Below are 72,089 nucleotides of genomic sequence, written 5' to 3' on the forward strand. Positions count from 1 at the left end.
AGGTGAGATAATGTTTAAAATGCACATACTATACAAACAGCTAAAGATGTATATTGAAAATAACCTAATTTCATTGCCCCAGCGACACTACAAAGGTACAAACAAAATACATTAAATAAATAAGATAAAATTTGAATCAATCAAGGAACAATTATCCCCAGCGATGGCTGCAAAAGTGGGAAAAACTGTTAGCAATAAACATTATCAAAGAACCAATTCGATTTGAATCATTATTTTCCGTCTTTTATTATTAATCACTTTGCCTAGTGCCATACCTGAAATGCACTTATGTGTGTTGAAGGGCCACTAAAATTATTATTTTATATACGTATATATACGTTATGAATAAATGAAACTGCTTAGTAAAATAAAAATTGCCCCAAAGTTAATAACAAGCGTTACTTATATCATATCAAAGTAGAAATTTGTTTAAGGTTTAGCAGTATATCAGAAAAACATAGAAATTTTTTAGTGAACGAACAACATCCCTATATACAACCCACCTTTCAAATACGAATCATTCTGTTAAATGAATGCTCATCTAGATTTTGATCGGACGTCAATCAACACAACAGGTGTACAACCCATACAGACAATCACTGGAAACATGGAGACAGTAAGAAATTTGTGTCGATGGAATCTGTGATGGCAATTATTTAGCCGATGCCGCTGAAAAATATGAATGAAACAGCTGCACAGCGGATGTAAGATTATGGTAATGATCTTATATGTGATACTCCTGGGAAAACAAAAACTCACGAAGAGAAAAGGACCTGTAAGGTGGCTGGAAAATACAATCTGGCTGTCAGACATGCGTACCATAGAAGTGTAGTCACCCATATCATTTCTGATACCATATAACAACGACAATTTGTTTTACAAATTTAACTTTTAATGTTGATCTGGAGGTATTTTCCTTAAATAAGCACGAACAATAATGAAAGAGCTGAACATTAAAACTATCTATGACAATGCACTTGAATGCTAACTGGACAGGTCAAGACAACATACTATGTCCGAATCATGCAAAAATACCAATGAAACATGAATCCAAACTGCCATGCCCTTATGTGCGGAACTCAAATTAGCTATAAACAAAATTTTCTTGTACGAATTTTGCTATTTTTAACTAAAACCTACTTGTTCAAAGGACAAAAGGATACAGTACACTTACTGCGCATATAGTTATATCCCAATCACAGACATGCACTGACCAAACAGACGGATACTCTACAAGGGGGTCCTCTTTGGTGGGACCCTGGTTGTTAGAGGTTTAGCAAAGACATTTTTCTTTACTTTGTAACTCTCGACGTTGGGGACGGCCGATGAGAAGCTTACTTTACCTTGAAGTATATAAGTGCAGGCCTGTCAAAGGAAGCCATCGGAGACGACACTAGCCGACATTTTTATTGTCAAGGCTACCTCTAACAGTTAAGGGGTTTTACTTTTATTTATTTACTTTATTTTACCCCTTAAAGCAATATAAAGCATGTACTTGTGCCCCCACAACAAAAGTACATAGCTGCACAGATTATGAAGACGTGGCTGCAGGCAAGTTTTCTGCCAAACCAGAGATATAAACTAGCTATATTTATTTAGGGGCCCAGACTGTCCAAAATAGAAGAAGAAGAAGAAGAATATTTTATTGACTTAAACTGTACACAGTTTCTCGTCATACATATATACATATTTACAATAAACATAGCTTAACAATAAGGTCATAGTTACTGTAAAATAAATCAATAATTAACAGATCTATAGATCTATAATTATACCAGTAGTTTGTTCACAAGTTATATACTGAGCTGTGAGGGTGGTTTTCTTCAAATTATAGCAATAATATTAACACATTTTGTCAATCATGGTACTCTTACTTTTATAACGACTATATCTAACTATCTATCTAGCAAAATGTTACCAAAGTAGATGCTCGATTTCCAGTCTACAGTAGACAGGCTGCTCGAAAAAAACAATATATACTGGTTTTCTCATGGCGCGGCTCATATAAAACATTTTTTTTTTTTTTTTTTTTTTTTCAGAATAAATAAATGTTAAACATTAGGTGTTAGGGCATTTTATACATTTTTGCAATTTAGGGGCCCAGCCAAAAATCTAGGGCCAAGGGCTACTGGGCCCTGCTTATTTATATCCCTGCTAACGCACGCTTACACGCTTATAATCAGCCTATATATTTATCATTACATACTGCCGTACTGGGCAGCAGTATATATAATTCTTTCTTTTTTCCTTTTTAGGCTAATAGCACATATGGAAAATTAATTCCGCAACCGAGCATTCATGCTGACATTTCAGTCATTACACCAAAAGGTACAATAGCTAAATGTTTTAGCCCACAGCGCCGCTGTGAAAACTTATGAAGAACGAAAAACAACTTACAGCGCCCCATTAATAATTTGCCCGTATTTTTATTTTATCAACTGAGCTAGCCGGGTGCTTGTACTTGTAAAAATAAAATAAAAATAAAATAAAACGGGCTAAAGAATGGAAAATAATCAATACATATTTGAATGTTTACACTTGCTTTCACAATATAAAAATATTATTTGTGGTTCAAATTAAACATGCAAGCAGCATTTTCAACAGCCCTGGCAGATCAGACATTATGTGCACGCTCAATCTAATGGTACTTATGGTACATATCTCTGCCCATATACATATAACGCAAATAGGACATTATTTTTTTTTTTTAGCACTTGGCCTACAGTTCCCTCTTAAAGCTAACCATTGACCTACTGACTACAATATGATCGCATTTTCAATCATTCTTACAATATTGCTTAGATTCTTTCTATCACTGAATTGAATTTAATGAACTTAATTAAAGAATACGACGCACCCGGTTCACCATTCATTTGTGTCTAAGAGCTGCCATCAATGAAGATGCACATTGACCGTAACCATTCCAAAAAGCCACGCTAGCTGCTTGGTCCACACCCTTATTCTGAAGATCTTTATAGGCCTACCAATCATATTCCTTCCGGTTGTGGATAACTTCTCACGACGGAATTAAGGTAACTTGACATGAACAACCAAGATGGCGTCACGAAATTAGGGTTGGTCACATTATTTACCTCTATAGACAATATGCTGCTACAGAGGTCTAAAGATGCACTTTAATCATTTAACACACACATTAACAATTGTAAAAATGCATTTAATTTTTAAAATTATAAAATCAAATGTTCTGAAACTCACCATGAAAAGTAGTCAATTTTTGTGCGCATTTTGCGGAAAAGTTATGTATCCAAACTGAAAATAATTTATATCATCATATGTTTGAATATGTCCCTCAGATGCTCCACCTATGAACAAAAGAATTTATCCTCTGAGTTTTATGCTATTTGCTCTGGAATTTCATCAGTAAATTATAAATTTCAATATTTTGTTGCAAATAAATTCAGTAACAAGGGGCTATGCAATTTCAAAAATATGTTTATTGTAAAACTCACCCAGTCCTACGAATGGAAAATAAACCAAAACATAGCTGATTTGGGGTATATTACGTTATTTTTTATGACTCTTCATGTTCAAATGAAGAAATCCTTATCTAAACTGTCTCTATATTTTTAGGAAGCAACAGAAAATCAAGAATATGTACTTTATCAATTACATTAAACATATATTAATTTAGTATGGCCTAAGATCCATGCTTTCCATGAGATTTCCATGCAAGTCAGTAAAGTTTTGACATTGAGGGTTATTCAAACAGTAGCAAACGCATTTGAACTAGGACACAGATTGAAAAGATTGTAAATGTTTTATAAAATTTAAATAGAAACAATGTAGAATTACTAAGAAATGAACACATCACTCAAAACTCTTAATATGTGAGGATATAAAGTCTCAGAAATATGGACAAAGTAAACTTACATGTACTTTGATTTTTTTTAACGACCCTCATACTGCCAGCTGGTTTCAACATTTTAGGGTGTAAAATATAGAAATTTATAATTTACTATTGAAATTCAAGAGCAGATAGCATAAAACTCAGTGGATAAGTTATTTTGTTCATAGGTGGAGCACCTGAAGGACACATCCAAACATATGAGGATATAAATTATTTTCAGTTTGGATACATAACTTTTCCGCAAAATACGCACAAAAATTGACTAGATTTCATGGTGAGTTTCAGAACATTTGATTATATATTTTTTTATAAATTAAATGCATTTTTACAAGTGTTTATGTGTGTGTTAAATGATTAAGATGCATCTTTAAACCTCTGTAGCAGCATATAGTCTATAAGAGTAAATAATGGGACCAACCCTAATTTCGTGACGCCATCTTGGTTTTCCCTGTCAAGTTACCTTAACTTGCATTCTCTGAATCTTGTAGTAAACAAACAACTTCTACATATATTAAATGAATATCACGCAATCATAGCTAATATGCAAGATCAATTCAGTGAAAGTCTATGTTGTTCCATTGCTGACGAGGACTGAAATGGCCATGCAAACGTGGCAAATCCAAAAGTTCACGCTTTTTTCATTACAAATTGCGTTCAAAATACAAAGGGAAACAACTAGCGCACGACTAAATACTAAAATACCTCCTTACTAGAACAGGGGTCCATGAAAAATAAACAGGTTTATTATGCACAAAGGGCAACATAATACCCAATAATAACATATTTTTCATATTATGAGATGCTGTAAGCAAATTGTAGCAAACTAAAAATATTAAAAATAATGTTGAGAAAAAATCTAAGGGAGTGCTTTCTCTTCTCTTTGTATCAATATTTACAAATAATTTATATTTCTTGGCTGTTTATCACAGAGTTGCTAGATCAAGATTGTAAAATGCTAACTAATAAATACAACAATGAATCCAATACGCTGCTTGACTTTAAAAAATGCAAACTTGTTTTAGGCCACTTAGGCAGCAACAGATTACTATAAGAATCTTTCACTGGTTGAAGGTGCGGATGGTACTATCTTGCTTGAGGGTAACTGTTTAGGTCGTAACGAGGCTCTGCCGAGTTACCGCAAAACAGATACCCGAGAGCCAAATATTTCCATCCGCATCTTCAACTAGTGATATATTCTGTTTCTTGCGTGCCGTATTATTAAATTAATAAAAGTAATGAAGTAACGTGAGCGTTTTTCTTTTGAGCACCATTTTATTATAGTAGCATATGAATTTACGCATTCAATCATAAATTGCAGCACGTGAGTCATCTTACACCACGGGGTGTAAGTCGAGTTTTTCTAGCACTGAAAAAAAATACGGGAAAACCCTGTCTGGTATGCAAGAAGTATCCTAAAACAGGAGGGTGTTCATCCAACAAGAAAAATCATCTTCCAAGAACGCTGCAGGTTTATCTATTGATATTTGTCAAAATTTACTCTTTGTCCCCACCATGCTACAAATTTACAGGACAGTATGTAAAAAGCATCTCTGTCTGATAAAGCCTTTTCCTACGTGCTGGTAACAGAAAGCAGGGTATGTAAAACACAAAAAGAACATCAAAGAACATAAACACATGTACTCGGTGTCTTTGCAGCAAACATAGAATCAAATAAAACACCAGTAAAGGCCCATTGGGACCGGTCAGAAGACAGTCCAGTACCGTTTGGCTTTACGAACTGCCTGTCATAGACTAGAGTCCAACACCAGTTCCGCTAAGTACTGCCATGGAGAAAAGCCTCAAACTGCAAAATGATCGTTACGTAATCATGCTGAATGTCTGAAAACAGTCGAGAGTGAAACATGTAAAGGGGTATCAAATACAACTGGAAAATTGCAGCGGATGATATGCATCCCAATAAAATCTAGTTAAGATACCTCCAGTATTAAGATCAAATCTTAGAAATCAAAATTTAGCAAATTATTAATGCAGTTTATACATATGGTAAAGTAGTTTGATTACGTTCATGGAAATGCACAACACACGCTCTGGTAAACCGAATTTACCGAGAAATATGTAACCCATAACATACCCATCTTTCTTAGGAATTGAAAGAGTGGGAAAGGTGAAGTGCTATTAGCTCTGTATTATATGGACGCTCCATCATATTCTCTAATCCTGTCTAGCCCCCTATACAGTTATATTGGACAACTTTGTGCAGCACCTTGTTAAGGTACTAACCATTTAATGTACAAATTCCATATTATGGAATTCCAATCCACAAAGATATCTATGGTATTTAATATTGTTCACTAGTCTTCAACTGTATGACAACTATCAACGATTTACAAAACAGGGAGTGAATCTCAGACAGTATAGAAATACATTGCAATGCATGTCAGAAAATTCAACAGTATAATTCTAACAAACAATACCTACAAAGAAAGAGGTCGTGTCATCCAGTCCAAAATACTAGGTTCTCTGCAGAAATAATATAAATGTATTGCTATTTATTTGGTATGGTACTGTTTGTTTTTAACAGTATTTCACTTATTTAACGACGGAAAGTTAATCTGATAGTGCTACTTGATTCTGTGCCAGTGCTTAACCGTTCATCTTAGGTAGCTGCAAATATCTCCGCAGGAATCAGAGTTGGGAGACGAATGATTTCTGACACATTATCTTTTAATAAATCATCTCAGAGAACATTTTTGGTTACCATTATCTTCTTTTCACCTACTGCTTTTCTGGTGGGGTACAGTAGTTCAATTTTCTTGTACATCAGACAATTATGTGTTAGATTCATTCACTGAATATATATATGATATGTAAAGTTCGATAAAAATCAAATACATTGACAGTTACTCATTGTACTATTTACTAGACTTAAATACGATTACGCACCTTCAATACGCTATTATAATGAAGAGTGCTACAAGGAAAGTATTTTAAAGAAGATGCAGATGGGAATATCCGGTTCTCGGTAATGCCTCGTTACCGCCAGGACAGTAACCCTCGAACCCAATATTCTCATGTAAATCTGTAACCAATGAACCAGTGTGTGTAGGCATTAAGAATGCTGAGAATTAATGTAATTCGGCTTAATGTGAAAGCCACGATTTTTTGCCATCTTCAGAGTAAACTTAACTGGTTGCTTATACACTCTGACAAACAAGTAACATTAAAGAAACAACTTTTTATTGACTGACCGTAACAGTTACGGTTTAACATTGAATTCTGTGGTTTCTTTAGTTCGAGGAAGGCTAGCATACATTAATCGCACTCACAAAAGCAATATTTCGAGATATTTATCCGTAAGAGGTCGCTCGGAAGACATTCTCGTCTTTTTGGGGAATGAAAGAGAAGAAAAGGATGAAAATTTTAACAAAAATTATAAAAGTATCATGTTATTATTTCTTTTAGTTAGTCTTTGTTTGTAGAAGTAATATTATAAAAACTGTTTTTTAAACAACATGAGGTATCTCTTACAAAATTGTTTGACATAGAAAAATTGGCAGGGTAATGTCAATCTGAAGGTCAGTCAATAACAATATGTTCCTTTCATGTTACTTGTTTGTCAGAGTGTAAGCAACCAGTGGATTGCAACAAATTGAAAAAATATAAAGTAAGAAAGTACATTAGGTGCTAGTTCTTACAGATAATTAAAGATTAACGAAATTTCTCGTGCGAAACTCCGAACTCCAAGAAGGCCTTCAAAATTTTATAAAATATCGTCTTAAATACTAAATGCCTTCCAGTAGTGTTCGATTAATTTTTAAATAGATTTTTATGTTCTTAACTATGAATCAAAAATGTTGGAATACATAACAAAAAGACTTTTATGGACTCCTTCCTATTTACCGAAACATTATGTAGATACATGTACATTGAGTGTTAGATAATGGAATACAATTCAGTATATTGGGGCAACGTACAATGTTCCTTTTCCGTTTCTGTTGTTAAAATTATTTATAAATAAACTCTTTTATAGTGTCGATATATTTAGTTATTTAAGATCTGGCAAGCACAACAGTAATTGGGAATTACAGTTCTTACTAGCAAACTGAAAATGATGCCGTAATGTCGCATTTTGTCATTAAACTTAGATGATTCTTTCATATTTCCGGCCGAAACAGAGGCGATACAAATATATTAACAATTCCAACGTTCGCAGTAAATGAATATGCCCCTCATGTCAGTATATAATGTAACTGTTCCAGGTAATTTTAGTACAAAAGTGTCTGTGTAAATCAAGTTATTGCAACATGTTATATAACATATATTTGTCCAAATTTTCGCGGCCAGCTTTAATTTTGGAGTTTCGCAAGAGATATGTTTTAACAACAACACTTTTTTATAAATGATGGCTATTCTCCTGCAAACATATTACCTGTATCATATACCTTCGAATTTTCGGTCTGAAATACAGCTATATGTCACTATATTATATACAAAACCCTGTACGGCAAGTAATCAGGAGTAGGATAATTTGTTTTAGTTCCGACTTTCCATGCGTCAAAATGTTCACCGTTTCAAACGGATTTTTATCCTTATTTGCCTGACCTTATAGTCCATTTTGGCTGATTTAACAGTACAAATAGGTATATGTATATAATAAAAGGGACATAAAAGCAGTAGCTTGACTTGCAATGATGCATTTGGATCCCATGGATTTGGCCAGACCGGACTACAAGTGATGTAAGCACTCGAACCAAACAAAACACTATAGATCAAGGTACTGTTATAATACGGGACTCAAAAATGTCTCAGTAGTTAGACAGTTATTTCTTTTAAATTGAGTTTAATTAGTTTGTTTTAAAACTTATCTAAGAGGATATTACATATTCCATTCATAATATATTTCAAAAGAAAAACTTAACTTTTTAATAGATTTTTTATAGAATAAATCATGTCTTATTTCCTCTATTAAACAATATTAGTGCAATGATATCACGGGCGACCATGTCGGCGGGATTAAACAGGCGGTCTGACATCGTTTATAAAAAGGACATAAGCAATATGGTATCGTTCAGTCTTAGGAAATTGGCAAAATTTCAGACAGAACATTCAATAGCAGCGTAAACTCTTTTTAACGGAAAAGATCACAATTGAATTGACACGAGCATGCGATTTTTCCTAGGATTTTAAGGTATTTTAAAACAAAATCACGTCTCCAACCATATTCTTATTGGAAGACTGTGTATGTAAATATTAGGACTGATTGTTATTACTTGTGCGTTTTTACAGGACGAAGCCACTTTTGGACTTCTGGCAAATCATCCTGGTTCAAGATTTTTTCCATAAGTCCTAGTGCGGTTTTTACCCATATAAACGCACGAAACCTTAACTAAACATCAAAGACGGAACTCAGATTACTTAAAAATAAAAATATACGATAAATCAAAGCGAGCAAATCCAAGAAAAAGTATCCGCTAAATGCAAGCGGAGTACATTACCTTTTCTTCCTATCGTCGGTTTTGATATAATGATTTTATCTTCGTTAGATTTTGGGCCAAGGAAATGATTAATGAAGATGAAAAACGAGATGTGGCACATGAAAGGAACATGACACTGGAAAGGTATTTAAATATAAAGCGCTGGGAATAGTTTATAGTATGAGGAGACTGTCATTTGTATATATACAGAAATTATTAAAGCTTTACGAGGAGCCTCAAGAAGAGTATGGTGTTCAAGTAAACCGCGAGTGGTTATATTGAAAAGGAAGACTCATTTGTGTGCAAGTCAATTCATAAAGTTTATGACAGAATTATTTTGGAGTAGGAATAAAAGAAAATCTTATAATTAGTCTACGATTCCGTATACAATGAACAGATATAACAGACAAAATGACCCGTCAACGTTAAATTGTAATACGCCTTTCGATTAAAGTTCAGTTCCTGATTTTAATATGAAATACCCTTAAATCAAAGGGAAAATCGCATAATCGGGACGCGTCAGTTTAAATCTTTGACCTACTGATCTAAAAATCATTAGGTGTCATCTGTTGGTCATGACCAACCTCCGTATCAATTTGCATGATCCTAGTCTTAAGCGTTCTTGAGTTATCATTCGGAAACCGATTAGTCTTCGGACAGGCAGACAAACCGACCGAACGACTGACATACCGACCGACATCTGGAAAACAATATACTAGTACCCCTCCTTCTTTGAAGGGGGCATAATTACTAGGATGAAAGATATTTCAAGAGGCTCATCTATTACAGTAATCTATTATATTAATTGCAGTAGGAAATCGATGATAAGGTCGTTTTCATTATGCCATCGCTTTGTTGTATGGGAGGTATATATTTGTCTATGTCTGTCTATCCGTCTATCGGTCTGTTTCAAAGAACTGCCCAAAAATGGCCTGATAACTGAATGTATTTAAATGGAGTAAATTCCAAGTATTCTTTCATCAAGAAATATTGTTTAATCAAATTGCATTCAATATTGTACAATTTATTCATTATCGAAGAAATTTTATGTCGTAATGGAATATACTTTTAACAATACGGGTATGGGAAACCTTCAGGTTTTTACCGAATCTTTAAATAAATCTGAAATTTTCAATACAGACACAACTGTCGGCCACACCCAAAAATGATGCGTACCATCGAAGTGTAGTCACCCATATCATTTCTGATACCATATAACAACGACAATTTGTTTTAGAAATTTAACTTTTAATGTTGATCTGGGGGTATTTTCCTTAAATTAGCACGAACAATAATGAAAGAGCTGAACATTAAAACTATCTATGACAATGCACTTGAATGCTAACTGGACAGGTCAAGACGACATACTATGTCCGAATCATGCAAAAATACCAATTAAACATGAATCCAAACTGCCATGCCCTTATGTGCGGAACTCAAATTAGCTATAAACAAAATTTTCTTGTACGAATTTTGCTATTTTTAACTAAAACCTACTTGTTCAAAGGAAAAAGGATACAGTACACTGCGCATATAGTTATATCCCAATCACAGACCTGCACTGACCAAACAGACGGATACTCTTCAAGGGGGTCCTCTTTGGTGGGACCCTGGTTGTTAGAGGTTTAGCAAAGACATTTTTTTTTACTTTGCAACTCTCGACGTTGGAGACGGCCGATGAGAAGCTTACTTTACCTTGAAGTATATAAGTGCAGGCCTGTCAAAGGAAGCCATCGGAGACGACACTAGCCGACATTTTTATTGTCAAGGCTACCTCTAACAGTTAAGGGGTTTTACTTTTATTTATTTACTTTATTTTACCCCTTAAACCAATATAAAGCATGTACTTGTGCCCCCACAACAAAAGTACATAGCTGCACAGATTATGAAGACGTGGCTGCAGGCAAGTTTTCTGCCAAACCAGAGATATAAACTAGCTATATTTATTTTGGCGCCCAGACTGTCCAAAATAAATGTTAAACATAAGGTATAAGGGCATTTTATACATTTTTGCAATTTAGGGGCCTAGCCAAAAATCTAGGGCCAAAAATGACCATAAATTCTGTGAAATAAGCTGGACCGTTTGATCAATTATTTCTGTCGCCCTAGACTGTCCTCAATACTTGAAACATTCCTATGTTAACAAAATAAGGCAAAAAGTGCCCATATTCTCAAAACATGTGATTTCAGCAATATTCAGTGAAGCGTTTTTAACGAAATGATAAATCCGTTTCTAAACAGCTAAATTCACTATATAGAAAATAAATATTGGTCAAAGGGAACTAACAGTTTTCCCATAGACTTACATTGTAATGTTTTGGGTTATAGCCCTTCCCTAACATTTAATTTTTTGATGCCACCTAGCCAGGGTGAAAGAACTATTCAAGACCTAAAAGAAAACAGCCAGAAATATACATGTTGACCATCATTTTTGTGCACTTTTTTCACCCGCAAGTCAGTAACCCCCAGTCCGGCAGTTATTTTTTGTTTACATTTCATGAAAATACTATATCACTAAAACAAGCAAAATTTTCAAACAAAATACAAGTTCAAATATTTTTTCCTCCATTAATCATGGCTTAGAACTTCAATTTTAGAAATAAAACAGTTTTCAAACATATTCAACAGATATTTCACCAATGAGAGACCACTTTACATCTTAAATATTTGTCTCGGAATTGTTTCAACCAATCAAATGACCTGTTAGTTATTTCCCTTTGACCTTCTGGCAGCAAACACTGTACTTTTTTTTTCAATTATCCCGAAATTGAAAATGGCTTAAGTAAACCTTGTCCTTTGTGTTACACATATTTCCAAAAGTACTTCACCTTCCGTCATTGAACTTTATTGGAATATTATTTAGTAGCGGAAGTTATGTACCTGATATAATGATTTTAGCTGAGCTGAGCATAAAATGCTCTAGATGAACTCTTTGGACCATCCTTTGTCCGTTGCCCATCGTCTTCCGCAGCTAACAACTTTTTTTGTTATCCCTTGTAGGTCCCAGACACTATAATAATGTACATAACAAAATGTTTGTCTAAATATATTCTCAGTTGAGTTTGAAACTGGGTCATCTATGCTAAAAAATTAAGTCACTAGGTGAAGGCATGGAAAAAATACGTATTAACATTCTCATTGCGGGGGCACACGTGATCTAAAATGATTCTTAGCGCGTAAAAATGGTGGCAATCAAGTAAAATTTATCTAAAATGCCAGATAAGTGGCATTTTATACGTGACCGACATTCATCAGATATAACGCAGACTAAGCAGCACAAAAGTCTCTTTTTAACGGTTTATCGATCCTACAATAGCTTTGATTGTTACCTTATACATTCAAGTAGAGGTATCGAGTGACTCTTGAACTTATTCAAAACACATTTCAAGAAAAACCAACTTGATACAGTGAGAACCAAATGATTTTATAAAGCAGTCAAGAGGGGTTGCAAAATGTTATGTCAAGCTATTAGTTATTAAACTTCTATCTGTTTTCAGGGTCATTACTAAATGAATCTCTTTTTTCCGAATATCTCCAACACTTCCAAGTTTCAAGCCTTTTTAGTATACTTGTTGTAGACCAATAACTTCAAGCGAGAACAAAATGCAATAAATCGCAATACAAGAGGGGCTACGAAGGTTTGAGTCTATCCTTTAGTTTTTGAGGTACTCACAATTTTAAGAGGCGATTATCGGAAGAGTCTGTTTCTCTGAAAATATTTACATTCGCCTTATTCTTTTCCATTGAAAATTATGACATTCATTTTGTATGAACAGCAAAAGGAAAGGCGCCAAAGTTACGACAACGCTGCTTAGTAATAACAGGCCGCTGTTTTGACGACGCCCGCGTGTAATCTGGAAGAACGTTCCTTAGATGACGTCGCAGTTATTCCATCTGATGAACAGAATGGCTGGTTTTAATGTTTAATGCAACAAAATGTAAATTTATATAACCTTGCTTACAGATCGAAAGGAAATATAATGTAAATATAAGAAATGGATTATTTGTTTTCGGAGTTCGTGCGAAATGAACAACAGAATGGGTTTGGCAAATTAAACAAAAACCACTAGCGCGATTCATGAATTGGCCGATCCTATTCTGTCGTTTATTTCGCATGAACACCGAAAAAAAAAATCATTTCTTGTATGACTATGTCAAAATCCAACACTTATAAATTTCAATGCTGTTTTATGTTGTTTCATTCTAGTAATAATTTCAAATGAGAACCGAATGCATTGTATACAGTATACATATGGCGTTGCAGACAGGCTTCGATTATTGAAGGATCTTTTCAAGACCAGAATCTAAGAGTCTAAATTTTTCAAAAAAAGTTCAAAATCCCAATATTCAATTCTGCTTTATGTTGTATCATTCTAGTCACATAGCTTCAAGCGAGAAACGAACATATTGTTACAGCATCCTTGAATGGCTGCACAGGTTGTCATACTATTAAAAATTGAAGCACTCACATGATTCAAATAGCAATACTAAGAATAATTAGTTAATCCCTCCCTTACCCCTTTACTCTTGGATATTTCAACATTGATTTTTAGCATTATAATTCTAGTCCCATACCTTAAGAGAGAACGGAATGCATTGAATAAATTATACAAGAGGCGTTACAGAAGCTTTAGTCAAGCTTTAATTAATTGAAATACGCACAAATTTAGGGGCCATAATCGAAAAAACGACTTTATTAAGAATTTCAGAATTAGATATTTCAATGCTGTGCTTTAGTATTTTCGTTCTAGTCTCAAAAAGCCAAACTAAAGTCGAATAAATTGCATAAAGCAGTCTAGAGAGTTCTGTAAAGCCATAATTTGTTGAAGTTCTCCCTAATATTTAGGATCACAACTGTTCTCTCAAAACGACCAAATCAAACTTAAATGCTGTTATTTAGTGTTTTCATTATTGGCCAATAGCTTCAATAAGAGAACTGAAGCATTTTTATCAGCATGCAAGTGGTATTGCCATAGTCTTAAGCGAAGCCTCCTTTTATTGAAAAGGTGCCATAATCGGAAAAGTCGAAATTTATGTAAAACGAAAAAACGACTATGTTTAAAATTCAACCAACAGAAAGTTCATTTTCTAGTTTATAGTATTTGAATTTTTGTCCCGTACCTTTAACTGAGAACTGAATGCAAAGTATTTAACATAGAAGAAGTGTTGTTGAAGTTTGAGTCAAACTTTATGCTAGTTTTAAAGGGCTATAATCGGAATGAAATCTACATTTCTCCGAAAAACGACTAGGTCCAAAATTCCACACGTATAAAGTTCAATGCTGGGTTTCAGTATTTCAATTTTTGGTCCATACCTTCAAATGAGACCATAATGCAAAGTGTTCAACACAGGTGTTGTACAGGTTTGAGTCAAGCTTAGATCATTGAAGTTCTCTTAGTTTTAAGGGATTATAATCGGAAGAATCTAAATTTCTAAAAAAACGTCCAATCTCCAACACTTAGAAATTTTAATGCTGTTAAATGTTGTTTCAGTCTAGTCGCATAATTTCAAATGAGAAACGAATGCATTGTATACAGCATATGAAAAGGGGCTGCACACGCTTCAACTAAGCTTAATAAAAAGTTTAAGGGGTCATAACCGGAAAACTCTCTGAAACACGACCAATATGCCCAAAATCTCAATGTTTTTTTCAATATTTTCGTTTGAAGTCCAATAATTTCAAGGGGAATATACATTTTATTCAGCAAATCAGATGAATTGCAGACACTTTAATAAAGCCTGAAGGCTATAACCGCCAAATATTTCGGTTTCAAATACGAATACCTTGTTAGAACAAATAAGACGGTAATAGCGTGTGATATCATCAATGATTAATGACAGATACCTTGAGAGGATGTAAGTTTCAGGAGATACTGATACCGTGACAAGAAAAGGGTACAAGTTATGTATATAGATTAAAGATATGGATTCTACGCAATCAGTTCGTTTTTATTTGTATATGCAAGTATCTAATTTCTTCGGTCAACATCTCCAATCCTACATTTGAGGTACGCAATATGTTAACACTTGCAAAATTGCTTAGCATATCTATGGACTCTAAATACAACGCAATACAAATTACAGAAAGACGATTTAATAACACTTCAACTGAGCGACATTGTGTAACATCCCAATGTCATAATTGTACAAGGTAGAAATAAATACATGTTTTGTCTTAATATATTCTATCTACATAAACAGTGAAAGCACACGTTTCAATTTCATACTCTGACAGTAACATTAACAAGACGGATACATTGAAGCTATACCACTGCGAAATACACGTGACATTTCTAAGTGAACGCTCTCTTTTTGCGGAGTGATTAATATCTGATCATAAGTCATTCTATACGAAAATAGCAATTCACTTTTACATGAATATAAAATCAGGTTCAAAGAGAGTTTTTAAAACTAGACAATGAAGAGGTGAAAGAAAATGATAACATAACATGGAGATGTAGGGTAAGAAATTCATACCTGCATGATTTATTTTACATAATTATTGATTTTTCTTTAATTTCGTATCAACTGACATGTACAGTAGCGGTTCCTTCAGTTTATAGACCTTTAGTCTCTAAATTCGAAGAAAACTTGTAACTTACGGAAGTATATTTCATTAAAAATCTGGTATAACAATGATATATGAGCCGTGCCATGGGAAAACCAACATAGTGGCTTTGCGACCAGCATGGATCCAGACCAGCCTGCGCATCCGCGCAGTCTGGTCAGGCTCCATGCTGTTCGCTTTTAAAGCCTATTGGAACTGGAGAAACTGTTAGCGAACAGCATGGATCCTGACCAGACTGCGCGAATGCGCAGGCTGGTCTGGATCCATGCTGGTCGCATACCCACTATGTTGGTTTTCCCATGGCACGGCTCATATGTATATGTAATTATCTCAATCTTAAATCCTCACGTATTTCTATCTAAGAAGAATTACATTATCTCTAGTATCCTACTCGGTAATAGCATATATACGGTAAAACTAAACAAAAAGTATCTCTATTGTACATTGTAAACGAATGTGTAAGTTTGTAATATGTAAATGACATACTGTACAAATGAACTGCAAATGGAAATATATATATATTCGTTAATTTAATATAGACATTATTTGATTACCGCATTATTTGCCAGATTCCACTGTGTCTACAGAAATTGGCCAGCTTTAATACTTGTGTGACTGGTGTAAGGTACCATTTTCCTATACGTTGGTTCAAATTATAATAATTGAGCCGCACCATGAGAAAACCAACATAGTGCATTTGCGACCAGCATGAATCCAGACAAGCCTGCGCATCCGCGCAGTCTGGTCAGGATCCATGCTGTTCGCTAACGATTTCTCTGAAAGCGAACAGCATGGATCCTGACCAGACTGTGCGGATGCGCAGGCTGGTCTGGATCCATGCTGGTCGCAAATGCAATATGTTGGGTTTCACATGGTGCGACTCATATAATGTTTAATGTGCAGTAATAAATGAGTTCATGTAAATAATTCAAACTGTATATAATATTTAAGATCCTATACAAATGTAGCACTGATGTACATATATATATGTAAGCAATAATATCAATATATATACATGTTCTATATGCTATTATAAATATTGCACTTGATACATTCAATAAAAAGTAATTAATCACAAATTATCGAAACGAAACAGAAATGAACACGTACATACAAGACTAAACGAAAACATACAACCACTTATCTATATTGAAATTTTAATTTCATACATCAACAAAGATCATTAGAAATAAACAGATTATGAATCTGAAAGGTACTGGTTTCATTAAACAACATGCATATTAGCAAACCAGCGAACGTCATAATTTTTCTCGCACTGAAGTAAGACCTAAACACTAGTACTGTATCATCCTTATGTACAAAAACAAAGTAGTTAAAAGGGTCCAGGTAGTAAAGATCCCAAATTTTGTTTAAGTATAGAGTTACGCTCCAAACTGAAATTTAAAATATCATGGAATTCGTTGATCTTTATTTATTCTGCTCGATGTTTATATCTTTTGTTAAGAAATCAAGTCTCAGACGTTTATATTGAAAGAATTTCGTCTCAAATGCAAATGCAAGTTTAAAATATCAGCTTGAGACAATTCGGTTTAAAAACAATATTGACTTACCAATATGCATTAACATTCTCATCACTATGCTGATTCTTACTCATTCAAAAATCCTTATAGACCATACACGTGCATAAATACTAGCCTAAATACTTGCCAACATCTGGCAAGTTCATCTTCCAGACATACTTGGATCTAACTTTATTATATAACTACATAATATTTGCAGTTATGCCAAATTTATGAAAGGATAAATTCGACAAGAGTTTGCAACAGCATTTTCTAGGCTAATATCATATTCCTTTGATTTGATTGATAAATCAACTCTGACGAAAGCGATAACTCGCCAACTCAGGCAGTATTAGGACCCGTTCTTGACAAAAAATGTTGCCCTCTTCATTCTGTTTTTTTTTTATGGTTCGTAAACCACTTTTTAACTTGTCTGATATTATTTGATTACAAATACAAATGAAAATCATTTATTGCACTACATATAAATAAATGATAAATACCCTAAAGCAACTTGTGATCATCACAAAATGTTGATTTAATGGAAGACGAAAGTTACATTTGCGTTGGCCAAACAATTCACGATAAGTAATTTTATTTTAATATTTGAATTTAGGAAGGGCTGTCGCTGACCTGACATATTATCCTAGCCGACTGATGTAGTATAAGAGCATCTTTTTTTTTAATCAAAAGACATTAAAAATCGACACTGACTGAGTTGGCAGCGATCACGGCACAGAAGAGAGAAGTTTAACATTAAAATTAGTCTGACGTGAAGTTTACATTCAGTAATCAAAAAAAGAAAAATAACCTCTATTGTCTTTTGTACCTCACAACACAATGTTTTAACAAGTGACAACATAGTGGTTTTTGACAAATATTATACAGCTAATTAATAAAATGGTCATTTATTTGTCGAGTTCATATTTTGGTTTTATCATTTGGCCTTGGACTGTTGAATACGAGTCCCCAGTCAAATAACAAAGCCAATACAAAATCACCCAGTTAATAATCACTTAATAACATCATAATGTGACGAAGCTTCATGGCAGTACTGGTAGTACGAGTATGGTAGGAATATCGTGTATGTACAAATCATGGTGTGAAAAAATGCTTGAAAATATGTCAATATATAACTTCAGACATGACCCAAATGAAGATATTTTACAAAATTAAAAACACAACGGATATATAATCTTACATACTTACAGATTGGGTTATTTGGGACAGCAAAGCAGTGATACGATCTAATATAGTCAGTCAAGTGACAGTGTTTGTTTTCTAGATCTAAAAGTCACAATCCTTCAATGACAGTTAACACATAAGCATATCCCACGTTTTACAACAAAACAACCAAACGACTATTAGCAGGTACACACATTACTTATAACGTAACTCTCATAATCGGATCTGCTTTTACAAAAAGACAATTCCAAGGTCCTACAGAAATAGTCTAGAAAACAAGTATCAATTAAAAATCAACGAAATATATCTATCTGTTCCTCAAAGAAAACTCATTTCCAAAACTCTAACCCGAAATCGAACTCGTAAAACAAATATAATGAGAACAATCACAGCTCCATCTGAATCTGTGAAAACAAAGTTTATTTCTTTAAGTTCACCATGGTAAGTTCTCGTGACAAAATTTAAAAATCGCTACTTGGTGCTTCTTTTGGCTGCGGTACCGGACTGTTCACAGGTCTATCAGGCTTTGGTGGAACTTTTGGTGACTTTGCTCGGCTTATCACTTTGATCTTTGGACCACCCCCTTCACCTTCACTGCTTTGGGCTGAAAATGCAAAGAAAACGGTCTGTGTTTTTGTAACATTAAGTTAAGGTTACAAAATACGACAGATAAAGCGTGATTTATCTTTTGATTTTAATGATGCAAAAGTAGTCCACGATATCTAATGTATCTATATAAGTTTCGATCGTATTTTCATGCATTAATAATGGTATACGACTTGTTTATTTTGTCTAATAAGAGCGTTTCAGTGAAATCCATACTTCATTCAAAGCATATGATTTTACTCACGTTGTCGTATATATTTTCAAGTTATCACAACTTTTCCCGTTACAAACATGAAACAGTATATTGTTTGTTAAATTATATAATTCTTAATGCGGCGATAGGGTACCGGAACCCACCCGACACTACGTTATTCGTCTCCTTCCCCACGGTTTGCTCTCTTGTCACTTGGTGGGGCATTGGGAGTTCCACTAACCAGTGGTTGTTTGCCACGCGGTGCTCCATTGTGTATTATTTATGTTTTGACCTTGTGGTCTAGTTGTTTTACTCTGACATAATTTTGTAAACGTCTTTCATTTACACATCCTTATATGTACTGACGAAGTGTTTTGGAAGACAGCCTTCTTGAAACATGGCTAAATCTATTTAACTTTTTTATTTTAAACAATATCAAACTGCTTGAAATCGGAGTTTGGTAAGAAAATGCGTCTCAGTGTAATGTTCATTGTTTATATAAGAATACTGCGATTTAGAAATATATGGTAATAACTTTTATAATAAACAAAAAGTCGAATATATAGATCTGACTTTCCAAGACCACACTTGTAGGTAAATTTAACAAAAATGACACATTTGTTTACATGATACACATGTCTCTCATACACACAAATACTTTCAGAAATCGCATTTTTAAAGAGCTGATATGCGGGGCAGCAATGAATAGAAACCACTAAAATTAATACGCTTGACTGATTTCAAAACGAATGACGTCCATACAGACGCACCAAGGAGATCTCCGGTCGGCATTTTGTATCGCACACTATAACCTCATTTGCTTTTCTGGAATTGTCGTTTATTTGTGAAAAAAAGGAAATGTTGATATACATAAACCGTCTTAACATTACCTTGTTTGTCATCGTCCATATACATCTGAAGTGCCTTGAATGACTTGGAAGGAATGCTTCCACCTTTGTACCTTTTATCAATCATGTCTTCTTCATTTAAGCTATCAGGCATTCCGTCATCTTCATCATCAGTGGTGGTACGTCCTGACGCTACAGAAAGGCGGGGTGAACAGTGAGCAAGGGTTAACTGACAATTCAATACAACAGCTAAATGGGCAGCAGCGCAAACGAACGAGGTGCATACGATGACAAAAAATAAATACACCAGGGCAAGAAACACTCTATGAATGTTTACTTATCGTAATTTCATTGTAAGATTTTTATACTTTATTTAGATAAAATTACATGAATATTGTTCATAATCAAAAATATGCAAGAATACAACATATCATTTATAATGCAGCAATGGGTATGTGGTAATATCGTAAGTTTTTTACCTAGATAATTTATATTTAGTCAACATTCAATGATGATAGCTTCTATAATGACATTTGGAATTTAGACAGTCTACCTGTATCTTAAAGTTGATATTTGGAGTATAAACAGTAACAGGTAGTAGTTTTTAATTAGATATAGATTCATAATAGTTCTTTTTTTCAAACCGATATAGGACAAAGTTTGTAGTAAACTTTAAACTGTCACTTTGACACAAAAATATAACTACTTTTAATATTGTTCACTATAATTGTAGTGAATTTTGGAAGGATGCACCTAAAGGAGCATTGTCATTGTTTGTATTTATATTTACCGTGTTGGGCTTAGAATATCAAAGACAACTTTTGCAGGTGGAAGAACACCCAGGTGCCCCTCCAGATATAGTTTCAGGCATGGGCGGGTACAAATGGTAGAACCACCGACAATCTGTAAGCCAGATGAATGGCTTCCTCACATAAAGAACTCTACACCCCAAGTGAGGTTTTGATCCCACTCGGTGACAGGCAAGAGATTCAAAGTCAGCGGCCTCAACCACTACAGAGGCTTCTGCCATTGTTTGTAAGTACATCTGTTGAATGGAATTTCGTTTTAGTAAATTCTAAATTACTAGAGAAAACAAATAACGATTTCATATAGTTTCATATAATTACTTTTTAAAGTAGTTTTTATTAAGTGAAATATAATCTCGTCATTTTTTTCACACGCTTTCCTTAATTTTGTATAGATATTTTGAAATTTTATTGTTATATTTTGAATACGGAACTGCTCTAAGCCACTTGTTTTTGCCTTCACTAGTTGCTAAATCAGGTAAGTCTTAAAATGTTCCCTTATATGATAACAATTAATGAACAAAGCAAGGCTTTAACTAAAAGGAATGGACTCCACAGAGTTGCAAACTTGGTGTAAGTTAATTAGGTAGCAACAAATTACTTACGGGAACCCGATGTCTTTCTCAAGTCATCTTCCTTTGCAAGCGTCTGAAGGAGTCGGAAAGATGGTGATGGAATATGATTACCTCTGTATCGTATAGACGCTTCATCATAATTTCCAATCCTATCCGGTTCCTCTGTAATAAGTTATGTTAAACAAAATATAACGTGTGACACTCTACCTTTTAAAGTACTCACCACTTCATTTCGATATTACGTAGTTCTAAACCTAATAGAATACCGAAAATGGCTGGGTCCGTTCAATATTTTCAGTCTTGTGTTCAGGATAAATTCACAAACGTAAACGAATCACCACACAGGGAGTAAACATCCAAATTCTCACACATTACAGAAAAGCACTGCATTACAAAATCTGACAGCAAGTCTAACGGTATCGTTCTAACAAACAGTACCTACCAAAAACGGCTTTGTCATCCAGTCGAAAATACTGTACACTCGATTAGAAATATAGCGTTTTTGTTCTTCATTAATGGTAGTTATTATTTACTTTAATTTCTCCTTACCATTGTCACCTTCTCCCCGACTGTTTTCTTGGTTTGGTGCGTAATTTCGATTGTCTGGACCAGCAATTTTATTTAGCCTTTGAAATGCTTTAGATGGTATATCGGCTTTAGTGTGAAGACCAGAAAACCTCATTTCGTCATCTTCGGAATTATGACGTAACAATGGATCGCGTGGTTTCTTTGGTTTGTAGCCTTTAATGAGGGAAACGACAGCACTACGTTAACAGTAATTCTACATGCATACAAACAACAAAGCAAACTATGCAACTGGTAAGTGTAAAACGAACACTGAAATATTGTAAACTTATCATTCCATTTAATTTAATTGATAATTTTGTTTCATTACATTTCATTTTACAGAGACTTTTTAAAATATTGTTATTGACTTTGCTTAATATTTACTTAAAAACAAATTTTATTAAAGCGTATATTTTGTATTATTCTAAATATTTAGCAAATCTATCATATGGGATAAAACAAGCAAAGGGAAGAAATCCAAGAAAACCATTTTACAGTCAATATAAGTGTAGTAAAGTACATTTTCTTTGGATTGCCTCCATTACAGTTACACTTGAGACAATTCAAAGAAAAATGTTAGACCCGTCACCACCAACAAGCGTGTTAGCAAAATACACTGTGCATAGAAACGTAGTGAAGATGAAATACAGAATGCGGCACATGGAGGGTACATAACGTAGGGAAAGTATTTGTGTGTAGAAACATTCCGAATCATTTATAATACCGAGAGACTAACGTTTGTTAATATAAGAAATGATTAAAGCATTACTAACCACCATAGAAGTATAAAAGTATCCGTGTAAAGTTTGAGAAAACAGAAGTGGTTATAATGAAAAGGAAGAAATATCAGAACTTGAGTGAACTGTTAAAAAATGATGACAATCTATTCTGATCTAAGAAGCGCCGTCCCAAATGTTCATAGCAATGGCACGAGGAGGATATACAATTAAGAAATTGGTTAAAAGTGTGCAAAGTACTGATCAAGAAATGCATGGTTATCACGAGATTGGAGGAGTGGCTACATCTCTCCGGGTTAGATGTGTGCTTTGACCTACTTTCTTGACCTTCAGTTTGTTCATCTTCGGCTGTGTCGGTTAACCATTGCAACACGCGGAATGATAATCCTTGACCTCTTGGTGCTCCCGGAGGTGGCGAAAATACTCTCTCTTGTGATTCACGTCGTTCGTCAAGCGAGACACTTTCTATTTCACGTGAAAGAGGTTCACGCGATGTATCTGCCTCACCATCGGTGAGATCAGACGCGTTACTATCCTTACCTTTAGCGTCCGCTGCTTGACACATTTTATAAACCTCGGATTCCTTGATGTCAGATGGTCGTCTCTCTGGTGTGCTGTTTTAATGAAAATGAAAATATAAAGTTTGACTGACTGGTACGAGGAATGGAAACTGAATTATTAATTAAATACCACTCACATATCTAAATTTTACTTCGTATAATTATACAGCAATAAAGAGAATCCTTGTTGAATAACAGTGCTTTTTACTGTATTTGGAAGTTATTAATATATGCATTTGTAATGTCAGTGTTTATTTACTTGTAAATATCAAACTTTACTTGAATGTTGGTTGGCATGCATTTTGTTTCATATCTAATAACTGCTATTATAGTAATTGCCCGATCTACACTAACTTAATGATGCGCATGCATGTGTGTTGAAAAATGATTACATCAACCCATTCTGTATTAGTAGTGATATGTTACAAATCATTACTCTGGTAATGATACTACAATGAATGGTGATATTTAATACACTTATTTATTGGCTTGCAGATCGAGGGCAAATACTTTGACCTATTCAATAAGTGTTTATTACATGACATAAGAAATACATTTTCACAATTATTTTTCAGGTTTTTTACTTTTATAGCCTGGTAGACCTGTGTAAACTATAGATCTGTCATGTAGCACAAACTATGGACCGTCGATTTATATAATGACTCATGTAATAAAATGAGCCGTACAATGAGAAAACCAACATAGTGGGTTTGCGACCAGCATGGATCCAGACCAGCCTGCGCATCCGCGCAGTCTGGTCAGGCTCCATGCTGTTCGCTTTTAAAGCCTGTTGGAATTGGAGAAACTGTTAGTGAACAGCATTGATCCTGACCAGACTGCGCGGATGCGCAGGCTGGTCTGGATCCATGCTGGTCGCAAACCCACTATGTTGGTTTTCTCATGGCACGGCTCAAATGATTATTTAAAACCAGTGTGAAATAACTAAGTCATGCATTGTGGTCTTTATTCAGTCATTCTGCAGGAAGCATAGAAATCTGGGTGTGTTTTTTCTTTATCTCATTCCATTCCATTCCTTTACTGCATTCAGTTTGTTTATATCATATGATATACCCTATCTATACCATACCATTCAGCTTCATAATACCAGTGGATTATATATATTCCATCTACAATTTTGCTCACATGGCATCATATATTTTATCTAACAATTCTACTTTTGCATACAGGTTGTTTATAAGATCCATTGTGCTATATCTCGGCAAACTCCTAAAATAAGCAATATCAGTTTACCGGACAGTCTTCTGTGGAACCATGATAAAATGTGGCGGTGTTTTTTGCTGATAGTTATTACTGAAACGTTTATGTAAAAATATTTAAACAGTACAAGATCGTTTTTGGTAATAGCGCTGATTCTATCCAAAGTGTAGCTCTTTGTCAGAAAGTGTTTTCTACAATTTACATGTTGAAACAATAATGAAAATTGAGTAATTTGCGATAAACCGTTGGCAACAAATTTTGAAATTCCTTGACAAGAGTATTTCTACTTGCCTCTCATCGAATGGAATTTTAAAACAAATGGTTTTAATATAATGTCTTCTTCTAAAAAGTGTCCATTTAATGTATTGTCAACTGAAGCATTCTAAAACTATAAGAAACTGGTAATCGACAATTTTATAGATTCACCTAATGATGCGTTACCTGTTATTTACACCAGTGACATCAACATTTCCTCCGCTCTGGATATTGAATTGTTCTTTGGCATTATCGGATGAATACATTCTCAGTGGAGAGTTGTATTGTGCATGTTTGTATACTCCGCTGTCGGGATTTGGCATTGCACCAGGCTTTTGTTTGGATGCTTGAGGTTGTTGTGGTTCTGCCGGAGAATCGTCATCTAGTGCAGGTCCCACGTAACCACGCGGCATCACCGAACGAGGTTGCCGACGTCTGAAATAGTTTGAAAAGCTATGAAATAAATCTAAAATAGCAAACCACGCTGACAAACTGTTTTACAAACATCAAACGCTACTAATGTTTGAGTAGTCAGTACTGGAAAAACTTCTTTACAACATTTGCAAAGGTATTGTAATTTTAAACATATTGGAATTCGGAAACTAAAGTGTTCTAAACTGTACTTACTGCCTAGCTCTTTCCTTGAATTCCTTCAGATCTGTTCCAGTTGGAACGTACGCGAAAGGTTTCTGTGTTCCTTTGTTCTTCAACATTGTGTTCAAAACTTTATCAGGCATCTGTCCCCCACTTCCTGGTTGCTCCTACAATTCAGTAAGCATGCCAGTGTTATTATTGACATTTATGCCTCTTTTTAGGTATTGCAATATTTTTAATTTTATTTCCAGACAAAGTGTCCGTTTATAATGTTTTTGAGAGAACGAACTCTGTTTTTATTTATCTTTATCTTATTAAATACATCGGTTACTTTTTGTCCGATTTCAAATCATAATCATATTTACAAGGTTGCCGGGTATAAATAGATAAATCAATAAATTAATAAATAAATCAATAGAGTATGCTACAGTATCACTGTATCGTGGTACTATATCGCGAAATTTATTTTCAGTATCACGGTATCTAGTGAACTTATTTTTTGTCTATATCATATTCTCATGTTTACGATAAAATGTTTCTTTATCAAGATATCTAGTTACTATACCACGAATATCCTGTATTTATATCCCAGTTTCCTGAAACTGATTCACAGTATCATGTTTCTATGTCTGAACATCACGTCTTTTTTTGTAAATAAATGTTGATGTTTACTCGCAATAATATATGAACCTTAAAATATATGTTTTTCTAAAATCAATCATTGCAAGCTATACACTCCTCTGTTGTACAAAATAACTTCATATCGATCATGAAGTTTAAATTTGCATCATGTTGAATTCTATATAACAAGTTAATCGATAGCCATGAACGAAAAATAAAGTTGCATAACTACATTATGCATCACATGCGCAAAGCATTTACGACCGTTTGAGGACGCAATAAATAATTTACCATACACTCATACAAAATTGTCTAATCGTAATGTCTTTCATCTTCAACATTAATGTTCAACATTAAAATGCACATAAATGTCACAAACATAAAAATACTGGATATCGATAGCTATGTATCTTTTTTAATGATTTGAAGGACTATTGTATGACAAAGTTATACTGACATAAGTAATGTATCAATAAATTGTTTAAGCGCATTTTTCTTACTGACATACGTTCTCTGGTCTGTTCAGCTAGTATGAACATTTAAAAGACATTTACTATCAAAGTGTAAGTCAGACATGTTGAAAATAGTTTTTTGGTTTGTTAGAGAAATGCCCATAACATTTATACGATGGTAAAATTCAACAACAACACGTGAATATTTATCTTTTATCAACATTTCGGCGCTTACGCCTTCATCAGGATAAATACATAATTTTTTTTTCATAACATTTATAAAACTTTTAGTGGAAGTCATTCGAAATACTTATTTACAATATTGTATTTTAAAACTATTATTTTTCAAACGAAATCATCAAGATTTGTGACTAAATATAAACACGGCAATGAATCGAACATAACTCTATATAAAATAACCGCTTTAAGGAATAAATTTACTTGATTCAGATGAATTATTTTCAATTTTAGTTACCTGATCGTTTTTCAGCCACAATACTATGCCAAGACATCTGAAAAGTTCCCCAGTTGTTTTTAGCAAGAATATATGACCGCATCCCTTGTTAAGTAAGTTAATGAAATCCATCAAAACATATGAATTGGCAAAGAAAGAATACGTAATGCATGAATCCAGTTTTACTGTCATACCTTTCATTGGAAATGTTGGTTGAATTTTGTTAAATATTGTGAGTGCACACGTTATCTACCTCAAGGAATTGGCGTGTAATAAGTAGCTATTATTTTTTTCGAATATTTTAATTATTCCAGTAGATAAAACTAGAGCTATCACCAAATGTGATTCGTACCCCTATCAAAAGTCTGGTTTGAGAAGAGTTATAATGGTCACTGTATAGTCTGAAAATTTATTGACACTGTAATACGTCAGTTGTACATAGGGACATTATTCACTCTACTGAACGACACAGTAACGTATAACGTGTTGTAATAATCTGACTGGCACAGCAATGCCTCGTACTAAGATAATTGGCACAGTAACATTATATATACCAACACGAGTAACATATTCCATTACTGCCAATGTTCAAATTGTTAATACATTTGTATATAGCGTTTAGTAAGTTCCAAATACCAACGAGTCATTTAAGTGAGGTGACAATATGTAACATATTGTTTTTGGATTTGCCAATATGAATTGTAATTCTCAAGACGATTATATTTCATGATCTTAAAAAAGTGATTTGAACAACAGAGACAGAAGTGGGTATGTAGCCCCACAATTGGTGAATTTTGGCTCATTTTCTAGCAATTAATGCACAATGTTTCGGTAAATAGGGAAAGTAGTCCATAAAAAGCTATTCGGTTTCAAAATAGTTAGGAATATTAACACAATTCAAAAGTGAATCCTAATGCGATGTATTTTATATTTATGGTAATATTTTACGTAATTTTGATGACCACCTTGGATTTTGGACCTTTAAACTGGTAGAACCAGCATATCATTTATTTTCTTTGACTCTATATTTATTATTCATGAATATATGTAAATGTTGCAATATTCATATTCCGCCCACTGATTGATTTACTGTCATTAAATTTCTACAAACACTGATTGTTATCAGTTATTCACATGCGCATGAACACTCATTTTCTGGAGGTGTAAATACCCCATTCACCTTGTTCAAGCCGCTGTTACTTGAAATAGTTTATGAACCAGTCCTATCAATATGACTAGGTATAAGGATTTTCAAAAAAGTAGTTTAAATAACATATATATGGCCCATAAATGGTGAAGTCTAGTCCTTTCACAAACAACTGAGGCAATTATTTCAAAACATATGTAAAACAGCCCAGAGTGTTTATGCTATGTATCTTAGCATACCACCAATAGTAAATAACATCAAGCTGAATATACACTTGAGGGTGTGTTGTTTATTCAAGGGGGTATTTTCAAAATGTTGTTGCCATTTTGCCATCTTTAATTTCAGTATTTCGCAAGAGAGATTTTGTTTACAACAACATTTTTCATAAATGATGGTGAACATTCCCCTACCCACTGGTGTAAAAATTATGTGTATGTCATTTCGGGCCTTTTTTTCTAAAATTCTGGTACCTAGGTCGGTACCTGGGTCCCAGACTATAAACAGTTAACGAGGTTTAATAAAAGATGTATTATAGCTAAAACACAGTATAAATGACAAATGACTGTTATTGCATGACACGAATTGAGCTCTTCATGACCCATATTCGAACTTTACCTAGATTTCACCAAGACAAACACTCTGATCAAATTTCATGAATATCCAGTGAAAAATGCAGCCACAATTGCATACACAAGATGTTTTCTTTGATTTGACCGGGTGACCTAGTGTTTGATCCCATCCAGACAAACACTGTGATTAAATTTCACGAAGATCCAGTGTAAAATGCAGTCCCTATTGCAAACACAAGGTTTTTATTTGATTTGACTTAGCGACCTAGTTTTTGACCCCAGATTACCCTTATTCGAACTTGACCTAGACTTCATAAAGGCAATCATTCTGACCAAATTCCATGAAGATCAAATGAAAAATACAGTCTCTATTGCATACACAAGTGTTTTCTTTGATTTGACCTAGTGACCTACATTTTAACCCCAGATGACCCATATTTGAACTTGACCTAGATTTTATCTAGACAAACATTCTAATCAAAGTTCATGAAGATCAATTTAAAAATACAGCCCCTGTTGCATACACAAGGTTTTTCTTTGATTTGATCAGGTGACCTAGTTTTTGACCCCAGATAATCCATATTCAAACTTGACCTAGATAACATCCAGAAAAATATTCTGATTAAATTTCATGAAGATCCTTTGTAAAATGCAGTCCATATTGCATACACAAGGTTTTTCTATGATTTGACCTAGTGACCTTGTTTTGAACTCAGATAACCCATATTCAAAACTGACCTAGATTTTATAAAGGCAACCATTCTGACCAAATTTCATGAAGAACAATTGAAAAATACAGTCTCTATTGCATACACAAGGTTTTTCTTTGCTTTGACCTAGTGACCTAGTTTTTGACCCCAGATGACCTTAACCTAGATTTCATCAAGACAATCATTCTGACAAAATGTCATGAAGATCAATTGAAAAATACAGCCTCTATCGCATACACAATCTAAATGTTGACAGACAGACAGACGACAGACAACAGACGACGGACATCGAGCGATCACAATAACTCACATGAGCATTCATGAGCATTGCTCAGGTGAGCTAAAAATCAACAATTATGATAACTTTTCAGTAAAAAATGAGAATAATTTTGTCAAAATAAAAGGTATAGTTATGGGGCTTCATACGCAAACTTATATAATGATCTGTGAAGCAAATATAGGAATAGGTTTCAGACGTAATAAAAGAAGTGTCGATTTTTGGACATTTACATTTTATATTGGAATAATTCTGTCATTTTAAATGAATAGTAATAAATTGGTAGGTTCTTATCTTCCATATCATTAAAACAAGAGGGCCATGATGGCCCTATATCGCTCACCTGAGTAGAGTTGCTTGCTTGAACAAATTTCTTAGCTAAAGCTTTAAGATCTAGGCCTTCTGGTTTATTTTTAGCAAATTTATGAAGATTTCCCTATGCATGATCAAGTAACCCTGGGGCTGGGACAATTTGACCCTGGGGGTCAAGATTTGAACAAATTTTGTAGAGGTCCACTAGGCAATGCTACATGTCAAATATGTAAGCTATAGGCCTTCTGGGTTTTTTTTAGAAAATTTTGAAGATTTTTCTATGTACGATCAAATAACCCCATGGGACGGTGCCAATTTGGCCCTGGGGGTCATGATTTGAACAAATTTTGTAGAAGTCTACTAGGCAATGCTACACGTCAAATATCTACGATCTAGGCCTTCTGGTTTATTTTTAGATAAAATTTGAAGATTTTCGTATGTAAAATCAAGTGACCCCTGGGACGGGGTCAATTTCGACCCCGGGGGTCATGATTTGAACAAATATTGTAGAGGTCTACTAGGCCATGCTACAGGTGAAATATCGAAGCTCTAGGCCTTCTGGTTTATTTTTAGAAATTTTTTGAAGATTTTCATATGTAAAATCAAGTGGCCCCGGCGGCAGGGCCAATTTTGACCCCGAGGGTCCTGATTAAACAAAATTTGTAGAGGTCCACTAGGCAATGCTTCATGTGAAATATCTAACCTCTAGGCCTTCTGGTTTATTTTTAGAATTTTTTTGAAGATTTTCATAAGTAAAATCAATTTTGACCCTGGGGTCATGATTTGAACAAATTTGGTAGAGGTCCACTAGGCAATGCTTCACACCAATTCTAAGCTCTAGGGCTTCTAGTCTTGGAAGAAGATTTTTAAGTTTTTCCTTTCGGTTGCCATGGCAACCAGAGTTCTCCATGGAATTGAATTCTTGAATAATTTTGAAAGGGGGCCACCCAAGGATCATTCTTGTGAAGTTTGGTGTAATTCTGCCCAGTGGTTTTCAAGAAGGCGGGGTCAATTTTAGTAGAAGTCCACTAGGCAATGCTACACGTCAAATATCTAAGCTCCAGGGCTTATGCTTTTTGAGAAGAAATTTTTTTAAGATTTTCCGTTGAAAAAATCAAGTATTCCCCCGGGGCGGGGTCAATTTTGACCCCGGGGTCATGATTTGAACAAACTTGGTAGAGGTCCACTAGGCAATGCTTCAAACCATATATCTAAGCTCTAGGGCTTCTGGTTTTTGAGATTTTTTTAAATTTTCCTATGTAAAATCAAGTGACCCCTGGGGCGGGGTCAATTTTGACACCGGGGGTCATGATTTAAACAAATTTTGTAGAGGTCCACTAGGTAATGCTACATGTCAAATATCTAAGCTCTAGGCCGTCTGGTTTATTTTTAGAAAATTTTTTAAGCTTTTCATATGTAAAATCAAGTGACCCCTGGGGCAGTGTCAATTTTGACCCGGAGGTCATGATTTGAACAACGTTAGTAGAGGTCCACTAGGCAATGCTACATGTCAAATATCTAAGCTCTAGGTCTTCTGCTTTTTGAGAAGAAGATTTTTTAAGATTTTCGTATGTAAAATCAAGTGATCCCTGGGGCGGGGTCAATTTTGACCCTGGGGTCATGATTTGAACAAATTTGGTAGAGGTCCACTAGGCAATGCTTCACACCAAATATCTAAGCTCTAGGGCTTCTAGTTCTTGAGAAGAAGATTTTTAAAGTTTTTCCTTTCGGTTGCCATGGCAACCAGAGTTCTCCATGGAATTCAATTCTTGAATAATTTTGAAAGGGGGCCACCCAAGGATCATTCCTGTGAAGTTTGGTGTAATTCTGCCCAGTGGTTTTCAAGAAGAAGATTTTTTTACAAATTGTTGACGCACGACGCACGACGGACGGACATCAAGCGGTCACAATAGCTCACCTTGTCACTTCGTTACTGGTGAGCTAAAAACCTTTCACAACATATTTTTCAATCATTAATGGAGTAATCATGTTATAAACACTTTCGCGGATGCACAAATAATCTCAAATACGCATGAGACGATCCAATTCATTTCAGAGATAGAGCAATTTTCATTCTTTAAGGGAGTACACATGAAATATCTGTCGCTGTCCAGTTGCTTATAGGCCATACTGAATAATACTGTCTACTGTTTTACATACTTACCTACTTAACAATCGTATCTTATGACACTAATTCAAGTAGCAAGGGAAAGATACGTGCCAAAAAAAACGACTTAAAAGACACACACACAACATAAAGAAAATGAACACAAAATGAGTAAACGTACACCAAACATGTTACGAGGGCATACATTACAGTATTGTGTATACAGAGGAACCTGCCAAGCGTCCACCTGTATTGAGCACTCGATTGTCTTCAGCAACTAGTCAGTCAACTTCCCAATCTGACGTTTTGTTCTAATTTCAACTTGTCTAAGAAGTCTTAAGCAGTCAAAATTGTATTGCTCCTTTGGCTGGCAGTTTAATACAGAAATGGCTGGCAGTTTAATACAGAAATGGCTATATACCTTGACATTTTAGATGGATATTTGACTGACTGAACTTGACGTCTGCTGTTGTATGCAGGCAATTAATGATTAAAATTGTAATTAGCATTAAGAAAAATGCGCGTTGTCTTTGCATTTTAGAACGTTTTAGAAACTGGAACTCGAATGTTGTTCGCCTCTCACGATGTTATTTCTGTTTACGGATCCTAGATATGAACTGGTATAAGGTAAGAATGCAAAACACAAAAATCACATTTGTAGGTGCTAGTAGCATTAGATTTGTCGGCTCGTGACGATTTTGTTCTATCAATCGCTGGCCAGCTAATAAAAATGTAATTCTTATATACAGTTACTATTTTCTGGTTGAGATCTTGAGTGGTTACTTTTAAGAATCACCGAGCGAGTTTTTTTTTTATAAAGTCTTATGAACTTATATCTACCGAAAGCAGGTAGTATATCGCAATATCGAAATGCGAGCACAGACAAATGATGTCCCTGTTTCAGCAGACCAGGTGATCATGACTACACAAACAAATGATGTTACATGTATTAGTAAACATGGATTGATTACCTGCAATGCCGGCACTTTTCTGGTAGGAGTAGGCGCCCAGTCACTGGGAGGTGGTGGTGGAGGTGGAGGAGGAGGAGTCACGGGAGGAGGGGGCGGGGCTTGAGGTGCAGGACGTAGAAGTGTCTGTGGTTGTTGTACCTCCCCTCTGTCGTTGTACCCGCCCAAATATGGTTGTGGTGGACTGTAACTGGAGTAGTTAGATGACATATTAGACCGAGGTGTATCCGAATTCAAATCAGATATCACTCCACTATCCCCATCCCCACGATTATCTCGTGCAAAAAGTTTGTCACAGTAGTTTGAATTCTGAAAGTTTTCGAAAGGTGATAATATATCATCAAAACTATTTATTGTGGTTCCTGGCGGTGATGTTGGATTATATGAAGGCAGCTCTGTGTGTTGACCACGTGAGGTTTGTCTGTTGTATCCTTGTTGCTGTTGATCACGTGATGACTGCCTACTGTATTGTTGTTGTGGCGTTTGTTGTCCTCCATAAGACTGTGGTGGTGTGTATGGTGCGCCATAGCTTTGTGTTGGTGGTTGCTGTTGTTGCGAACCATACGACGTTTGCCTTTGCACAGGTGGCTCATTTCTTTCGCCATAGTACTGAGGATTACTAGGTTGCCTTTGGTAATGAGGAGGGGTCGAATCGTGTTCGAATGGCCTTGAACCCTGGCGTTCATATTGTTGCGACGGATGACTCTGATATTGGTTGTAGTCGTTTGTTCTTGGCTCACCATAGCTTGGCTGAGAAGGCTGTCTCTGATACTGTGGCCTACCTACGTCTTGGTCATAAGATGGTCGCCGGTACTGTTCAGGTTGGTAGTTTGTCGGTGGTGGTGGTGTTGGTGGTGGAGCATCGTCTGAACCCGGTAAGTAAGTGCCGGGTTTGAATCCTTGTGTTATAGTTGAATCATGCACGCTACCATGGCTCGTTTGGCGCTGCAGTCGAGCTGGTGGAGTTGAACTCCCATTTTGATTACTATATGATGGAGAGAAAGGGGTTGGTTTTTTAAAATAACTTTGTGGATAACCGTTGTTAGTATCAGATCTGTTTGAACCTACCGATGTCTGTCTTTGATAGTTAGAATCCCCATTCATATATTGCGCGGGTGACATGGGTTGACTTTGGCTATAATTAGCACTGTCATTGTAAGACCTCTGATAATCATCACGTGGTTCATGTTGTGTCTGCGGATTAATTTGCAACTGTATACCTGTTGTTGATTTGTATGGGTATTTGTTTTGGTTTTGCTGTTGAACAGGTCTAAAACTTTCACTATTTTGTCTACTTCCACTCCTTGCAGGTAATGTACTATACCCGCTGACTGGCGGAGTTTGCTCAAATTGACGCATATCGTAAGGGTCCCTGGCACTATTTACTTGCGCGTAATTATATCCGTCAGAATTATTCACATTATATCCTTGATAACCACTTCCAACTCTATAATCCGGGAATGGAGGATACTGTTCCTGGGGAGAAGAAAACTGATTTTGAACTTGTTGACTAGAATAGTGTGGTGCCGCAGATGTTGGTGACAGTGGAGCACTAGTAAGCCCGCTTCTGAAACATACCGAAATAATAGACTTATGCAAAGCTGACTAACATTTATGCTTTAAAAACACCAAAAACTAGTTAAACAAAACACTGTAAAGTTGTTATCATTCATTTACCTGTAGACATTAATTGTAGTAATATGTTTCTCCAGATATTTGATGAAATCGACAAGCTCCTCGAAATCCATTTCAATCACTGAAATTATCGTATTTTACTAAAAGCTTAGTGTAACAGTAAGTCAAAACACATAAACCGAACACGTTAAATCTTTTTATGCGCTACAAAATCTTTGAACCACCCAAATATAAAATGTCAACTACTTTTTAAAACAGAATTTAAGTATCCATTTCTAAATGTCCAATAAAAAGTGATATTGTCTGAATAGGATACTGGTATTTTGTATGTAAATTTAAAACGAAGAGGGTGTATTAATTTCTCTGTCACTGTCCTCCCCTATTCATCTGTCATGTTGAAAAAAAACCTACCGTACGTATAAGATGTTTATTTTTCAGGTGTGTAGCAATGTTAAAGTTCTCAAAGTCTTTAAAAACCGCTAGTAAATAAGTGTTTAGTTGCAATGTAAAGCGCTTAAATCACTGTTTTTTAGCTTTATTCTAGTTACATTATAAATATATTCCGACCAGTGCTACAGACCACCTCTGAACAGAAACCACCTAGCTATTCAGGTCATTAGTTTATTTTTTGGACCTTTCTGTTGTCTGTCCAAAGCAAGGTCTTTATAAACATGTTTGGTTGTCCCAGCATAACATGAAAAATGCAGAAAATATTGCTCGCATTGATTCATTGACAGTACAATCCGGAAATGAAAATATTCTCAACAAAATGATGTCTGAAGAAAACAGATACATAATAAATAGGCCAGTAGAGGACGAAACAATTACATTATAATATCGAGTAGCAATAGTCTATGTACTTTTGGTGTAATTTTGTGCGTACAAATACTCGCTGAATCTTATAATGTGGTTATAAATTTACATATTTAGAACAAAACGGTTGCCATTTATATTGCTGTAGCAAAATATTGTATCAATCTGCCATGTCTTAAATATTTCTGGTTGTTTTGAAGTAACAAAAGGCATTGAATGCTCAGGACAAATGAACGCAGGTTTTGTTGGCACGTGCATGTTAAACAAATACTTACACCAAAAGATTCATGAAAATCGTCTGCCAAATATTTCTAAAAACTGTTTTAATGTGGTAGATTCCGTCTGGTAACTTTCTCCTCTAAGAATAAGATTTTTGTTTGAATCTGGCAAAAAGACGGTACAATATAGATTTTAGATCATGACTGAACTTGATGTGTAACTTCCGGTTACATAACATGTACCGATTGTGGTAGGTTTAACAGAACGTTGACCTTGTATTAATTTGAATTTAATTTACACAAGTATAAGTCTTACTTTTTAATTGTTAGCTGTAGAATATTAGTTGCTCCAGTGATGACTTCTTGAGCTTCGTTATGGGTAATATTTGTGGCATTAACGTTGCCTATTTTTAGAATGACGTCACCTGGAGATATACCACTGGCTGCAACACTTCCAGGAGTAACCTGAAAAAAGAAAATACATCAGTTAAGAAACATATCATATGATCTGCTGCATTCACTAATAAACCTTCTTCAATCTACTTTTTTTCTTGAAACAGTGAGCAGCATATTTTGAGAAAATTCCACTCTGAAGTTACTGTAAAATACGGTAAACTCGATCGTTGTTCTTAAAAACAGTTGAAAATAAGCAACATAAATTTGAACAAAAAAATATAAAAAATGCAAATACCTTAATTTGAATTTTTTTTTAAGGAACTATTCCTAGTCTCGCAAAATGCCAAATTTTCTTAAAATTCTAAAGTCCCTATTCATTGAAACAACGGTTCTAAATCTAATCTATTTTTCATGTATTGAAACACATGTTCACATACGTTGAATGTTGTTTTCCAATTAGATTTAGCACGCAATATTGACAAGTTTCCACATATATAGAAAATAAAACTACACGTTAACAGTTCTCACAAGAATGAATGTAAGCATACCAGCTGAAATGATAGTCTACTTTCCATTGTCCGTAGCCATTTCTTATCTAGTTTTAATGAAATTTTATTTCAATTTTAGTGAAAGTATGTTTTATTTATCACTATATAATGACTCAGACTGTCAAATGAATTGAACAATGACTCGCGTTTATGTATTTGGTGTATAAAATTTACTTTATAAATTAGGCAGTAATTGATACACTCTCTATTTGATTTGTACATGCAATTTATTTCAGTAAATTGAAATACGGAGGAAAATGGACCCATTGTTCACCGTGTTTTGATCCGCGGTCATTACAAGGCGTATTTTCGGGTAGTATATTTTCGGTCATTGAGTGTCAAATGGGTGCACGCAAGATGATTTGGTGTCAAATTTCAGTGTACTGAAGTCAACGAATGAAAATATTTACCCTTTTATCTTACTTGAATAGTTGTCGTGTAACATGTTAATCTACGAATGTATTTAACAATTTTTCATTGATAAAGTATTTAGGTTAAGATTAAGAAAAAATGCTGTTATCATGATTAGTAATAGAAATGACCAATTTAGAAACATGTTACCTTTATCATAAGGGTACTTGACTTACGGATGTAGGATACATATCAGGGACTAAAAATACATTTAATGTTGTTTAGAATTGTACCAAGTTGAGTGAAACTTCTGTTGATGTGTTTGCAATTTCAGCGAAAGTCAAGTAGATTCTATAATAGAAACCTTAAAAACACATTGTCTATAACAGTTATCTTAAAGATACTGACCGAGTATTGTTACAATTGCGCAGATAACCCGATTGATTGTGTTCCATTGTTTCGGCATATTAAAACAATATAACATTCTTCTTTACTTGTATTGTTTGATCACACGAAGAACTAGTGCAATAGGCATATATATTTAATTGTTACATATTGATACCTATGTGGTAGATAAGATCAGTCAATACTGCATGACTTCATAAACATGAAAAGAAGAATGTTAACAATGTGACTGTAACAGCTGTTGTAACATTTGTTATGCACGGTGATTCATACAGCTGTACACAGGTACGATAATGATCACTTACTTTAACTGTAAACATCTCAGAGAGAATTTACAATTAATACAATAATATTAATCTCTTTCAAGTGCAGCAACATGTTTGTTACAGTAGCAGTTAACGCTAGCAGACTGCTACATGTATCTCAATTTCCAGGTATAAGAAAATTGGTGTTCAAATGGTCAACTACAATGTATCTTTTAATTTAGGAATGGGCATTTCTTACGCCCAAATTTATTTTCTCACAATAATTAACAAACAAATTAAATTTTTTGACAGAAACGCTATTGCGCTTTATTAGAATAACTAAGCATGTAAAACAAACAAATAAACACTACTTTGTTAGAGCAACTGGAAAATGCAATAGAAACTTTCGGAATATATCTGTAATTTGATACAGAAAATTCCTAAATTTAGCACCATCTCTATCTACTATTGATTCTATAAATAGGCACTGGAACAATTTCAAATCTGTTTTCAAATTCATGATGTTCGTGGTTCAATCTTGAAATCTGGGAAAGTAATTTCTTCAAATCTGATAACAGTAAAATTTGCGCAGAACACTGTTCGCAATTATTTCGGTTTGAAGGAAGCATTTAAACTTAGGTTATGTGGTATATATTTCCACGTTTTGCTCCGCTGCCAGGTATTCAAGATCATAAATATCTGTATACATGCGCAATTAGAAAATAAACGGTTTAAATGCCGTTCTATTTCATCTCCATTTTATATAAGCACATGTGACCTGATTCAAACAGTAAATGTAATAAATATCGTTGATTTTTACGTGTTATTTGTGGATGATCTACAGTCATTTGATAAAAAACAGTCCAGCCAGCAAGTTTCCAACTACTGATCAAGAGGTCGTTTGTTCGATCCAAAACCAATGCAAGATTTTCCGACATGACAGATTCAAATTTTCAGAATTTATTCGATGGTTTAAACGACTGTCGTAATTGAACAGCATTATCATCTTGTCTTAAGCCATTAATCGTTTACCTCTATTCATAAGTTGTCAGTTATATGTCATAAGTTAGCCGGGCCCCGGTACAAAATTCAAAATCATTGAATAATAACTTTTCAACCTGCACTCTTATCACCAATCGAAAAGAATATAATTACAATAATTAACAACGATCTTATATCTCGATACCTAGAAAACGTATAAATATGCGCTTAAAGGCACTGGCCTCCAAAGCGTACGACATCAAAAAAGTAAAAAAATAGATATCTGGAAATTGATGTTATATTTCTTAAGAATGCTTTGAAACTTAATTACTGACAGCCTATACGTTATTGAAACACATGAGAATTTTTACTATTTTTACGATGAAAATCGAAAAGTGTTTGTAACGCTTTACCTTAAGTATAAATATCTATATTAAATGCGCAGTTAACACAAACTCCTGCAGCGGTAATGGTATCTACAGCGGAAAATTTTTACCGGGTTCGATAGAAAGATCTCTAATTGCATGACTGAATAAATTGAACAGAATATTAAAAAAGATTCCCATATCGAGCGTTTCGAAACAAAGTCGACTGTGTTTAGTTTATTATCAGGAAAAGAAAATATAGAAATAAAGAGCAAACAGATGCGCTCTGTTGGTGGTGCAACTGGAAATGATGACATAGATAAAGGGAGATAATTATAGATAACCTCCACATTATGGTCTGATACACCTTTATTCACGTTTTACTTTTTATCTGTAATCACTCACAGGATTCAGATCTAGCCTAGCAGTTTCTCTCGTTCTCCTTTTGACATTGATTTTAATCAGGTATATATATATTCTGACTTCTGCAATGATATGAATGTAGAAAATGGGCACGTCTCTTTCCGAAGAGCAGGAAACAGATTTAACCACGATATATGATCTTTCATGGTTTTTATCTTCTGGATGGATTGGCATTTCTGAAATAAAATGCAATGACTGATACAGAGTTCACAAACCTAGATATTTTTGGCTTTCACTTTGGTATTTATAACGATTTGTATATATCTCCATATAGATATGTTATAACATGTTATAACATCTACAGCATCCCGAGTTTGTTGGTACCAGAGCCTGTTTCCTGAAAGATTAGGCAGATGCTGTAAGAGGAAAGAAACATGCCCTGCTGGCCTGAAACGTGTAAAAAAGCTGACTTAAAATGAATATTTTGTCGTTTGCGTAAAAGATTTTGAATATGTACGTTATTAATCAAAAGTCGGATCTTCCTTAGTGTGAAGTTAAAGTTATTGATATTTCTGAAGTGGCAAACTGCCTTATTTCAGCCCGAGAAAATGATGTGTTCGGGGCTGTTGTTCACTGATCGACGAGATGGCAATGTACAATCAAATGTGAACAAAGAGTCAAATGTTGTTTGAAACAAAGATGTTTCTACGGAAGCGTGAAATTGCCAATACCGTGATTCGGTTTAAACACGCTACATCTTAGACGTGCTCCTACACCATAATGTATGATATCTAGCCTGTCTATTTTTATGTCCAGTGTCATGATACATTATAATTCCCTCAGAAATATCTCTGAAATAAACTGACTTTTGTTTTTATGACATAAATCAAAATTTCTGTAAACTTAGTCTACATACGTGACAGAATGTTGTACCTACACTAGCGATTCATGGTTTACTTGCCGATCATATTCTATTGACTCCGAGATCATATAGTTACATGTTATTTCTTTTCCAACTGTGAACATTTGTTAATATAAACTGCACACATTTTGATGTATTCAACGTAAGCCTCAGACTCCATTTCTTTTAGTTCAGCAGACAGAACAACTCTGATGACTCCACGACTGTAAGAATTATCGTAAATTTTGCAGTTCATACAAAATGAACGCGAACGAACAGGGAGGATGTTATTTATGGATACAAAGAGATTTTTTTCCTTCAAAGTTTATAATAGTCATTTCATTTATCCATTACATTTGCAAATGGCATGAAATATGTGTAAATGGGCGCATACTGTGTAGGCATTTCAGTTCTTAGAAAAGATGTTTTCTAATCTATAAAAAGTTCATCTCGGCAACTCGCAAATTCTGCCAATTATTTTGATACATTCAGCACAGATGTATATACACATTCAATAAATTCTGACGTAAAAACGAGCTGCTAACGATATGTTTATCACTACAATAATGATAAAGGTTCGTTTGATCACTCTAAATTAAAAGAAAGAATAAAGTTCCAAAATCTGGACAGGTGGCTGTTTTAAATACAGAAGATCATAAAATACGCCATCTATCAAAGCCTGCATTGTTTAACTCTGTCGAGTTTCTTACCTAGATTAAAGTCTGATTATTCTTTTACAACGTTTTAAGATTTCGTCTAGCGTTGACTGACTGCAGACTCAAAAACAGTTCATAAATCAAATGAATCTTACATCTATCATCACTGCGAAGCTCGCTTAACATCCGAATACCATCGCGAAAAAAAAGACAGATATCCGAAAATGTTATAAATATCTATATTTTAGAGAAGTGAAGTATAGGCATAAAGAATCAGCTCGATACATGTTAAAGACTCAACATTATTTGACTATACCTTGCTGCTTCTAATCCTTCAAATTATTATGATTAAAGATAATGCAATATCAAATGCACACGATCTTTCTGAACATCCCTTATACATTCATAGACTAGCTATTAATTGCCTGATGGAACGCGCTCGTTTGTTTTTTCAATTAGGCAAAGTAATAACACACTAATACAAACTAGATAAAATACGAGGTCAATGAGTACAAATAATGTCTGACGTTAGTATTGTCACAGGTTCCTTATTGCGATACATTTCAGTTTTATATTGATTTTTCATTAAAATATCTGATATATATCTTAAAAAAGAAAACATGCACAACTATAGAGGTATTTCATACGATAACAAGACTTTAAAAAAAAAAAATTAAATAGTGTACTGAGTATATTTCCTTTGACTGTTGAAGAAACATAGCAAATGTTTGATAGTTATAATGCCTAGTGCATTTCAAAAGCGGTTTACTCCTACTACACTCTCGATTTACGTATATTTTTCTGACAAGCATTGTTCTTGACAAGAGCTTTTCTGAAAAGAACTACCAGTTTTGTTGTATAACATCTGAAGGATATTTGCAAGATTAATGGGGATTTTACACACTTTCTCTCTTTCGGTCATTCGCCCCTGCGTAAGAATCTATATCTGTGAAATATTTGTAGTGCTCGGGCATTGACATACTAAGATTGTGTGTACATTTGTCAGACTGATGCTTTACCGAACAAACTAGTAACTGGTAAAATTCAGTAACGCAGCATGTATATCGCTAGAGTTCACTTCTTAAAAAGAATGTAACAGCATACATTTTCCTTCATTTTCAAAAAGATAAAGGCTCATACTAGTAATGCCTTTGTTTAAAATATGGCTGCCATATTTTCCGTTATGAACATAAAATACATTAATTTGTCAAATGTTTGAATATTGATGAATATACTATAATGATTTATTGAATCTATTGTTTTATTACCTCCCTTTATAGCTCTAATTATAAAAATTCATGTGCAATATTAGAGGTAGTGCTTTTCTAACCATGTAAGTACGCATAACATCTATTCGGAAAGCTGTTTCATCTGTTTTAAAGTTAAATAATTAAGGCATTATGGACCTTACTCTTAATTGTTTAGTCTTTCATTGGATACCAATAAAAAAGCATTTACTAATATGTTTAGATAGAAACTGGTTTGTCGTCCTCTGTAAAGTGAAAGGCTGCATTTTTGATAGAAACTAGTTGGACATCCTTTTTTACGGGTACGGGACTATTTACGGGTGTATTTTGATAGAAACTGAACACCTCTTGTTCAGAGTAAGAGGTGTTTTTTATAGAAATTTATTGAATATCCCTGGTTTAGAGTTCGAGAGTTTTGATAACTGGTTGGACGTATACGGATGTATTTTGATAGAAACTTGTTGAGCGTCCACTGTTTGGTTGGACGTCCCTTGTTTAGTATATGATTTCGCTTATTTTTATTACTGGTGGCTGATGGTTATGATTTAGCAGCAGACGAGAAATTAGCACGTGCTGTGTGCTATTACCTACTAATTATATAAACAAATACGCGCGTTTTGGCTTGGGGTATAAATAGCCTCGGTCACTAGGGTCAGCAGACAGAGAAACTTGGGTGAAGAGATACATGCATGAGATAATCATAATATTATATACAGTCCGAGAAGATACGTGCATATTCTAATAAAGTTCTGCACTAAACATTGAATGAAAGGAATCTGTTGCTCTGAAAAACTACATGATACCTTTTTACACCACTTAGCATTTATTAATATTTGGCAAATTGTATTAATCTCTTGCATTTCTTGTTTATTATATGCATATATAAAGTAAACAATGTCGCTTATGTTTAAATATTTTCACAATCGTATACGGTTCCTTTAAACACAGCACTACTCCCGTAACAACTGTTTATAGAGGAAATGAATTTAGTTCGAACGTATAAATATGTTCCGTGACATCTGTGACATATCTGGTAAGGCCATACTGTCTTTAATGTGTATGATACTAAATACATTCGACCAGGTTATTTACAAATATAAATGTACCTGAAAAATGACACCATAAACAAATACACAAATACATAAATGAATGCCAGTTTCTGGCCTGGAGGGATCATTTACTTATGAAGGATAACAGACACCTAGACACTGCGATGATGTTTTTCCACATCATTACATCTAACGTTCTATATGATGCAGAATGTGATGCCTCGTTTTAAAGTTATAATAGGCATTTGTAAATTCATATTGCTTATCTTGAAATGCGGTTTTCTGAGAGGCAATAAAATACGTGCGAATCAATGCCGCATCAGTTTCCCAAACAACTTTGTAAACGTTTGAACACACCATACATAGTAATTTGTTTGTGTTTAAACGTCGCATCGACATAAATACAGGTCATATGGCGCCTTTCTAGCTTTGATGGTGGAGGACTGTGAGACCCTAGGTACCCCGCCCTGCATTATTTAATCACGAGCGGGAACCCGGGTAGAATCACCGACCTTCTGTAAGCCAGACGGAACCTAACATAAAGAATTCAACGCCCCAAGTGAAGCTCGAACCAATATCGGTGATAGGAAAGTGATTTGAAGTCAGTGACCATAACTACTCGGCCCACAGTCTATCATCTGGGCTAGTCATTTCCGATGCAAGTAAATATTGATAAATAGCACGAGCGAATTGTTGATTAATACGGCGAGTAAACTGTTGTTAAATAAGGCGAGTAAATTAATAACTGAAAAGGAAATTTTGTTAACCAGGTCCGTCCAATCCATCTTCAAGTGCAAATATATAAAGGGTGTGGGGGGAGAGGAAACTTACAGTCATGCACAAATGTGTCCATAAAAGTGTTGAACATTGAAGATTTAATTGCTTTCCAATAACCGCACATAAACTCGTAAGCAAGTTTATTTACATTTTTTGTTTTTGTTTTGTTGCTTTAAAACGAAATCGTATTCGATATCTTTTAAAGGACGTAAAACAACGTATTTTTCATTGACGCCTAAACAGTGACTCATCTGAAGTGCATGCTTATTTATATCGCCCCGTATCAGAAACTTATCGTGTAAAATGCAGATGCAAGTTACGCTCATCTTGAAACCAACTGATCATCTGATAAAGTTATTATATTAAAGTGCCTTTGGTTCTACCTCACTACACGTCTGCAAGTGTCAGTAGAAAAGAAATTCAAGACAGCAACAACTACAAAACATTGGTCCGACCAGCACAGCTTGTAGCATAAACAGTTTAGAATGACACGACAATTTATTTATTTCGAAACTTTCTGATGCTAAAAACTACATGCTTCCATTATATGTTTAACGTGACGTCTTAAGTATGTTTACGTTACGTCGTTCTCTCTGTCCTGCGTTGTCCTTATTTTGAATATATACATAGAGAATAATAGGTTAGTGCCGTAGATGAGAAAGTTTATCTGGCGAGGTGGAGGAGGTTAACGGGTGAGCCGAAGGCGGACCTGATAACGTCCGGAGCCGAGCCAGATAAACTTTCTCCATCTTAGGCACTAACCTATTATTCTATTTATCTTGTCATTACTTCATTTTCCGATATTTGGCAATTTATTTTACAAAACTAAGTGTGCGACAACCGCTTTAATGACGTCATATTCGTAATGACGTCACTTATATAATGACGTGATTACCTGCAAAATCGCAATAACTTCTTCGTTTTTGAATAAAAACTCATTATTTAACATTCATTTTCTTAGTTCGGACATTTCCAACACAATGATGATGGTTTCGTTGCAAAATTTCTTATGACAACAATATCGATCATAAGGTCACATGATCAACTGACCGTATATCACTGGTCACATGATCAACTGACGGTATATCAAAAAAGATATACGGCACCCTGATATCGGGTCGAAAATACTGCAAGTGACAGGATAAATTGTACTTTCGAGATACAATTGACAAAATACTTTTTAAAGTAATGTATCTCTATTTTCCGTTGTAGCACTATCTCTTGTATCATAGGTAACATATTCACAGATTATTATGATTTGTTTTCATCATATAGTATTCGGAAACACTTATCAATGTCAGGTATTCTGTTATTTACAGACTGTTAATACGTTTCATTATTTACTGTATTAAAGCTTAATTATTTTCCAAGATGTTCGTTTCGCCCTTGTACCTTTCTGTGGAAGCAGCTACCTTGGAAATGTTAGAGAACGGTCTAAATTGCTGGAAGTTAATTTATGCCGCCCACATATTTTTACTCTCTACATTTTACAAATAGTTTTCATTATTATCAAATGAGATATTATTTCTCTGACGTGACAGAAAGATTTTCTGTGTAAACAACGCTTCGAAATGGATGCCCTGGTTACATAATTTAACGATTACATATTGGTACTTTGTATGCCTTTTTACATAGATATAGTGGCGTAAACGACGTTTACATGCACATTATAATAACATATGTTTGAGCCCCCATCCCGACCCCCTCCATTCCCTATTATAGCTAGCCAATGTGCCTCATGAGATCCACATCAAATCTATGAAAAGGTACAGAAAATATATGGTCTTAGTTCAAAACTCTTCATTTGAACAACTTACGTATGTGTATATTGTTTAATATAATACGAGTTGTTCACGTTGAATGGTACTAGTTTTGATGGAATAAATAAGAGGTTTAAGTGGTTGAATATGGCATCATACAACATTCATAAAAGTTTTCAGGTATGGCATAACGGACCTAAAATCTGCCAGGCAATGTAGAATTGACATCAATGATAAAAACTACTTGAACATAAGACGGTACTTTTTACTGGTATTATCATAAAAGAACCGACAAAAAGTGTATGGTACATGCAGTAGCTCTGGAGCCGGTGTGAACTTCGTCTGTGTTCTGAGATACAGTTTATGTGAACAAATCAATATTTGATATAAGCTTTTTTAATTGTCTGGCAGTTTAAACAGAATAAAATGCGGAGGTGGTACGAAATGACGTCATATATAGACATCTCAAGAATGAGAATAAATTCCAATGATATTAAATATGGGTTTGAAAACCATTATACAATAATCATTATACAATAACTGCGGAAGACATTAAAATGTTTGACTCTCTTTAGGAGATACATATAAGATATCAATAGCGTTGCTTCACGTAATCGGTCTAATATTTGAAGAAATTAATATCAACACCTGAATAGGTGTGTCAAAAAGTATTACGGATTTAGCATACGAATGTGTACACACACCTTATAAATAACCGGCATATAACAAAACCATGCATAACACTAAATATCGTACAGTACATACCCTTTGCACGGATAGTGGTTCGGCAAATTCCCGTCCCCCTTGTAACCGAAATCCCCAGGGTATATCCGAACTGGGTCGTTGTAGCCATATTGTCTCCATGGTGACCTGATACCCTTCAAACGGGCCCGGAGACTAAAGCCAAAAAGAAACAAGGTATATTCTATGTAGGTAAACTCCCAAACTTTCCACAAGATGATAAATGTAGTGCTATCTGCCAAATCTTATTTTAGACTGGATAGTAACTATAGCAACAAGCAATGAACATGCCGTCTGCATTCCCATAGAGATCTTGGCACGTGCTTCTGAATGGACGATTCCACTTAGATAACATATGAGCGGTAATTTCCAAGTAATCCGAATGCCCCTGATAATGAGTTTGCAGGTAGACCAGGTATTCAGGTAGAAAGAAGGTGAGAATGACTTCTGCAGTGTGCGGAACCTGTCAGAATACTTCTAACAGATTCGGTAAATGTTTAGACAGAAAGTTATCACAAATAGCGCAGACATATCGCTGTTTGTTCGTAACACTTCAAACACAATCGCATTATAATTACGCGATTATATGTTTGCTATATTTATTTTATGTACAAGTGATTGTGGGGGGATTACGGAAAAGTACAGTAACAAAGAATTCAAGTAATTTCCTGTATGGTGAATCCTTTTTCAAGTGACTTACACCGTCATTAAGTGTTCTGGCATGTGAGCTACTAACCAAGTTTATTTTTCCCAGCCTTTCCTCGTCACCTAAAAACTTTTTGTGTGAGGGAGTAGTAACTCTACCTATCTTTGATATAAATTCCGCCGAGACTAACATACCTATTATATTTGTAGTACGTTAGTAGTAATATTTTAGAAAGGTTGAAATGGTTACTAGTATTTTGCTTTCAAAATGTGGTACAACCAACACCTCTGCGGTACACCGTACAATATAATTATTTCAGTTTAAAAATAAATATTTTTTCTTTTGCCTCAAGTTACAGTAAACTCATTATTGAAGATATCTTAAAACATTTTTCCTTGATATACGTAATTAAGTGATGCACTTAATGACCTCTTAAGCTATCTATACAAGTGTTGTGATAAGTGTTGTGATGTGGGAAGAAATCCTCGAAAAATCCATTTATTACAAGGTAAAAATGCGAAAACCTATCTACCTCCTGCAGTGGCGGATCCAGGATTTGGTTTGCTGGGAGAGGTTTAAAGAGGTCCATTGGCCCCAACCCCTACCCCCAAATCCCCTCGGAAAATGTTTAGCAAGTATACTTCATATGGTTTAATTTGACATATGTAATTTAAATTTTATTATTTTATTATATATTTGACATAATGTCATTTTTTAGATTTGTAAAGCCATTTAACCAAGTTAATAGGTTTTAATTAGACTGTCCTCCGTTTCTACTACTTCTGTAGAAATAATTACTTATGATATAAATTTTTTATGAGCGACTGATGTCTCAATTTTAGGCATTCAAATATGTATGATCGCCAGATTTTATGCGGGCGAAGGCGTTGGCTGCCTGTCTGGACCCGTCCTTACCCTGTAAGGGGGCATATTCCGTTTATATCTGAATTACTAAAATATCATTTCAATGACATGAATATCTCTATTTTATAACTGTTCAGGAAACTTTAGAGGAGGCAGAGCGTTCCACAGAACCTTGTAACGAACAAGCGAGCAGGCTCGACACCCAGTAAATTTGGCGCAATTTATGGAGGACGAATCAGTCTATAGATGTATAATCTTTAGTCAAATCGTCGTACAATCTGACTAAAGTACATCTCCTATTACGCTACGCATAGGATCTGAAAACGACCTATTCATTGCCTCGTTCTGACGGCTCTTTCGCTAGCCAATCAGAGCCTAGCTTACAACATCTTGCAAATCTACATGTAGCATTGACTTTTGATATTCACAATTCTTATGTCGTACTGTATCAGATAGCCGGTTAGCTCAGTCAGTAGGCCACTGGCTTTGTAAGCGAGGGGTCCCGGGTTCGAGTCCTGGAATAACCGCATATTTTTCTTATCCTTTGACAATCGAACACGTCGTCTGATTGGATAACATAAAAATAGCAATAATGGAAATCCAAAATATACAGAAGACGAATGTGAATGGGTCGTTCTCAGATCTTCGTTTAGAAGATCAAGTACTTTAGTCAGATTGATCGTCGTACAAATTATTTGTCTCGGCTCAGGATCAAACTCGCTCGCTCTTCCACTATACGCTAGCCGGGCGGATTGTCACTGTAAAACGGATTGACAGAATTTTGCAAATCTAAGTTAGATTGCGTCTGACATGAATAAATTCGTCTGTTACAATTAGTTCATTGTAAGCAGGCTGTTAACAGGCTGTAAATGGACTTGATTTGAACGGTGTTTTAAAATTGCAAAATTGATTCGCTTGATAATAATGTGTTTCACAATAGTGAGTTCGTCTGAAACAAAGCGTTCCTTGTAAAATATACCTTTTTAAAACCACTCGTTTAGACGTTTGGCGGTACATGAAAGAAGAAACTGGAGTTTGGCCCCCTTGACGATAAGCGTTAAAAAGTATTGTTGCATTTGTTACATAAACTTTGAGTTATTCAGTTTTATCATACTTTGCGTGAAGAACAGTATAATCATCGGGTATTAAAAAGAAATATTGATGGTATTATAAATAAGAACGTCACATCTACCTAATCAGCTTGATTTTTTCCACCAAACAAATTTTCCACAAGGATGTTTGCTCTCCTCCAATTATTCAAGTTGTAAAATTGCATGTAACCGGATTATTTCGAAACATAAATGCTTTCTCACAAAACGATAACCTGGTCTAACCTTAATTCATTTGAAATAATTCCGAAGAATATTCAAATTTTATATGATCAGTCCTTTTTGTCCTCACGGCTAGAGGTGAAAATAAGACAGAAATTAATAAAAAATATGAATGAATCAAAACTGTCTGAATAGAGAAACGATGACAGTTCTGGGTACGCTAGCTTATTGGTAATAAGCAGTTTAAATTTCTAAATAAAAGATCAACATACAAGAATATATCTGAAAAACAGCCTAGGCCGTTGAAAATAATTTTGTCAAAATACGAATAAACGCTTTAACTAGTTTTCTCTGTAGTGACATTTCTGTACACTATAATGCTGAAAATAAAGACCTGAACTTGTTTTAACCATCATGTATAGCCATGATTTAAAGCATCATAAGAACCCGAACACGTGCTTACCTTGGGCGTGCCTACAAGCTCGATATACATCTTTAATTTTCCATATACGTGTAAACTATTTTGTCTAAAATGTCCAGAAAGAGAACATCCGCCGTTAAATTTTCACTTATTTGTCTCATAGATCACATTGCTCCATTTAACTCGATGCATGCATGTTTGAATATTTTCTCAAGTAGAATAAAATTGCACTTAATGTTGTGAAACCTAATCCCTAGACAGCATAATTTGACCAAATAGGTCATATTTTTACCTCCGTATTCTCATAACACTGCTTCACTGTAACCTAAACTCAAAAGCGTAAAATTGCTATCATTTATACACGTTTATCGTTTAAAAATTGCGGTACAAATTTAGTTTGAATGTGTTTAAACTGTGAGAAGGATTTAGAAGATTTCAGCTTGTATAGGGATATTACCCGCAGTGATGATGCGTGGCTCCATTATCTTGTCGAGTGGTCCCCGAGGTCGACTAGCGGATAAACTAAACATTTTTACAAAACAAACATTCATACAATACTAACTCGCCGTGTGCATTGTATACATCTTGATATTAGTAGTTTTACAATTCATTTTATCATCTACACACATTAATGTAACTTTTCAGTTTAAAATACTATATCCATTATAATAATTATTGAAATAACTCTTATTGGAATACCCATTTACTTTAACCGAATGTCGTTAATTCAGTGACAATACACTATTTAATTTAACCAGACATTTTTTTTTATAAAATAGCCAATTTATGTTAAAAATTTCAAAACAGATTGAATTTTGAATCTAGTTTAAGCTGTATCATTCTAGAACTTTAAGAATATCTTAAGAAGTATTGAAACAAGGTATGCGTGCGTGCGTGCGTGTGTGCGTACGTGTATCGTGTGTGTGCAAAAGTTTTATGCCTTAAATGCGATTTTGTTATTACTTTCATTATACATAATTCAAATGTTATTTTGATAAATGAATTTTCGTTAATAATTTTGACATTTTTTCAACTGCAGTTGTCTATTTTTCACAGTCTTGCTTTAATTGTTGCCAGTTGCAGTTTGGAGGTAAAACAATTTTCAAACATCTTTTCTTCAACATTAAAGTTTCGTTTAAATAATCATCTGAGATCAACGGGAATATAGCTCAATTGTGCCAAATATGAAATACGGCAAACTGTTTTTCAGCTTTCGATTTAATGAGTTTTGAGTTTTAACGCGTCACTTGACTAGAATCTGCATTTCGAATTCGTTAGTTCTCAAATCGTTTCAATGTATCATGTAAACGTAAAATATGGTTATACGACCTTTTGACATACTGGACAATGTAGATTGCTAAAAATGGAGATATACTGACGGCGAATCGTCGTTCTAGTAGCCGTAAACTAATCAGTATGGGAATCTGGCTCACAGAGCAGGTGCCAATAAAAATGTTCACAAAGAGATGTTCTTACCATTTGAAATACTATTGAAGCATTTATTCAATAAAAAAAACTTACAGAAAATATAAACTTTTATTTTCTATAGAATTGTTTACAGTTATTTACTGTAGCTCGAAAGGGTGTTATTAAAGCAGCATGCCTCCAGATTTGGCTAAAAAATAATCTTTCTTTCAAATTGAAGTTTGGTCATATTGAACATAGAATATGAATTTTGTTTCTAAAATATTTTAAATTCCAAACAGAAAAAAAATATGACCGCGCCGGAATCGAACCCCGGACCGCCGCGGCACAAAAGATATTTCACCGTCGTCGTAACAAATGCGCAATAGCTGAATTAGTGAATAATGACTTCAAAACTATAGGTATTTATCGAGACAGTTTACTGGAGTAAAAGCGTGACAAACGCTTTTCGATTTTCATCGTAAAAGTAGTAAAAACACAAATTCTCATGTTTTCCGTAACATAAAGTTTGTTAGAATAAAGTTCTAAAGCCTTCTTAAGATTACATTTATTCAAGACATCTAAAAATTTTTTTTGTTGTCGACGATCTGAGCATGCTGCTTTAAGGAATATTACTTGTATAGTCGACCACGTTTTTTGAGCCGTGACTAATTTATGTAGGACAGTAGGGTAGGAACATATATGTAATATATAATAAAGCGGTATAAGTTATCGATGAATGTAAACGAATGCATGGCTCAAAGGATATGGCGTTGGCTTAACAAACTTGCTTTCCGAGGTTCGAGCCTTGGTAAGTTCGCACTTTTTAAATTTTTTAATCGTTTGTTTCAATAAACGAGAAAATTATGCAGTTCATTGAATCGATTAGTTAATGATGTGTTAGCTAGTCAAAAATACTTGCCTGTAAATCTTAGTACCGTGTAATGCTTCAACACGTTACAATATATAATGATTAAAATATAAAACAATGAAAAAAATAAGTCAACATTATTATAAGACTATAAATGGTTTTTAGAAGAGTTTCAAGATTCTTGACTAAATTAAATAAAAATAATGTATACTAGAGAAAACTACGGCCGTAATCTGGCTGAACTCGCACCTCACGGTTTGTAACCATTACGCCTACCAATTGCGCTAGCGTATAATCAAGTTAGTAAACAAAACATACAATCAACTTACTCTATAGAGATTTTTCAGCATTATGGACCGAATATCGATATTACCCAATATTTAAAAAGTGTGTCATTCCGTCGCGCTTGAACTTTTCCACTGAGTGCATTACCAATTTTGTTATCATTGTAATTTTTCACTTAATAAACAAATTAGTATCAATTTACTAATTGGTAGACTGAGATATTTTCAATTACGTTATCTAACTGTGACACATATATACAGTTTGCCCATAACCCGAAACACTGTGCATCCCGATATAACAATTTATGTCGAATGATCAGTATAATCTGTAAATATCGCCAACAACAGCATACAACAATCAAGAATAAATGTATCATCTTTAAGTTGTCTGTAAAGTTAAATCAAATCTACATCGCCCACCATTCCCCAATTTTTGATACAATGCTTATCCGATGTAAGTGTGGTAAGAATCTAATATGTTTATGTTTCTACCCGATAAGGGGCGTGGTAAGATCTACTCCCACCTTTGATCCTTAGTTTATGTCCCCGCCCGACCTAAGGGGGCGTGGTAAGAGTCTAATCCTTTCTTCGATTTTTAGTTTATTCTCCATCCGACCTAAGGGGGCGTGGTAAGAATCTAATCCGGTCTTTTATCGTTAGTTTATGTCTCCATCCGATGTAAGTGTGGTAAGAATCTAATATGTTTATGACCCTACCCGATATAAAGGGGCGTGGTAAGATCTACTCCCACCTTTGATCCTTAGTTTATGTCCCCACCCGACCTAAGGGGGCGTGATAAGAGTCTAATCCTTTCTTCGATTTTTAGTTTATGCTCCATCCGACCTAAGGGGGCGTGGTAAGAATCTAATCCGATCTTTGATCGTTAGTTTATGTCTCCATCCGATGTAAGTGTGGTAAGAATCTAATATGTTTATGTTTCTACCCGATAAGGGGCGTGGTAAGAATCTACTCCCATATTTGATCCTTAGTTTATGTCCCTGCCCAACCTAAGGGCGCGTGGTAAGAGTTTAATCCTTTCTTTGATTTTTAGTTTATGCCCCATCCGAGGGGGGTGACGTGGTTAGAATCTAATCCGATCTTTGGTCCTTAGTTTGTCTCCATCCGATCTAAGGAGCGCGGTAAGTATCTTATTCTATCTTTGGTCCTTAGTTTATTTCTCCGCCCAATCTATGGGGCCGTGGTAAGAATCTAATCCCATCTTTTATCCTTAGTTTATTTAGGGAGCGTGGTAAGAAAGTTACTTAGTTTATGTCCCCGCCCGATCTATGGGGGTATACTGCCACCCTCCCCCCCCCCCCCCCCCCCCCCCCCCCCCAAAAGAAAAACCCTTATATTTTGGTGTTTAATTTGCTTTATTTTATATGGAAAAATCAAGTGACTTGTTCCATTAGAACGAGACAAATGGGAGTAATAAAATAAAAATGTCTAAAAATTACAGGGAAAGTGCACAATAAATTTATGTTAAAATGGAAGGTGACGGGGGGCGGGGGAGGTGAAACGTCACATGTTAATAAATATTCAGGGGGCGCTGACCAGTTGAGGGTACAAAACTTCACATGTTGATAATAAAAACTGATGGAAAATAAAAAAAGAAAAAATGATAATCGGGGTGGTGGGGTGACTGGAGGAGCGAGATGGAGGGAGGGTACAACTTTGCATGTTGATAAATATTCATGAAAGGTTTAAGAGCTAAAAAAAAGAAAAAAAAAGAAATAAGAAATTTATGTAGGGTGGGGGTGGTGAGAGTGTGTGACCAGGGCGGTGGGGGTGGCCGGGTGTGGTACACAACTTAAAATGTTGATAATAAATGTTCATGGAAAAAAAAAAGTTTAATGAAATTCTACCAATTGGTTAGTTTGTTATGTACAATTATGTGGATTTTTAAACAATTAAAGGGCAAGGGCAATAACGCTGAAGTTACTCAAGAGAAATTGTATGAAGTTTTATTTAAATACTCCATACCACTTCCTAGATATGGGTCCGGACGTACGGACAACGCAAAAACTATATCCTCGGCGGGGGATAATAATAGCATGGTCGTGACAGGAGTACTCTCATGACAGTAATGGCAACATTGGTAATATATGGTAATATATAAAAATAAATTAAATAGAATGTTTAAAAAATAAAATTTTAAAAGGATTACTTGCATATAACAAATAATACTTCCAAGTCCAGAAATGAGACTGTGTTTTGAAGAATATTTTCCCTTGGTAATTAAGCCAAATTGTTTAAGTTTGATTGTTTTCCTTTTATACCATCTTACGAGTATCGATTTTTGTTAATCTCTCTTATCTTGATGATTTAACACGGGTTAATTAGGGGTATTGTAACAACACGGAATGAAACTTTTTACACCAATCTGACTAAAGTACATCTCCAATTAACGCTACGCTTTGGATGTGAAGACGTGTTATTGATAGACTCGTTCTGACGATCCTTCCGCTAGCCAATCAGAGCATTGCTTTCAACATTTTGAAAGTGAAAGTAGAAGTTTAAAAAATCTATATTTAGCCTGGGGTTTTCATGTTTATTATGACTGCGCCTTCGTGTTTTGAGAGGTATCATGTCACGGTACGGACTTGGTTACGTAAGGGGAGAATATCTGTCAGGCAGCCGGTTAGCTCAGTCGGTAGAGCACTCGCCCTGTAAACGAGTGGTCCTAGGTTCGAGCTCCAGACTGACTGTACATTTTTTCTCAACCTGTGACATTTGACGCTATTTCGATGGTTCAGCCAAATGCTTGTTGAAACGAGTCGTCTGACTGGTATAAATAAAAAATAGACTTGCAAAAATAAAAATAGCAATATCGGAAAATCCAAATATACAGAAAGACAATGTGAATAGGTCATTCCCAGATCCTCGTTCAGAAGATAAAGTACTTTTGTCAGATTGCTTTTTACACAAGCGGAGTTTATATCTTGCCCGAGGCTATTTGCAGTAAATATAACATTCGGTTTTTGTTTCAGAATTTAGGGTCGGGAAGCATGTTATTCCCATGAGTGTATATCAAAATACTCTTAGCTGAAAAATGACATAGTGGTCATAACCTCCTCAACAAAAATGATAGGGTGGTCATAATCCCCTTGGCAAAAATGATGGTGAAGTCAAATCGCCCGTGCAGTCATAGCAAGATCTGCACTGTTAGCCATTCAGTCAGTATGTTTTTGAAATCATCCCTTTTAACAGTTAATGGTACTGTCCACATTGAAAGATGGACAAGTTCATTATAGAAATATAGTAGGATAAGGGCTAGCACAGATATAAACTTTGTTTGTTTTGGGTTTAACGCCAATTTTCAATAGTATTCCATGTAACTTCGGGCAGTTAACCTAACCGGTGTTCCTGGATTCTGTACAGTACGAACCTGTTCTCTGTACACTGACGAAGAAGGAATTACCTGTTTGACACAGGAAATAAACAGAATTTTGTGCATGTGCGCGGACAGACAAAGGTGAGCTATACGTATAAGTGGATGGTCCGGCGTCCGTCGTCAACATTTTATTTAAACATCTTCTCTGAAACTTCTGTTCAAAATAACACTAAACTTAGTCAGCAACATTCTTGAATAGACTTCTAGCAAACTAATCAAATGGTTCATCTTGGCCTCTTTCAAGGGCCACCGGAATTTAACATAAAGAAAAAACCTTTGAACGACTTCTTCCCATGAACTGCTTGATGGAACTTCATCAAACCTGGTCTGTAGCTTCATTATAAGGTCTTCTCGAGAATTTGTACGAGTGATAGCACATGACCTTTTTAGGGACCACCAGAGCTTAAAATTAGAAAAACCTTCGAACAACTTCTTTTCATCAGCTGCTAAATGGATCGTCATCAAACTTAGGTCTGTAGGATCATTATACTTAAGGTCCTGTTTTAAATATCTTTAGGCATTCGGCCCTTTTAAGGGGCCACTAGTGCTAAAACTAAAATACCTTTAATCGATTTTCTTCTATTGAACTGCCGGATGGATCTCATGAATCATGGTCTGTAGCATTACTATGAGGTCTCCTCATTGATTTGTTCAAAGCGGCGTGATTGGTCCCTTTAGGGGCCACTGTAACTAAAAACAGATTGGCCTTTAAATGATGTTATCTCATGAACCGCTGGATAGATATACTGCTTGAACTACTTGATGGATCTCCATTTTACTTGGTTTGGAGCATCATTATAAGGTCCTCTATCAAATTTAATCTAATAGGGCACTTGGCTCCTTGTAGGGGACCACCAGAGCTAAAAATAGAATAACCCATAAATGACTTCTTCTCACGAACCGTTTTATGGATCTGTATCAAATTTGGCTTGTAGCATCCCTGTAAGGTCCTCTCCAAATTTTTTTCAAGTGGGGTGTTTTGCCCTTTAACGACCGCCAGAGATAAGAATGGAAAAAAAGTCTCTAAATGACATCTGCTCACGAAACGCTGGCTGGATCTTCACAAACTTGGCACTTGACCCCTTTTAGGGAGCACTACAGCTATAAAGAGAAAACCCTCTCATGAACCGCTTGACGGATCTTTATCAGACTTTTAGACTACAGGTCCGCAGTATCGTTGTACGGTCCTCTTACAATTTGTTTGGTTCGTTTTTAGGGGACACTGGAGCTAAAAGATAGAAACAAATCTTATCCTGAAGTTTGTTCTAATGGTAATGCATTTTTGGGCTGTCATAGCAAAATGTAAAAAAAAACAACCTTTAGATAACTTTTATTTTAATGGAACTTCTTAAATGCTGTTCACAAAACTAGGTAAGAACCTTTAGATAACTTTTATTTTAATGGAACTTCTTAAATGCTGTTCACAAAACTAGGTAAGAAACAATGTCAGTTGATAAAGGTTCTCTTCAGGTTAGCGACTTAGACGCATTTGGGTCTCTTGTTTCCAGAACAAAAAATATGTAGCAAAATTGCCAAAATGTTTGTAAAATTTTGTAAATGCACTAAAAAAATTCAAGAATAATAACTTTACATTCGAGTTATTTTGTGTACGAAAACAATTTTAGAAATAAATAATCCCTCCTTTGTTTGCATTACTGACCAATCAAAACAGACAAACAGTACCTTATCTATAGGTACATTTTGTATTTGATACCTTATTACAAGTAAATTCCCCGTACCTTTTTGTATTGGTGGTCTCTGGCGATATAAGTTCCTCAAATTTAAAATTGAACGTAGTATACATCATAAACATTGATTGGGCATAGGCATATTGCAGGGATTTTCATATGCACGTTCATTTCATTCTCAGAGTAGCAATTTCCTTTTACCTAGTTATATTGTTTATAAAAAAAGCAAGGATAAATATCAAACAGGGTATGCCTCGTTCCAAAAACGCAGCATCTCTAAAACGAAACTCACAGCACGGCCAACACTCAAGGCTTTTCTGAGATTCTCCCAATCAAGATGATACCAGCCAGTAACACACGCGTGTGTATTGTCTAACTGATTTATCGCATGATAAAAACAGTAAACTGATTAAGTTAATTTTTAATTATCGTTTTGAAAATATATGAGCCCCTTTGGAAACTTCACGTATTAATTTGCATATGCACGAGCTGGTCAGTAGGAAATCAGCCAATCACTGCCGAATGGGGTCCTCTTCTTATTTGACAAGGGTTTATTGCGCTCTGGCAACGGGTACATGTGTGAAAATCTACCAATCACAGCCGACTGGGGTTCACATCTAATTTAACATGGGTCCAGTGCCCTGCGCCGTTGGATTCTTGAATGCGCGTTGCCAGAAAGCAAAATGTCGCTGGACGATAGTGATGATTTTATTTTATCTCAGGCACTGGATTTTATGGAAAGCGCCGTGGCTTACGAAAAGTTCAATAGTGAAAATGGGGACGATATGCTGTTGCCTCAGGCATTAGATTTGGTGGAAAGTAGACCTAGCGCTACCAGGGATAGGTCGGATAACTGCCAAAGTTTTGATGATATAGCATTTAACTTGACTCGAACATTGTGCGAGATTGAACCAATGGAAAATGAAACACTAAGCCAGATGATGAATAGTTATGATGTTCAACTTACCGACAATACATTTGGAAATTTTAACCTGCAGTTAAACGATGTGATTGGGGACATTACCGGCACTTTGGATAACAGGTTAGTTATTCATCTCTCTCTCTCTCTCTCTCTCTCGCTTTACCCTACGGCTGCTTTTCAGTTATTGTGAGTCTATACTTCTACGTGATGTTTGTTTCTTTAAGTGAGCATCTAAGGTGGCAAATTTCAGTTCCTTCCAACGAATTCACAATATATGGTAGAGTAACCGTTCGGTAATTACAACTTTTGAAAACAATTGATTTCAAAAAAAATGTGTCCATAAATTTTTTTTTAAAAAATTAAATGCTCACATTCGCTTTTCTCACCTACATGTAGTATACTGTGTTGCATAGACGATATTTTGAATACTGCATGATTTTTAGGTCATTAAAGTCTGCAGATTGGAAATTATACACTGTTTTCCAAAGTTTAAAGTACAGTGCTTTAGGGTATAGCGAATGGCTAACAAACTTTTCCTGCATTCCATTTCAAAGAAAATGAATTTATTGATGTTTTTTTTTTTGTATTTTTGAGTGAAACTTACCATATTTTCCAAACATTTAGCTTTTATTAAAAATATCGAGTTACTTGTCTCCATGGCACTGTTTACATACGTTTTGATTTGGTGTGTAAAAGATAGCTTTGGTCATTTTTGTGAAAAACTTGAATAAATGCTACGTTACGCAACATGAGATACATTGTTTTTTTGTTCTTTTTTGTTTTTTTTTGTTTTTTTTTTTCATTTTCAGCTCTGACGTTTAAACTGAAGAGCCTGATGGAGATAGATCACTGACTGACAGATTTGCAACAGAGACTACCAGTGACGATGCAAACGCTTTAATAAATAAACAGAAGTAAAAAAAATATACTGAGAAATACAAAGTGGGCGTATACTGTATTTGAATCCTGGAGGGATACCCGTAATAAAAGCGGCCATGAGATTCCAGAGCTTTCCAGTATGACAGTAGATGATATGAACACGTATCTAGGTCGTTTTGTTATGGAAACGCGGAAAAGAGACTGTACAAAGTATCCTCCAAATAGTTTATACCATATTATGTCTGGACTTCTGAGGTACCTAAGAGATGAGAATATAAACGATACAAACTTTCTCGATCAGTCTGATCATAGATTTTCTTATTTAAATAGTCTTGAATTCTGAAATGAAAAAGTTGACGAGTGAGGGTTTAGCATTGCCCCAGAGAGAAGCACTACCCGTGACGGAAACGGACGAGAGGCAGATATGGGAGAAGGGTGTGTTTTGGGAGTGTGACGCAATTTCCCTTCAAACACGGGTATGAAACGTTGCCTGCGGCACAAAATGTGCCGCACTGAAATGAAGGCATCGCGCATCCGACGGCGCAGGCATTGCGCAGGATGTTTACAAAAATAACGAGCAAGGTGAGTAAAATTGAATGTTTTTGGTTATTGTCTTTTTACAGTAAAACCTTTTTAGAAATCGGGGAATGCAGCGGGATGTAGTTGTGTCTTGCCAACAAATCCATGCCCAGTTTGTGAAGAAATATGTAATATTGTTATTTTGCGCGTGTTTTTCATCGGATACAGTAACGTGAAAATTACAAAAGCAGTGAATATTCCGAGTCATTTCACCTCCTGCTGAAAAAGGAATGATAAATTTCTGTAGTATATCATATAAAGACATGATATCTGATCGATTGAGATAAAATACATGCCTAGGAAAAGGCATATCCCCTCGTTCTGCCGACTTTTCAGTCCAGTGCCGCAGGCATCTCGATGGTGCCGCAGACATCGTGAGAGGCGCAGTCATCTTGAATACTATTGTAGTCGGTAGTACGTGTAATTTCGACCTTCTAACATGCATTGAAGTACAAAAATATCAATAACAATGTTGTTCCTCCAGTTATTGTAGTAGTAAGACAAATCTTCTAAGTCCGAACTTTGTAATATAAATAGCAATTTCAAGAAGTTTGCATTATTTTTCTCGCTGTTTAGGGGAATGGGGCCAGGGAAAATCACGTCATTTTGTATCGATTTGGGATTCATTTTCTCCCGTAAAATAGCAATATTCAAATACTAAACATCCCATTTGTAACAATTATTGATGCTTATAGTTCAAAGCAAGGTATGAAAACCAGCATCGGAGCACAAAAACTGTCATAAGTTTTGTCATTTTTCAACCAATTTTAATGTTTTTGTTTCAGCATCGAGTTTTTTTTCTTTACAGTTTGGGCGTACTTTTTCATTAGCGGCGAGCTGAATTTCACCCCCCTCCCCCTCCAAAAATAAAAAAAAATAAATAAATGGTGAGATTCGCAGTTTTGGCGTTCCGAAAAAAAGGAACGCAATAAGACAAATAAAAAACACACACACACAAAAAAAAAACACACACACACACACACATAAAAACATGAAATTTCTCTTGCTCATCTCGCGCCATGTTTTTCCTTAACAGTATATCAGCACAAATTTCACTGTTAAGTCAAGATATTTAGATACGAACGAAGAATATTTAAAACGATACTGTTCCCAAGTTTTGTGCAGAAAAGAACCATTGAAAAAATTGTCCAAAATGGGGCTTAACTTGTTCTAATTATTTCTGAAATTCTACAAAAATATTAACGTATTTTACCCACTCTTTGTCGTTCAACTATAATTTACGTGTGTGCACTGACTGTACACATAAAGTTTTCGTCTGATCATAAAGAGAAATGATTTTCTTTTTCCTTTTAATATACACTGAATGCATATACATCCATCTGAAAATATAATATAAACAAGATATTTAACTACCGATAACTTCATTGCTTCTTTTCCACACAAAACTTGGGAACGGTATCGTTTTAAGGGAAGTTTCATGTTTGTACGGTTTTGTGTGTCTCTTTTTGCGTTCCTTTTCTTCGGAAAGCCAAAACAGTGATTTTTCGCCATTTTTTTTTCGGGGGTTGGGGGAGGGGGACGAAATTCAAAAATTTATCAAAATAGATCTAGTACGCCCGAACTGTAAAGAAAAAAAAACTTGATGCTGAAACAAAAACATCAAAATTGGTTAAAAAATGACAAAAGTTATGACAGTTTTTGTGCTCCAATGCTGGTTTTCATACCTTGCTTTGAACTAAGCATCAATAATTGTTAAAAATAAGAATGTTTGGTAATTGAATATTGTTTTTTTTTAAAGAGAAAATAATCCAAATTCGATACAAAATGACGTGATTTTCTCAACTGGGAGGCACCTGGTCCCATTCCCCAAAGGAGCAAGAAAAAATATTGTGAAATTCTTAAAATAGCTATTAATATTACAAAGTTCGGATTGAGAAGATTTGTCTTACACAATAACTGGAGGAACAACATTGTTATTGATATTTTTGTACTTCAATACATGTTAGAAGGCCGAAATTACACGTACTACCGACTACAATAGTATTCCAGATGACTGCGCCTCTCACGATGTCTGCGGCACCATCGAGATGCCTGCGGCACTGGACTGAATAGTCGGCAGAACGTGGGGATATACCTTTTCCATGACATGTATTTTATCTCAATCGATCAGATGTCATGTCTTTATAATAATATACTACAGAAATACATCATTCCTTTTTCAGCAGGATATGAAATGACTCGGAATATTCACTGCTTTTGTAATTTTCATGTTACTGTATCCGATGAAAAACACGCGCAAAATAACAATATTACATATTTCTTCGCAAACTGGGCATGGATTTGTCGGCAAGACACAACTACATCCCGCTGCATTCCCCGATTTCTAAAAAGTTTTACTGTAAAAAGACAATAACCAAAAACATTCAATTTTACTCACCTTGCTCGTTATTTCTGTAAACATCCTGCGCAATGCCTGCGCCGTCGGAAGCGCGATGCCTTCATTTCAGTGTGGCACATTTAGTGCCGCAGGCAATGTTTCATACCCGTGTCAAAGGACAGTGTTTTTTTTATAATTGTAAAATATTTGGACTAAGAGCTGCGGATGAACACCGAGACAACTGACCAATTCACCATCGGAGAAGAAGATGGAAACGGACTTTATGTGGACTTTAATGGAAACATGTCTAAAACGTTTAGTGGGTCTATTAAACAACGGCAACTGGAACCCAAACAAATACGTCATTACGATAACGGAAGCGGACTCGTTAAGTTATATGAAATGTATCTTTCGTGTGTGAAAACTAAATGTGAAAATAAAACGTTTTACAAAAGTGCACTGCCACGAGTAGGTGAAAACAAGTTTCGTTTCAGTGAAAACGTTGTCGGAATAAACAAGTTGAGAAGTTTCATGAAGGAAATTTGTAAGGCTGCTGGACTCGATGGCAGATATACAAATCACTCTGGGAAAAAGACATGTGCAACCTCTTTGTATCAAAAAGGTATTCAAAAACAAGAAATTATGCGCAGAACTGGACATAGGAGCATTGCTGGAGTACGAAAATATCAAAAGGGTTCAAATGAAATGTTGAAAGACGTGTCGAACATTCTCAATCCAAAAGTATCATTTAAGGGTGGTGCCGACATGTCTGCCCCGCCAAAACTGGGCGTGAAAGAGGTGAAACCGAAAGTGGATGAAACGGACACAAAACCAGATGTTTCAGTTTCATCTGAACTGTTTAAAGGTCCATTACAAGGGAAAGTGAGTTGACAATTTTTTTCATAGCCAGTGCATAGACTTCTGCAAGACACTAAATAATGAAGATTGGCAGGTCAAAATTTACAGAAGGTCTTTGGAACTCAAAGAAATGTATGTGTATTATGTTGAAATTTTAATGAATCGACAGAATGACCCCCCAGATCTTTTTAACTTTCTTCATACTTCATAGAAAAATAATTGTACATATACTGCGATTTATTTCGAATTTCTACATACCAACTTTCATTTTCCAATAAAATGAAATAGTTTCTGTGCTTTTTAAAAGAAATTTAAATGTTCACTTTCCTTAGTATTGGACCTTTAAGTCAAATACTTCTGCTGAAGGCAGTTCTCAAAGCATTTGGGATGGGCAATACTGTTTTTATAACTGTAATTTCCAAGTGGAAAAAAATGTGAACTTTAACTTAAAAGTTTGACTGACGCTTGTGTTCAGATTTTAATTTTTAAATTGATTATTGATTATTTTTGGCGGAAAAAATGTATTTCTGCACTGTTTTTGTTTTTGAATAAATACTTTAATAGTATTTGAAATATTTCGGGTAGTTTTAAATAAATGTTTTTGACTTATTGCATGACTGCGGCATTTTCCTTTGAAGTTTTCTGTTTTCTAAATTCTGGTATCGCCACGGTTAACCGTTCTCTAAATTCCGTTGCACACAGGCATCGCTCACAGTTTTCTCTGTCTGGGATGTAGAACAATACACAAATTAGCAAGTGTTGCTGTGATAAGGTATTGAAAATGATAAGCTATTTGAAATAATTGATTACTGTATGTCTGTAGTTTAGTTCTCTACATCTTTATTTAAAACTTGATTTTTTAACTAACATAAAAATATAACTGCAAAAATGATTATGATATTATATTCAGTTTAAAAATATGCTCTAGGTGTTAATTCCATTGATACATGAAACCTTCTGCTCATCAGGTTTGTTGATAAAATTTGTCACGTGGGAATTGTTTACATTCTCTTTTTCTCCAGGGTTCATGACATCGTTAGCGCCTCTTGGCAAATTCAAATTTTTAACAGTTACTTTAAATCATTTCTGAAACTCTATTTTAGAACTTTTTGTTTTAAAAAAAAATTACAACAATCAATAAAGAATGTTTCAATGTGTATTTCACTTTTTTTTTCAGTAATTTATTTAAAAATTTGAAAAAGGGATCTCTGATGTGAAGCATGCATAGTTTATATAAAAAAAACCTGCCCAGCGCCATCTTCTGGCTTTTATAAGGCAGTTGGGGGTTATCATGTTTCTAAGGGAGGCTCAAGGGGGACATATTTTTAAATATTTTAAATTTATGATATTTAGAAATGTGTTAAGTTTACTCTTTTTAATCATGCAATAAATCAGTTAGACAATACATACTCGTGTGTTATTGGCGAATATCATCATGCTTGGGAGAATCTCAGGGAACGTAATTTGATAGCAAATTACGTTCCCTTAGATTCCACCGCGCATGATGATACTACCCGGTAACACACATTTATGTATTATCTAACTTATACATAATATTTTGTTTGGATCATTCTTACATGGATCTAGCTATTTAAATTATATATAGATTTAAGGGAATCCTGTGTGTTTTAGGAAACACATGCGCCTATAAAACTGTGAGCGATACCTGTGTGCAACGGAATTTAGAGCACGGCTAATCGTGGCGATACCAGAATTTAGTAAACACAATACTTTACAGGAAAATGCCGCAATCATGCGATAAATGATTGTTAAAATGATCTGCGTATATATTTGCGTAAATCCATTTCGATTTTGTCCGGACAAGAACACTGGCATGCATGAAGCAGTCTTCTGTATATTTGGCTTGAATACATCTGCCAGGTGGAATGTCGTGCTCAACTGCAAAAAGTGTAAGGTGCATCACCATTCAACGAATCTGCTTTTCTTGGAATGTTTGTATTCAAGGTAGACAGAAACTAAACAGTTTTCTTACAAGTTTTTTCTATTAGAATCATTTTCTTTTGATCTGTGCTTTGAAATGGAAAATTCTGTTGTTTCAATTTCCAGAATCTTCAATTGAAAGTCCTAGGAGACAGATGTAGCCTGATGTTGTGAACTGCAATTTAAAAGTATCAAATAATATTATTTATTTCATGCTTTTCAGTGAAATACTGGAATAGAGCTATATCTGTGTAATAAGACTGATATTTTCACTGTTTTGAAAGCATTGTTCAAAATAGATATCGTTACGTCACGACATTTTGACGATTTGCCATGCCTATATGCCGACATAGTTCAGCCTGAACAAACATATATATATATATATATATTTCTTCAGATCTCTATCTGTAAACAAAGGTCATAAAATAGTAACGTATCTATTTGAACAATAATGTTAATATCGAAAAATATGAAACATTAAAAACATGAACAATAACACAAATTAACTGGCTTACAATGTAAGACTACTCAATCTGAGTCTTAAGAAATTGTTTTAGAATCAGAAACCGACATATACTGTCATATATTATATAATGTTATCAGTGTTGGTAACGTATCTATTCATATTGTCTATTTTTTCATCAACGCAAATTTAGCTTCAATTAGTTCTCTTGTACCGTCTGCAATGATAAAGGATCGTTGCGATCTACCAATAGGTGTTGGAGGGACTATATTGCAGATTACTTTATTGAAGGGAACCCATAAATCATCGGAGGGGTTTGGCCACTTATATGTTACGCCCTTTTTGGTGACCACATCAGCCATGGAGTTAACGAAAATGTCAGAGTCTTTAACATCAGCATCTATTACTCTATTACTTGTCCTTGCACCATTTCTTGTTGTACACTGCGGCTATATAAGTGCCAATCTCAGGTGGTTCGAACCCCATATCTATCGCCGTTCCCGCATCAACTACCTCTGTAGTCTCCATTGGCTCATACACTTCTGAAATGACAACATAAACACTATTAATTGTCAAAGATACTTAATATATTATTTTATAAAATTTATAAAATAGTATAGAAATTATGTCTCCCATAACAAAGTGGTGTAGGAGACATATTGATTTACTCCAGTCTGTGTGTGTGTCTTTCTGTCTGTCACAAATCTTGTCCACACTCTCAGATCAATCATTTCTCATCTGATCTTCACTAATTTAAACAAAATGTATTTGACCATAAAGACCATGGCCAAGTTCAATTACTAGCCAAAGCGGCCCAGGCCCTTCGGAATTATGACCCTTGTTTTACCGAAAATAGGCGTTTTTACTCTTGTCCTCCCTATAAATTTTACATTTCTGATCGGATTTTCACCAAACTTGAACAGAACGTGTTTAAGTCTTCAGGCAAGTTTGATAACTAGCTAATTTTGCCTAGGCACTTTAAAACTATTGCCCTTGAATTATGGAAACCTGCCTATTTATCTTTGTCTGCACTCTAAGTTGAACAGTTTTCATCCAGTCTTTACCGGACTTGAACCAAATGTTTGACCGTAACTCCTTGGCCAAGTTCATTAACTAGCCACATCACTGAGGCACTTCACAATTATGGCCCTTGAATTAACGAAAAACAGCCTTTTTGCTATAGAAATGTGTATTTGTAGTGAGTAAACAGTACATTAGGACTGACTTCCTGTGTAGATGATTAAGCATTGTCTTGTGGGAGACATGTGCTTTTCTCAAAAGCAGCTCTAGTTAGTAGATGATATTTTGGAAATAGTTCACATTCTTCTCGAACATAAGACTGTTTATATTACTTCTAGGTATATTATAGTTATATATATATGTTATATAATGTATATTAGCAGTTAAAGCATTTTTTAAATATTATTTCAGAAAACAAACGAAGAAGAGAAACAGACTCCCAAAATAATCAGGGAAAGGTATGTGTAATAATTATTTTCCTACCAGGCCATTAGCCAGGAAATGTAGAAATACATCATACCATTTTGTTTTATCTTTCTATGATCATGGCTCTGACATTCTGAGATTCTTGTTCAGGACAGTTTAGGGCATAAAATGTATTGATAACTTTAGGGGCATTTATTTAAATTATATGTAACTGTCACAAATTGACATACGGGCCTTATTTTATATGTATGTAAATGCAGGTATTCATCATTTTTTTGTAATTTTTGAGTTATTGAGGTAAATGTCAGATTTCACGCATGAAATACCTTCAATTTTTCTGTATTTCATAACTAAAAATTTTCCCTGTTAAATTTCATTAAATTGTTCAGTAATTAAGAAAGTTGAATTTTATAAACTTCAGTAATTATGTTTTTATCCCCAAAACCACTATAATGGGCCTCAAATTGTCAAATTTAAATTCGCGCCAAAGTAGTTAGATTCCCGGCTATATCGTGAATCCCGTGAAATAGAAATAGTAAGAGTCCACGGTAGCCGTGAATCCTATGAAAATTTTGTATTGGCGGGACATTATCCTTTAAATAGACTGGACTAGATTTTGCCCTTTCGCAACACCACCTTCCGACATTTTAGACGAACTTATGTCTGAATTATTTTCTTTCTAGAAATTATGCTCGATCGAGGTTTAAAAAATTTATTTGTTAGATTTTTGTATGATTTTTGCATTACGATTTTTATTTGGTAAATTTTGTTCATTCTACAGAATTCTGTAACATTTACTTTCGGATTGATTTTAGTTTGTTTCGGTATGTCAGGAAATTTTTTTAAATTTTTCAGACTTTGTAAATATTTGGAAAGAGGAATTTCTAAAATGTTTCATTTATATAAGATGTAAATTTGTAACATGATATTTATAAAGTACTTTGTTTCAAAAACTTATGTCAAACATTTCGTTATTATGGAACGCCATTACTGCTTTGTATTGTTATGTATAAATTTATATGGCAAGTCTAGTACCATGTATATATTATTGTAATATGAAATTGTGTGACAGTCTATTGCATACACATACAATGTCCGTTTTAGTGTATGGATTAGATATTATATGGATGCCAACTATCATATAACGTTTGATTTACATTGAATTTTGTTAATTGTAGTTGTAAATAATAGCTGCAGTTTATCATATCCGTATCTATAATGTTTCATCATATACTTTCATATCTTTTTAAATACTTTAACTTTAGTCTTTTAAGTAAGTAATTAATTTGGTAATAATGGAAGTAATAAGTGACGTATTTTAATCATGTGACGTTTGAATTTAGTAGCACATATATTTTGTATAAGTAGCACGTATATTTATGGGAGCCTACGGAGGTTGGTGTACCCAAAGGAGCAGTTTATGCCCTTGACTTTTTGTTTTGCTATGGTGCTTACCATATGTTATATATTTTAGCCTTTTTCCGCCAAAACGATTTTACCTGGTGATGTCATAACCCGGAAGTACAATGCCCGAGGTTCACTTGTCCTTCCCCTCGCCTGGATGTGATATTCCCAGCGCAGAGTTACGTCCCGGGGTTGTCCCGTAAACCCCCAAAGACGATGATTTTTGTTATCCTCTGAGTCAGCTCAGGGATGCAATCACCTACCACCATAGGGAGCCAATACGGAATCAACGTATTCACGGTTTAAAGGGACTGTATTTGAATTTAGAAGCTGTTTTGTTTGTGCTACTTAAAGTTCACAATTACATTAAAGACCTGTGTCACGTCAGATTAGAATGGACTAAAGAACTTTTGTATCTAGAGATACTGAACTTTCTTTTTTTTCTTTCTTCTAATCAGTTTTTTTTTCTTTTCATATCTATTTATTGTAATAATCATCTATGTAAATAAATTTGTAAATATTGTAAAGGGTGTTGATTTGTTCTGATGGTTACTGTCGCCGGAAAGGGCCCTTTCCTTCACAATGGTGTCAGAAGTGGGATTGGTCGCCCAGACACAGTAGCTATTCGAACATTATTAACACCCATTTAACTGCAGCAATAAATTTGTAAAGATTCCTCTTGTTTTTTTTCTATTGGTACACAGATATTAGTTTTTTTCATTTTTCAAGAGTGACGTCTTTCCTAGACAAGACAAGACAGATCCATTGCTTCAGCTAACCAGCTTTAGTGGTCACAGACTGATAGACAGTGCATACGACACTTGGATTCTGGGGTGAGTTCGTTCCTTTTATTTTCTTTGGGTTTTATTTTTTGTCACCTCTATGATTAAAGCCACCATATATCTGTGCTGAGAGTGATTCGCCCTTGACAAGGAGAGTTATCCTACTCACTTTTAATTGTGCGTCGCCCTACTTCTCCCAGTGATCCTATTTGTATTAGTGTACTGTATACATCCCAGATACAGTATTTTTCTTTGTGTGTTTTAGCAAGATTGTTTATTTGCATATACTTTTACCTACTTTTAATTTTTTTAGTGCTACACAGTTGTGTTAACCTTACTTGATCTTGGGAAAAACACTTTGATTTATTTTTGTTTATTTGTTACACTAAAGGGTTAACACCAGTTACAGTTGATTGATATTTGATAAGGCTAAGGTATTGTTACAACCTACTGTCACTGTACTTTGTTGATTGTTGCCTATGAAACCCTTTGATTGACACATAGTTTTGGTTGCGCAACTTAGTGTATTATTTTAGTGAGGACGTTTTGTGTAGTATATACGTAGAGTATAGTATTTTTTTTTGGTTTTCATGTTGGTAACTGTAGAGCCTTAGTGTAAATAGTGTAGTCTAGTATTCCTCACGATTGTTTATTTAGTGTCTCAGGTTGTTATAGTAGCTGTAGTGTGTAGTGTTATATAGAGTTAACGTAGTGTAATCATGACTAGTGTAGTAGAGTTAACGAAGGTAGGAAAGGAGTTAGGTTATGAAGGAGATGAGTTACGTAACTTTGTTAAGGAAGAGCAGGTAGGGAACGTGGGGAAAGACATAGTAGATTAGAGGCAGAGAAAGATAGATTAAGGCAGAGAAAATTTAAGAGCAGAGGCAGAGAAAGATAGGTTAGAAGCAGAGAAAGATAGATTAGAGTTGAAGCTAGGTTGCAAAAGAAAAGTTTAAAATATGAAAAACAAAGTAGTTTAGAAGCAGAGAGATTGGGGAGTAGAAACAGAGGGGGAAAAAGGGAAGGAAAGGTTAGAAGCAGATAGGGAAAGTTAGAGTTAAAAGTTGGGTTGGGCAGAAGGAAAAGATAGAATATGAACGACGTAGTAGCTTAGGGGCTGAGAAGGAAAATTTAGAGTTAGAACGTAAGTTAGAATTAGATAAGTTAGAAATGGAAAAGGAGAAGTTAAAATGTTAGCTAGGAAGTTAGAAACAGAGAAGGAGGAAGCAAAAAGGGTAGGAAAATTAGAAACAGAGCATAAGTTTAAGACAGACTTAGAAAAGATGAGAAGAAAAAGGTAAAGGTTAAGAATGTCCCCTTTTGATGGAAAATTGTTTCCCATGGATGCGTACTTGAATGTGTACGAAACGTACGCTGTTGGCAGGATTGGGATAAAGAGATATGGTCACTTAACTTACCGTTCCTTCTAAAGGGTACGGCAAGAGAGGTTTTTGATAGGCTTCCGTTGGAAGATAGGAAGGATTATGATAAACTGAAAGCCGCTTTGCTACGTCAGTTCGAACTCACTGACGATGGCTTAAAGAAAAAGTTTAGAATGAGAGGCCTCGTGATAATGGGGACCTTTGTGATGTTTCTAGCCAGAATAAGTAGATATTTAGAAGGTTGGCTTAGACTGAGTAAGGTAAAAGAAAACGTATGAAGGATTATTAGATTTTATTCTTAGGGACAATTTTTGATGTATGTAATAGGGAAAATATACCAGAATTTGAGTAGTAAGAAGTTAGTTAAAGCTAGGGATGTGCAGAAGATGCAGATTTGTTTGCAAAGACTCGTGGAAGGTCCCCGTATGTCGGAATCGAACAATAAGGACCGGAGCTATAAACCCATATGAAACACCTCAGAGACGTATCCTATTAGTCTAATGTAGGCACTAGTAATAGAGGTAGTAGCAATGTTTCTGATAGAGGTAGAAGGTTTTTAACCTTTGGTTTTACTGAAGTGTAATAAGTGTGGTCGAAAAGGGCATAGCTCGTATTACTGTAGGAGTGGAAGTACGGCGGTAATAGTGCCAATGCAGCAGCAGAGTTAGAGGGAGAGCAGGAAAGTAGTAAAGGGGAGAATAGAAATAGTAAAAGGAAAGTGAAATAGAGGTAGAGGCCGTGACCGATCTAGGAGTAGAGGTAGAGGAAGAAATAAGATAGAGATAGGGAGTAAGTCAAGTAGGTCAGAGAGTGGAAATAGCATTAAGAACTAAGTGATTTTTGAGGAGTTAGGTTTTGCTTTGTGTAAGTACATGTCCTACAAAACCCCGGGAATTGTAATGGTAGGGATGTAATCGCTATGCGAGATACAGGTTGTACATGTGTGATAGTGAAACGGGACTTAGTAGAAGCAAGTCAGTTTTTAGAGAAAAACCCCTAGATGTAAGTACATAGATGGGAGTGAACATAGGCTAGATGTAGCTAGAATAGATATTGATTGTCCGTATTTCAAGGGTACAGTAGAGGCGTTGGTGTAGATAATCCTACCAATGATGTTTAAATTGTAATGTAGAGGGAGCTGTAGAAACCCCAGTTTAGTAGTTTAGCGTCAGCAGTAGAAAACTAGGGCGCAAGCCAAAGTTAAGAAGCAAGTAAAGCTTAAGTTCCGTCTCAGATTTTAGATATATCTAGAGAGGAATTCTTAGAAAAGCAACAGAAAGATAGCTTAATGGGTCCGCCTATTTTGAAGTTGCCAGATTTAGATCAGACTTTTATATTGAGAGTAGATGCTTCAGATTTAGGTTTAGGCTCAGTATTACTTCAGGAAAGTGATGGAGAAAAATTACCTGTAGCGTAATTGTAGTAGAAAATTGCTACCTAGGGAGCAAAAGTATCAGTGATAGAGAAGGGGTTTTTTAGCGATGTATGGGCAGTAGTAAGTTTCACGGTATTTTGTTCGGTTAAAGACTTTGTATAGAGACAGATCATAGCCGCTCACTTATTTGAAATAAAGCGAAACTTGCAAATTCCCGGCTGATGAGATGGGCATTGGCATTGCAGCCATATAGGATCAGTATTAGAGCAATTCC

At 35.0% G+C, this 72,089-nt stretch overlaps 1 protein-coding gene across 7 annotated transcripts; it reads right to left on the bottom strand.

The window, feature by feature from the left end:
• Positions 1-15,381: 15,381 nt before the first annotated feature.
• Positions 15,382-47,178, bottom strand: LOC123564476 (trithorax group protein osa-like). 7 transcript variants are annotated; one of them, XM_053537105.1, is made up of 11 exons: positions 46,628-47,176; positions 36,135-36,283; positions 33,156-34,719; positions 25,569-25,702; positions 25,128-25,376; positions 24,720-24,779; positions 23,449-23,522; positions 22,154-22,345; positions 21,635-21,766; positions 20,266-20,415; positions 15,382-19,180 (listed from the first exon to the last, which is right to left on the bottom strand). In XM_053537105.1, the coding sequence occupies exons 1-11, from the start codon at positions 46,724-46,726 to the stop codon at positions 19,038-19,040; spliced, it is 2,946 nt and encodes a 981-aa protein (XP_053393080.1). In that variant the 5' UTR covers positions 46,727-47,176; the 3' UTR covers positions 15,382-19,037. The 7 variants fall into 7 exon arrangements, with proteins under 7 accessions (XP_053393080.1, XP_045214046.2, XP_053393079.1 ...); XM_045358111.2 differs by having other exon boundaries at positions 23,227-23,522; XM_053537104.1 differs by lacking the exon at positions 24,720-24,779 and having other exon boundaries at positions 23,227-23,522.
• Positions 47,179-72,089: the final 24,911 nt, after the last annotated feature.

Source organism: Mercenaria mercenaria, chromosome 2 (genome assembly GCF_021730395.1).
Source record: "Mercenaria mercenaria strain notata chromosome 2, MADL_Memer_1, whole genome shotgun sequence".
NCBI classification, from domain to species: domain Eukaryota; kingdom Metazoa; phylum Mollusca; class Bivalvia; order Venerida; family Veneridae; genus Mercenaria; species Mercenaria mercenaria.

Bases quoted from the DNA above. Each gene is read 5' to 3' on its own strand.
- LOC123564476 (XM_045358111.2), bottom strand. From the start codon at position 46,726: ATGGAGACAATATGGCTACAACGACCCAGTTCGGATATACCCTGGGGA. The intron at 23,523-24,719 runs GTAAACTGATAT...TCATTAAAACAG, and splicing joins GTTCCACAGAAGACTGTCCG to CACACCAGAGAGACGACCAT. The intron at 21,767-22,153 runs GTAAGGAGAAAT...AACTTATTACAG, and splicing joins TCGGGGAGAAGGTGACAATG to AGGAACCGGATAGGATTGGA.